Source organism: Cetorhinus maximus, chromosome 2 (genome assembly GCF_964194155.1).
Source record: "Cetorhinus maximus chromosome 2, sCetMax3.hap1.1, whole genome shotgun sequence".
Taxonomy (NCBI): Eukaryota; Metazoa; Chordata; class Chondrichthyes; order Lamniformes; family Cetorhinidae; genus Cetorhinus; species Cetorhinus maximus.
The window spans coordinates 165,100,465-165,172,553 of NC_135880.1; the positions used below are offsets into that span (position 1 = coordinate 165,100,465).

General features: G+C 45.5%; 1 protein-coding gene across 2 annotated transcripts; it reads right to left on the bottom strand.

Moving 5' to 3' along the window:
- Window positions 1–19,471: 19,471 nt before the first annotated feature.
- LOC144699522 (programmed cell death 1 ligand 1-like) lies at window positions 19,472–30,586 on the bottom strand. 2 transcript variants are annotated; one of them, XR_013580555.1, is made up of 7 exons: window positions 29,918–30,586; window positions 26,885–26,953; window positions 25,542–25,901; window positions 24,809–25,087; window positions 23,684–23,830; window positions 22,428–22,545; window positions 19,472–21,931 (listed from the first exon to the last, which is right to left on the bottom strand). XR_013580555.1 is itself a non-coding variant. In XM_078570582.1 (6 exons), the coding sequence occupies exons 2-6, from the start codon at window positions 26,937–26,939 to the stop codon at window positions 21,894–21,896; spliced, it is 879 nt and encodes a 292-aa protein (XP_078426708.1). In that variant the 5' UTR covers window positions 26,940–26,953; window positions 29,918–30,586; the 3' UTR covers window positions 19,472–21,893. The 2 variants fall into 2 exon arrangements, 1 of the variants encoding a protein (XP_078426708.1); XM_078570582.1 differs by lacking the exon at window positions 22,428–22,545.
- Window positions 30,587–72,089: the final 41,503 nt, after the last annotated feature.

Consider the following 72,089-nt stretch of genomic DNA (forward strand, 5'->3'; position numbering starts at 1 on the left):
TGAGGCAGCAGACAGCCAATCAACTGCACTGCCCCCTGAACCTCCCACTCCTCAGGAGAGTGAATCAATGGAGGAGGAAGCAGCAGAAAATCAGCAGGGGGAGTGGCAGCTGGTGAAGAGAGCCAAAAGGAAGAAGGGGCTAAGAAGGGACCAAGCCACTTCCCAGACAAGTGGCAAGAGGCGTCTCCCATCCGACACGGATGACAAGGGCAGCTGCTCTTCGGACGAAGAAGCGCAAGGGCGGCACCTACAGAAGAAGCGGCAAAGTTCTAGGGAGTTGGAGGACGAGACACCCGAGCTCCAGAACATTGGAGACAACGAGGAGAGCAGCACACCCCAACTTTGCCCACAACTTGAAGAGGCCAGCGCACCCCAGCCCCAGGAATCTGGGAGCAGTGAAGTGCTCAGCACACCCCACCTCCGGGAAGCCGGGAGCAGCAACGTCCCAGAGGGGGAGAAGATTGAAGAGACTTCCCCAACAGAGAACAATTCCTCCTGGCCCACAAGGAATTTTAAAAAGCCATTTATCTTCTTGAGCTAGCAGCTCCCACCTCCAGTTTACTGCCAGGTTTCCCGAACCTTGGGAAGTGCACACAGCAGTGAGTTTTATATCGGGCTCCGAATTGCAGTGGGGGCATTCTTTTCCTGCATCTCATGGGATGGGTTAATAATGAGGCCCAATGTCCTCTTTCTGATCCCTAGTTTCCTGATTCACAGGTGAATCTAATCAGAAAATCCTCTTAGAAATCCTTTAACTCACCCAGTGCTTTAGGGAGACCCAGTTGAGTTGGAGAGTTGTAGCATTGATGGGAAATCATCAGAATGGGAAACTGTACAAAAGCCCACGAGTTGTAACATTGATGGGAAATCATCAGAATGGGACAACATAATTACACTTGCGACATGGCCTAAGGGAAATGAATAAACAAAAGTACCATTAAATCATTTTGTATTTCCCCTTTCTCTGAAATCTTGCCAATGGAAAGAAGTGGAACAAGATAAAACTACATACTTATTGAGATGAAGCTCTGATAATTCATTTTACTTCCTGATTATTTGCTGCAATTGCACTAAAATCTGGGAATTGCCACTGTTGATTACATCGAGAGACCGAACAATGGATAGAAGATATCATTTAAAACAGGTTTAAATTATTTCAAAATTTAAAACAAACATCCAAGAGTTCATTATTAATTGGTATATATTCAATCACGGAAAACTTGTTGAGATTAAACCTTGGCAAGATTTTGCAAGAATAATCTTGGACCCCTCTCCCCTCCCATCTGCCACATGCCATCTGCTCCATGCACCTGCCTCTGACAAGTTATAGAATTATTTCTGCAACGTTCAAGAACGTAATGATAACTCAACCTCCTAGCAGTATTCCTAAACAGTTTCATTCACTAAGGAGACCGAGGAAGGTAGTGTAATTGATCTGAGGGGAGGCAGAGATAGGGGGCATGGTGATAGTGACATGAAGTGGAGTGGAGAGGAAAGCAAGGACTTCACTTGCCCACAAAGATACCCAGGTGCCATCAAAGTGCTCATCTCAGAGTCTGCTTACAATCATCAGACAAAAGAAATCTTCGCCCCATCAGAGTTAATATTTCGAGTCCAATATGACTTCTTCAGAAGAGTCACATTGGCCTAACGCTGTTTCTCTCACCACAGATGCTGCCAGGACTGCTGAGGCTTTCCCAACCTTTTCTATTTTTATTTCAGATTTCCAGCATCTGCAGTATTTAGCTTTTATCTTCGCTCCATCAGCCTGGGCTGGTTTTGAAATCAGGTTCTGGAGGTCAAAGGATGAAATTCAGTCCATTATATTATACACTCTCTGAAGTAACCTGAGTTTTATTTTTAAAAAGTAACATGCAGCTAAATATCATAACCTCTTGTTTACATAAGCCAGGAAGGTTTTGCCACGTATTCTGTACCTCTTCAGCTTTGCTAAGATGTCTCAATGTTAGAGTATGGGTGGAATCTTCCCAGATTTGCACTAAGTGCAGTAGTGGATGTGAAAAAAGATGTTTTACCTGCCAGGAGCAATGGCAGGTTTTCACGCAATATTGTCCCCTTCCTGGCGCGTCCCGCCTCATGAATAATGTATTCATGGGAAATACAGCTAATCGCTGGTGGGTGGGCTCGGATTTGTCCACTGCGCTGTGACCTCAGCGCTTCCTCGCTCTGGGCGCCATATTTAAAATGCACCAGCGCGCTGCCTACTTCATGCCTTCAGACTAGGACTGCTCCAGGAGACAGATGGTCCCGAAAGCAAAGAAGACAGCAGCCCCCAAATTTAGTGATGCCTCTCTGGCGTGCCTACTGCATACAGTGGAAGGTCGCTGCGATGTTCTCTACCCCTGCTCTGGCAGCATGAGGTCCAGCAGAGTCACCAATTTGGCCTGGGAGGCGGTGACAGCGGTGGTCAGCACCACCGGAGCACAGAGAAGTACAGCCGTCCAGTGCAGGAAGAAGATGAATGCTCTCATCTGTTCCACCAGGGGAAGTCAACCACCTCATCACACTCAACTCACACTCACAAACCTATCACACATCCACAGGGATCTCACTTCTCAAGGGACAACACCACTAACTCTCACACACACCCTCACATCTCCATCAGGCTCATACCCTCTGGAACTCGCATCCTCATTCTGTTCGCTCACCACACAAACATTCCAGGCAGTACCATGTGTCCTGCTCACACTCTCTCCATCTGTTTTCATGCAGGAGAAACTGGCTCACAACAGCAGGGAGAGGCCCCAGACCGGGGGTGGAGCAGCCCACATTAGACCCCTCACTCACTTTGAGGAACGAGCCATTACGCTGACTGGTGAGGACGTGGACCATGTCTGCAGTGATGGTGAGGTTCACGGCGAACACCCAAGTGAGGATCATGTACCCCATCATCCCGCTTTCAACACAACTGTGAGTGCTCTCTCCCCTGTTTTTGACTCTGCTGTCATGCATCAATTATCTCTACTTTGGTTCACAGAGAGCTCTGCCAAGCAACCAACACCCTCAGCCAGCCAGTCCCTCAGCTCCATTCAGGTCCTCACCTCCAGCCAAGAGGACATCTCTGCCAGTGAAGAGCTGGAAATGAGCAGCCTGGAAGACCCATCACAGCGCTTACCCACACCCTCTGCAGAAACACACACCTCTGTGGGACCCAGATCAAGAGCAGACTCGGGTTCACAATCTGGTGGTCACCGAACAGACACATGTCTGCAGCAGGAGGAGGCAAGTTCAGCTCAGCTCCCCGGCACTCAGAGGACTGCTCGGGAAGAGGCATCTGTGAGGTCCGAGTCAGATGACAAGCGTCTGGACTCGGCCTTCCAACTCACCCTGGAGAGTCAGCAGAAGGCGGATGACCTCACAGAGTGACACGCAAACTAGAGGAGTGTGTCTGCTTGCTCTCTGATGAAGTGGTGCCCATGTGTGTGCGTAAGGAGATCTCCATGGGAAGGATGGCGGACGCTGTGGAGACCCTGGTCCAGCAGAACGTGGAGATGCGCACAGACCTGCACTCCATTGTGGTAGCCATGGGTGAGTTACTGCATTGGCAACATGAGAGGGAAATGAGGTACCTCGATGTCCCTCCAGGTGCTCCTTCCCCTCAGGGAGTCAGGCTGGGGACCCCCTTGGGCACCCGAAGGGAGGAGCGGCAGCTGGACACCCCTGGGTCAGCCACTCAGGAATCTCCCTCCAAGTCCCCTTTGCCTGTGACCCCCTTCAATCTCATCTTCTATCACCACAGGAGGACAGCCAAAGCAAGCCGGGGCCCTCAAGGCCTTGGCTTTCCAGAGGATGCATGCCAAAGTCATCAGAGGCAACAGGGCCAGCTATTGGCAGGCTGTCTCCACCCTTTCTGCGGATGTCAGGGGAGCACGTAGAAGAAGTGGTAGGCCTAGAAAAATTAAGATGTTCTGATCATATGTGGTTGCACAGGTGAACACATTTTATAATCTGAAAATATATTCACTTTCACTGAATAATGTGTAATGTTGTCTTTCATCTTCATTGACAGGATTCCCACTGTATCCCCCACCACCAGCAGTTCAGCTGCATGCAACCAGATCATGAGTGATTCTGGAGGGAGAAGTGTGTGTGTGTGTGTGCGTGTGTGTGGCAGGGCCTTTCAAGCCTCATACAAGCATTCTCTCACACACAAGGAGCCTTCATCTCTCACGCTCATCTCACCATCCCGAACATTTTCAAAGCTGCCTGCTGGGGTCCATCTGAGCTGACCTGAATCTCCGCCCACCCACTGATCACACTCCCATGCAGCACCTGTGCCCACTCAACACGAGGCTCTTCTCACTTTCAATTTTGAAAATCATGGTCGTAGTGAAATTTCTCATCAGCTCCCCTGCCTTTACCCTCCCCCAGTCGCCCATATCCTTTCCCCCATCACTGTGGACCCTCCTGGCAGCACCTTCCATCTCCCCACTGTCACATACCTACACAACCCCTTGTCATTCCAGGATGATAGGAGGGGTCATCAACAGTGCTATCAAGTGGCACTTGCACTGCAATAACCTGCTCACTGATGCACAGTTTGGGTTCGGACAGGGCTACTCAGCTCCTGACCTCATTACAGCCTTGGTTCAAACATGGACATGGTAGTGTGGTTCTTTGGTAGTGTGGTTTCCTTTGAATCAGGGGTTCAATGTGTGTTCAAGTCTCAGGGTGGAATTGTCCTAGATTTGCACTAAGTGCGGTAGCGGGCAGGTAAAGCTGGCCACAATGGAAGCTTCTCATACCATATCGTCCCAAACCTGCAGTATTAATAGAGGAAGTACTGGAGAGACTAGCATCCTAAAAGTTGGATAAATCACCCGGGCTGGATAGATCATATCCGAGGCTGTTGAAGGAAGCCAAGCAGGAAATAAAGGATGCTCTGAGGATCATTATCCAATCCCCACTAGATAAAGGCGAAGTCCCAGAGGATTGGAGGTCTGCAAACGTTGTACCATTATTTAAAAAGGATGCGAGGGATAGGCCAGAAAATTATAGGTCGGTTAGTCTGACTTCGGTGGTGGGCAAATTATTGGAAACAATTCTGAGAGACAAGATAAACTGTCATTTAGAAAGGCACAGGTTGATCAGGGATAGTCAGCATGGTCTTGTTAGGGGAAGATCGTGTCTTACCAATTAATAGAATTTTTTGAGGAAGTAACAAGGAGGATTTATGAGGGTAGTGCAGTGGGTGCTGTCTACATGGATTTCAGTAGGCATTTGACAAGGTCCCACATGGCAGACTGATCAGGAACGGTCTCATGGGATACAGGGGAAGGTGGCAGGTTGGATCCAAAATTGGCTCAGTGACAGGAAACAAAGGGTAATGGTTGGTGGATGTTTTTGCTAATGGAAAACAGTTTCCAGTGGTGTTCCACAGGTTTCAGCATTGGGGCTGTTGTTGCCTGTTGTATATATTAATGATTTAGACTTAAATGTGAGAGACTTGATTGCAAATTTGCAGATGACCCAAAAATTAGCCATGTAGTTGATAGTGAAGAGGATAGCTGCCAAATCCAGAATTATATCAATGATTTGGTAGAGTGGGTGGAGAAGTGGCAAATGGAATTCAATCTGGAAAAGTGTGAGGTAATATATTTGTGGAGGGCAAACAAAGCAAAAGAATACTCAATAAACGGGAAGTTATTGGGAGGAGTTGAGGAAGTGTGAGACCTTGATGTGCATGAACACAGTTCCTTGAAAGTGGTAGGATAGGTGAATAAGGTGGTCAAGAAAGCATATGGAGTTTATTCCTTTATTGGGCGTGGCACTGAATAAAAAAGCAGGGATATAATGGTGGAACTATTTAAAGTGCTGGTTAGGCCACAGCTGGAATTTTGTGTGTACAGTTCTGGTCACCACATTACAAGAAGGATATAATTACTCTGGAGAGAGTGCAGGGGAGATTTACAAGAATATTGCCAGGGCTTGAAAATTGCAGGCATGAGGAGAGATTGGGTTGTTTTCCTTAGAACAGAGGAGGCTAAGGGGTGACCTAATTGAGGTGTACAAAATTATGAGGGGCCTAGATAGGATAGACAGGAAAGACTTGTTTCCCCTAGCTGAGGGATCAATTTCCAGGGGGTGATTTGTAGAAGGATGAGAGAGGACATGAGGAGAAACCTTTCCACCATCAGAGGGTGGTGGGTCTCTGGAATTCACTGCCTAAATTGGTAGTTGAGGCTGAAACGCTCAACTCATTTAAAAGGTACCTGGATCAGCACCTAAAGTGCTGTAACCCGCAAGGCTACGAACCAGACGCTGAAAATTGGGATTAAAATGAGCAGCTAGATTTTGTTCTCTTTCTGGCTGGCACAGACATGATGGGCTGAAAGGCCTCTTTCCGCACTGCAACTTTTCTATGGTTCTGTGGACAAAACAGCTGAACTCCAAAGATGAGGTGAGAGCGACTGTCCTTGACACCAAGGCCACATTTGACCAAGTGTGGCATCAAGGAGCCCTGGCAAAACTGGAGTCAATAGGAATCAGGGGGAAAACTCTCCACTGGTTAGAGTCATGCCTAGCTGAAAGGAAGATGGTTATGGTTGTCAGAGGTCAGTCATCTCATCTCCAGGACATCACTGCAGGAATTCCTCAGGATATTGTCCTAGGCCCAACCATTCAGCTGCTTCATCAATGGCCTTCCTTCCATCTTAATGTCAGAAATGGGGATGTTCGCTGATGATTGCACAATATTCAGCACCATTTGCAACCCCTCAGATACTGAAGCAGTCCATGTCCAAATGCAGCAAGACCTGGACAATATCCAGGCTTGGGCTGATAAGTGGCAAGAAACATTCACGCCACACAACTGCCAGGCAATGACCATCTCCAACAAGAGAGAATCTAACTATTGCCCCATGACATTCAATGGCATTACCATCACTGAATACCCCACCATCAACATCCTGGGGGTTACCATTGATCAGAAACTGAGCAGGACTAGCTATATAAATACTGTGGCTACAAGAGCAGGTCAGAGGTTAGGAATCATGCGGTCAGTTACTCACCTCCTGACCCCCTAATACCTGTCTATAATTTACAAGGTACAAGTCAGGAGTGTGATGGAATGCTCTCCCCTTGCTTGGATGAGTGCAGCTCCAACAACACTCAAGAAGCTTGACACCATCCAAGACAAAGCAGCCCACTTGATTGCCACCCCATCCACAAACATTCACTCCCTCAACCACCAACGCACAGTGACAGCAGTGTGTACCACCTATAAGATGGACTGCAGAAACTCACCAAGGCTCCTTAGACTCATAGAGTCATAGAGTTACACAGCACAGGAACAGGCCCTTTGACCCATCGTGGCTTTGCCGGCCAACAAGCACCTATCTACTCTAATCCTATTTCCATTACTTGGCGTGTAGCCCTGTATGCTATGGCATTTCAAATGCTCATCTAAATGCTCCATAAATGTTGTGAGGGTTCCTGCCTCTACCGCCCCCTCAGGCAGTGTGTTCCAGATTCCAACCACCCTCCGGATGAAATTTTTTTTTCCTCAAATCCTTGCTAAACCTCCTTCCCCTTACCTTAAATCTATGCCCCCTGGTTATTGACACCTCCACTAAGGGAAAAAGGTTCTTCCTATCTACCCTATCTATGCCCCTCATAATTTTGTATATCTCCATAAGGTCCCCCTGAGCCTTCTCTGCTCTAAAGAAAACAACCTTAGCCTATCCAGAACAAAAACAAAAATACCTGAAAAAACTCAGCAGGTCTGGCAGCATCTGTGGAGAGGAGCACAGTTAACGTTTCGAGTCCGCATGACTCTTCAACAGAACTAAGGAAAAATAGAAAAGGGGTGAAATATAAGCTGGTTTAAGGGGTTTGGGGTGGTGGTGGTGGTGGTGGGGTGGGGGGAGGGGGACAAGAAGAGCTGGATAGAGGGTCAGTGATAGGTGGAGATAACCAAAAGATGTCACAGACAAAAGGACAAAGAGGTGTTGAAGGTGGTGATATTATCTAAAGGAATGTGCTAACTAAGGGTAGAAAGCAGGACGAGCAAGGTACAGATAGCCCTAGTGGGGGTGGGGTGAAGGAATCGAAAAAGGCTTAAAGGTAGAGATAAAACAATGGATGGAAATACATTTAAAAATAATGGAAAAGGGTGGGAAAAGAAAAATCTATATAAATTATTGGAAAAAACAAAAAGGAGAGGCAAAATCGGAAAGTGGGTGGGGATGGAGGAGAGAGTTCATGATCTAAAATTGTTGAACTCAATATTCCTTTCCCACCATTGGATGTAGGGGTCGCCTGTTGGACTTCAAGGTTGAGGTGTGTTGTGGGTGGAGGAGTTGGGGGGGTGGGTGGTGCGGCAAAAGCTGCCCTGTGGTTGAAGGTAACACACAAGCACATTTGGGTTTGGGGCGTCAGTGGGCGAGGAAGCGGCCATGCATTAGGGACACCTTGCATAAAGTGACCATTCCTCTGCAGCTGAGACAGTTCAGGCGCAGCCACATTGATATGATTGGAGTCGGGCCTCTAGCTTCTTTGACCACTCAAGCAATGCAGAGACATCAAAATGCCACCAAGTGTTCTGCAGTTTTTAACCCCTCAGGCACATTGCAAAGGAATGAGCGTTCTAGTGGACTGCAGAACAGTTGGACAACTGGGCACGTTGTACAATCTCCTTGCTAAAGCTGGTCATGGAGCAGTCACTGGTGGAAGTGCTCACAGACCCTTGCAATGTCATCATCCCGGTTTGGGTCAGTCTCCCCCATGGTTCAAGCTAACAGTGCAGCCTTGCAGCGCGGGTTAGGAGAATGCTTGTGCCTGAACTGAGAGCACAGCATGCAGTCCAATGGATTGCAGCCCTCGAACTCCTTTTGGACGCCGTGGAGGCCCACTGTGATGCCCTCTACCCCCACTCTGGCCACAGGAGGGGCAGCAACATTAACACTCTGGCTTGGTAGGCGATGGCAGTGGTGATCAGTGCCAATGCTATACAGGAGAGGTTGACCACCCACTGCAGATAGAGGATGAATGATCTCATCTGTGCAGCCAGTGTATGGCAACCATCTCATCACTCTAAACTCACACACTCAAGCCCATCACACATTCACTGGCATCTCACTCACTGCCAGCTCAAGGGACATCTCTCATACATACCCTCACATATCCATCTGACCTCAACTCCTCTGGATACTGCCTCCTCAGTCCTCACCATCTTGAGGCCACTTGCATAGATCAACATGTGCCCCCACACACACCCCAGGATACCCCACTTCCCCAGTACAGTTCTCGTCCTGCAGCCTCTCCCCTTGCCTGAGGCCACTTCTCCCCTTCCCCAAGCAAGACCTAGCCCTGCAGCCATTGAAAAGCTTCCCACATATGGCTGATCTGGTGGGTAGAAGCCTACCCATGAGCTCCCCTAAAAGTGATGTGGTGCTGTCTGTGAAGCCTGGCGCTGATGACTGCGAGTGCTGACGGAAGCAAGGTAGGCAAACAAACCTTGAAGTCCTGAGCGAAGTGCAGCCTGCCAAGTGCACACTTTATATATGCTGTTGTGAAACACTTTGATGTGTTTTCCTGCTGATGTGGGTGGATGATCCAGCCCGGTAGCGGGGGGGAGGGGGGCGCGGATGAATCCGGCGGGCTGACCTTATAAAGATATGCAGATTTATTACAATGAAGTTCCCGATATCTGATGGCGGGAAATGCGACCCACCATCGACGGGCTGAGCGGAAGATCACAAACTGACTTCACGCAGTCATGAAATTGATGGTGCCATGCTGTCCGCTCGCGCCACTGAACATGCCTGATGCCAGCAGGCACAGAAAATCCCGGCCTTTAAAAGAATCTGATCCTTTGTCTGCCTTCAGCACCTGAGCCCTTCAGGAGCACAGCATCACTGGTCACAGATGCTGAAGAGATGGGAGCCAGCCCCACCTTAAAGGTGCTGAGAGCACACAGAGAGAATGACGGAACTCTGTGACACCTGACCATGACATACTGGCAGCAATGACAAGCACCGTCGAGGTGCAGGTACCAGTAATGTTTCCAGGGAGTGCGAGGCCAGACCATCAGTGTGGTCTGAAAGCTGCACAGAGCACAGGGAAGAGACCCTGGACTGAGACACCTGCCTTGTATCTTGTGCAGAAAGATTTCACATCTGAGTGACAGGAACACTGCTCATCAGAACAAGGAGCCACAGGCAGGAAGACATCCTTAGGAGTTTATTGACAATAGCGAACAGTATGTACAAGTGTCCAACACCTGTGGCCAGGCCATGCAACTGCAGGTCTTTGTTCGCCTGGCCCGGGAGGAATGCACAGAGGGGCGGTTTGATGTCACCTTTCAGGGAGCTGCCTACAGTGTCTTCTGGTTGGCGGACGGTGTGCGGTGCCATGCTTGCAAGGGGGTGGGGCACATCCGAAAGAACTGCCCCACCTCCAAGGCCGCCAATGTCATGCTGGCGGCCGCAGCTGGCACCGCTGCTCCTCCCCCTGCCACCCCCCCATCTTCCTCCCCGCAAGGGGAGGTGCCGCCAGCGGCCACTGCCATCTCGGCTGCCGGTGAGGCGGGGGGAGAGGCCCCGTGCCGTAAGAAGGCGCAACGGAAGACCCGCCATCCGGTGACAGCCCCATCAAACCCCCAAACTCCCCGAACTCCCCAAACGAACCCTGATCCCTAGACACCCAGGGACACTGGCTCGGGGAGAAAATCATCACCCGACCCCGGCTACGTGTCTGCGTGTGTTCCTGGGCCTGCATGTGCCTCAGCGCCATGTGCTGGGCCCGACGACGTTTATGCGCGGGCACCAGATCCGGCGGCGATGGGGAGCATGACCCCAAGCCGGTGGTCGTCCTGAAAAGGATAGACCAGCCAAAACCCCAGAGAGCAGACCGTCCGGGAGGGCTGGACGAGGCGGTGAGGGCCTCACAGATGGAGGTCTCCCCAGCCCCCAGCCTACCCCGGAAGAGACGCCACCCCTCGGAGGGGGAGGACCTCATGACTTGTGATATCAAGTGTGTCCCCTCCCCCAATGAAAAGTTGGTCTCCGCCCCGTAAGTCCTCACTCTTCCCTCTGGGGGGAGCCCAAATCGCCGACCCCTTACTGCAGTCCCCTGAGCAGGGCCCCCTGGGGGTCGGTGAGGGTATCGCCCTTGCAGTGGTGCCCCACCCCAACCCACCTTGTGCCCCCGAAGTGCCATCTGTCCCGCCAGGGGACTGCAGCAGTCCCTTCATGGCCCCGACTGTTGGGTCATCGGGCGGCAGCTCGAGAAAAGCCTCCCCCCTCCCTCCCAACTTTTAAACCCTCCGTCCTAGGTCCGGAACTTTTTCCAGACTCACTGGGTGATCCAGTGCCTGAGGGGGAGTGGGGACCTGAGCCACTGCCACCCTTTGGCCCACATTCCCAAGAGGAGGCCAGAGAGGACCCCTCTGCCCTTGATCCTGGGGGTGGGATCGAGGTGGAGGTGGAGCCAACCGCCAGCTCCAAACCAGCCACTGTTCTCAATACGGGGGAGGGGTTGGCAGCTGGAGGCAATGACCTGGAGGAGGATGGAGTTTCGGTGGTGAGCACTGGGGACGGCTTAGAGTCGTTATCGGGTGGGGTGGTGGATTCCCTGGTGCTCCCCACTGACTCTCCCCTCATCCCTTTACGGAAACCCTAGGATTTTTTAGCGAGTAATCGCGGTCTGCGAGACAGGGTCCAGTCGGCACTGGACCGGTGGCATTCGTTTCCTCTTGTGTTCTGGTCTATCTACAAGGCCCTCAAGGGCTGGGCTCCTGAAGGAGAGGAAGGATTAAAATAGTCCTCTCCTTCTTACACTAGGCATGGTGATGGTAGCATATACTTCTGACAAGTGGGACGTGGGCAATGCTCACGTTCGCGGCTTCTGTCAGGAGTACGCAAATGGGTCGACAAAGAGGTGGAAATCTAGGGTCGAGGAGTTGGAGAAGGAGGTGCTCGACCTGGAGGCACGTCTCCGACAGCCCGATGCGGACCCGGCCCTGCAGCTGGTGTACGAAGAGAAGAAGGGCGCGCTGCGGGATCTACAACTCGTCGGGTCCGGTGACGCTTACGTGAGGTCACAGACCCAGCTCCTCAAGGACCTGGACCGCGGCTCCCCCTTCTTCTACTCGCTGGAAAAAAGGCACGGGGTCCGTCAGCAGCTCCTTACACTGCTGGCCAATGACGGATCCCTTGTCTTGGATCCGGAAGGCATCAACGCCATTGCCAAAACCTTCTACACTGCCCTGTTCTCTCCGGATCTGTCCAGCGAGGATGTTTGCAGAGTTTTGGGGGAGGACCTGCCGCAGGTCAGCTCGGAGGGCGCTGGAAAGCTTGACTCCCCTATAAGTCTGGGGGAGCTGACCGGCGCACTCGACAGCCTCTCCAGGGGCAAGTCCTCGGAACTGGATGGGCTGACCGTGGAGTTCTTCAGGGCGTTCTGGGACATCCTGGGGAATGACTATGCGGGGGTCCTGGGGGAGAGTATCGCAACTGGGGAGATGCCCCTCTCCTGCTGCAGGGCTATGATTGCCCTGCTGCCTAAGAAGGGGGATCTCCACCACCTTAAAAACTGGTGCCTGGTCTCCCTCCTCAGCACTGATTACAAGATCTTTGCCAGGGCCATGCCTTCTCACCTTGGCACTGTGCTGGACCACATGATCCGCCCTGACCAGTCCTACACCGTCCCGGGCCGCACTATTTTTGAAAACATCCATCTGGTCCGGGACATCATCCACTTTTCCCGGAGGACTGGTCTGTCGCGCGCCTTCCTGTCTCTTGACCAATAGAAGGTGTTCGACGGGGTGGATCATGAATATTAATTTGGAACTCTGCGAGCATTGGGGTTCGGGATGCATTTCGTTGCCCAGACCTGACTCCTGTACGCTGCCGCAGAGTGTCTAATTAAGGTTAATAGGTCCCTGATGGCGCCCCTTTGCTTTGGGAGAGGGGTGCGTCAGGGCTGCCCCCTGTCTGGCCAATTGTATTCTATCTGCGTGGAGCCTTTCCTGCGCCTCTTGCGGAGGAGGTTGTCGGGATTGGTTCTGCGTGGTTCGGGCATCGGGGTGGTCCTCTCGGCTTACGCTGATGACGTGCTCCTCGTGTTCACTGACCCGGCTGACCTGCGGAGGATGCGCGAGTACCAGGAGGTCTACACTGCTGCGTCCTCTGTCAGGATCAACTGGGGTAAGTGTTCTGGACTCCTGGTCAGTCAATGGCAGATGGATCCCCTACCTGAGGAGCTCAGGCCTTTCACCTGGAGCAGGAACAGCCTCCTCTACCTGGGGGTCCACCTCTGCCCTGCTGAGGAATCCTGGCTGACGAACTGGCAGAAGCTGGAGGCCAAAGTTACCACTCGCCTGTGGCGCTGGACAGGACTGCTCCGAGTGCTGTCTTACCGGGGTTGAGTTCTGGTCATAAACCAGCTGATTGCCGCCATGTTGTGGTACCGGCTGGTCACTTTGACCCCTCCCCCGGACTTTGTCTCAAAAATCCAGAGAATGCTCGTCGACTTTTTCTGGGACAAAAGGCTGCACAGGGTCGCTGCTGAGGTTCTGAGTCTCCTGCTTAGGGAGGGTGGACAGGCGCTGGTGTGCCTACGCATCCAGGTGGTGACTTTCCAGCTTCAGGCCCTGCAGCGATACCTTTACGTTGAGCCTCCTCCGAGATGGTGTGCCCTGGTGACATATTTCCCCTGCCAGGTGCATGGCCTGAATTATGACATGCAGCTTCTGTTTATAAACCTGAGGGGCCTTCTTGGCTCCTTGCAGGCGTTGCCCGTCTTTTGCCAGGGCCGGATCAAAGACTGGAACATAGTCGCCTCGTGACGCAGCTCTCCCCCGTCAGGAGTAGCGGCTATCGTCAGAGAGCCACTGCTCAGGAATCCGCCCCTCCGCCCTTTTCAGTGACTGGTGGAGAGGAGGGCTGTGGCTGCCGGGGTGACCAGGATCGGGGATGTGCTGGGTGGTGGAGGAATGGGCTGGGTGCTACCACAGGAGTTGGCGAATCGTGTATTTGTGCATGTCCGGCTCATGGCCGCTGCCATTCAAGACCTCAGGACGATTGTGCTGGGCCCCGACGTCACACTGGGCCCCGAGGTGGCGCAGGTGCGCGGTGGTCTTCCGTCCAAGTGTACCCCTGTTCGGACAGAATTCCACATTGGCCCCAAGCCCCGAACACTCCCTCGGGAGCTGGTGCCGAGTTGCCTCGCGGAAATGCCCTCCGTGTCCTTTAGCAGGGGCTGCTGCTGCACACCCTTCACTTCTTCGCCCTCGCCCGGTGCCCGGACACGCCCTGGCTGCCTTGTTGCCATCCAGCGGCGGAGGTCCCCATTGGGGGGCCCTCTCCGGGGGTGTCCTCCCACTTTCCCTCGGGTACCTGCGGTGGAGGGTGTTGCACACAGCAGTCCCATATAATCGTAGGATGTGTCAGTTCATGGACTCTCAAGATCTTTTGCGGCCTTGTGGAGTCCGTGGACCATTTATATGTTAATTGTTGTGGGCTGCACCCCCTTTTTAGTTTCTTGAAAAATCTTTTATTGTTGCTTTGTTTGCACTTCAGCCCCATGCTCCTGAGCTACGGGCACCCGGTGCAGATCAGGGCTGGGAGGGAGGAGAACCTTCTCGTGAATCTGCTCCTGGGCCTGGCCAAGTCGGGCATTCACAGGTCCAGGCAGGGGGTGATCGAGGGGGTCATCCGACCAGACTGACTGCCCATTATCAGTGGCTACATTCGCAGCCGGGTGTCCCTGGAGAGGGAGCACGTGGTGTCTGCCGGCACCCTCGAGGCCTTCCATCCTCGGTAGGCACCACGGGGACTGGGGTGCTTTTTAAACCCTTTTGATCACATTTTGATTTAATGCTGGTAAGTTTTCTTTGAATTTTGTCTTTGTTTTTGCAGTTTCCCTGTAAGAGGCTGCTTTTACTTTATCCCTGGTTTTGTTAATTTAGTTTAATTGTTTGACTTCAAAAGAGTTACATCTTCATAACTTTCCTTACCCTGCCGCTATGTCTTGGTGCTCCCCCACCATCCACAGCAAAGGTGGAGGCAGCCTGCTCACTACTGTGAACTTGGCGGGTGTCCTCTGGAGGGCCGAGACTTGGAGGGCCCCGGCCTGCTTTCGGGGTCCTGCTGCGTGGCAGTGGCACCCTCCTCGGCCTGTGGAGCTGGAGCTGCTGAGGTGAAAGGAAGATAGGAATAGGATGGGCCAGTCACTCCGGAGTCCCCTGGGTGGATGTCCCTGGGGGGTACACCTAATGATGATTCTCTCTATGGGTGCCCAAGGGTCCTGGTTGACTCCTTGAGGAGAAGGGGTAGCTGGAGTGAGATCGAGCTGCCCAGCACCCCTCTTGCATACACACTGCTGGAGGCCAACTATGATATCAGCAATGGAGTTGAGCCCCCACAGCAGTACAAGAGTGACGTCCTGGACCAATGTCTCCATGGCGACCACCATCCTACCAGTGTTGACCTTGGTGCATTGCAATGCCGGCGCTATCACCTCAGCCTGAGGACAGATAGACTCCTCCATCGTGCCTTGCGATCTGAGGAGTGCAGCAGACATCCCTTCCTGATGTTCCCGAGCTTGCCTTTGCAACTCCAGCAACTGTGACATGACCGAGTCCAGAGGCTCATCATCTGACTCAGACTCAGCAAATTTCTGGCCTCCAGCAGTCCTCTGAGTGCCGGACACTTGGGAAGCCCCTGCTGCCGCCTGCTGTGTATCAGACAGTGCAATGTGCCCACCAGATTGGGACCCCGAGGCTACTCTAAAGCTAGGTCCCACTGAGGTGTGTGTCTCTGCACTGGTGGAGGGTGTGAGTGAGCGCTGTGACAGGACTTCAGGGAGGGTGCCTTCAGATTCCTCTTCAGAGGTTTCTTCGGGGCTTGATTGGAGGCCCTGGGTTGTGGACTCTGTCGGCTGTTTGGCAAATGTGCCTGTGGAACCAAGGAGTGATAATTAGTGCATGGCAGTGGCCTGTGAAACAGGACACATCACTCAGTGTGATTGTCTGATGCATGTTGCACTGATGGATCCTCACTTGGTAGAGCAACACCGACCTCACCGTCAGCACAGGACCCATCCAGATCCTTACCGGCCAGCTGGATGGCTGTGTTTTCAAAGTCTGCGAGGACCGTTAATTGGCCAGCCAGCATAAAATCGGGGTTGCAGGCCAATCGTGGTCTGTTTCCCGGCTGATCTCAGGCCCACCCAACGCGCCTGCCCACCGAGCTGAAAATTCAGGCCTTGGAGTAATGTAAACAGTTCTGGTCTCCATATTACAAAAAGGATATAGAGGCACTGGAGAAGGTGAAAAAATATTTACTAGGGTGAAACCAGAACTGAGAGGTTACATCTATCTTGAAGATTGAACAGGTTGGGGCACTTTTCTCTTGAAAAGAGAAGACCGAAGAATGACCTGATACAAGTCTTTGAGATTAAAAAAGAGCTTGATAGGATAAATGTAGAGAAGATGTTTTCACTTGTGGAGGAGACAAGAACTCCTCCTCCTTCAGGTACCATGTCCTAAGAGGGCATTGGCAACCATGGACTTCCATTGAATGGATCCATCACCCTGTTTGGCAAAGTGCTGCAGTGGTTTGCTATTGCTTTCTGCTGTATGACTACTCAGGAAACTCTTCCGCTCTTACCTCCTGTCATCAGGTGTATTGGAAGGATTTACAGGCTGATAATCAACCTGTTTGGTCACATTATGAACATACCCTCCGTGACCATCAAGTCCTGGAGCGAGACTTGAACCCAAAGCTTCTGGCTCAGAGTTAGGAACGCTACAACTGCACCACAAGACCTCAGACCAGACCTAGTGGCCATACATATAAAAGTTATTAATAAATCCAATAGAGAATTCAGTAAGAATTCATAAGAAATAGGAGCAGGAGTAGGCCATTTGCCTATCAAGCCTGCCCCGCCATTCAGTAAGATCATGGCTGATCTGCCTGGGCCTCAACTCTTTTATGCCAGCTTCTCATAGCCCTCAACTCCCCGATATTTCAAAAATCTATCTACCTCCTCGTTAAATACTTTCAGAATCTAGCCTCCACAACTCTCTTGGGTAGAGAATTCCAGACATTCATTACCCTCTGAGAAAAGAAATTCCTTTGCATCTCAGTTTTAAATGAATGTCCCCTTATTCTGTAACTATTTCCCCTAGTTCGAGATTCCCCCACTAATGGAAACATTTTCTAAACATCTACCCTGTCAAGCCCCCTCAGAATCTTGTATGTTTCAATAAGGTCACACCTCATTCTTCTAAACTCTAATGAATAAAGGCCTAACCTTTATTAAGTAGAAACTTCCTTGCCCAGAGAGTGGTTAGAATGTGGAACTCACTGTAATGAGGAGTAATTGAGGTGAGCTGGCACCTATTCTATGCTTACCCTGACCAAGCTGTGGTGCACTTGTGCCCAGAGTCACGATGCACCCTCCCTTTAAGATGTGCAGGCTAGCTTTAAGCAGTGCTACGAAGTAATGATATCGAACCCCTTCTGATATGTGCAGCTCTGAGGGGACTAAGACCTCACCCTGTAGATTTTTTATAGAAGATGTATAGATATCCTCATGACTATTTCTAAAACTTTAAAAACTGGTCAAAGACCTTTTAAAATGGCCGAATCTGTGTCTGTCTGTGGCCCTCGAACACAGGAGCTACCTGGCAATATCGAAGAAAGGTGCACCTCATTATCGCTGAAGAAACACTAATGACTGCCCCGTGGGCTGTACAGACCAAATTCAAAGAGAGCTATACAGAGGCCATCTGCATTTCATAACCCAGGCTGGCCAACCAGAGTCTACTCATCTGCTAGGACAAAGGACCCTTCAATCTTCCTTTCAATTTTTAATGGTTGAGTCATTTGACAACCTCGGGGACCCAGATAATTGATGCACACCCTTTGTCAAAGACACTGAAGAGGTGGGAGTCAGGTGACATGGGTCTCTAGTTTGTGGAATCAGTAATATTGCCTGGTGGAACTGCAAGGCCAGTCTGCTGTTTACCATCCTATGAACAGCCTCACAGAAAAGGGGCTTTGCCTATACTGAGCCGCTGGCCCCATCTACACTGCTTCAGCTGGAACTTCCGCACCCTTGCCTACAAGCCTGATTCATCCCTATGTGCCTATCTCATCGTGTGAAGTCAACACAGAAAAGAGAAATATCCAGCATCGATTTTCAACCCACTGACCTCCGTGAAGCAATACCTCATTGGACTGATTCTGGACACTGGACCTTTGTGAAACAATATTTCTTTTTCTCTGTGGTCTCTGACCTGTAAATCTTTCTTTTCTCTATCCCTCTTTTACTGTATGAATGCGAAGGAGACCAAGTTGCTACCCTCCTCCCGCAGTTTGAGTGTGTGCAAATAAACTAACCCTTTGAGTTCACCTTATGTCAAGTTTGCTGTGGGGTTATTAATAGAAAATTGGGTCACACCAAAACTGAGAGGTTGGGAAATACGCCCCTGCTTATAAAGGGGGAAGCAATCAAAAATACCTTTCAGTTTACGGACGGGTGGCGAGAGGAGAAATTAGTGTTGTTTAAATTAAAGCTCCTCCTGTTCATAACAGCAGCCAATGAACAGTGCAAGTGAGTGCTGATTGCATCCAGAAACCATTATAACAAGCATGCAGCATGAAGTTAGTTTATTATACGGTTGCTTGCTGGCGGGTTTGATGGTGGGGGAGGGAGGGCTTGTGAAATGTGGCACGTGCCCTGCCTGCTACCTATTCGCCCACCCCAACCCGTCTCCCATTTTACAGGGTGGGGGGCAGGGGGCGGTGGAAGCATCAGGCTCACCCTTGGGCCTATTGAGGCCCTAAGTGGCCATTAAGTGCCTCATCCCACTCTCGCTGCTATTTTACCCAGGGGGAAGGTATGCGCCGGGTGGGTGCCTGGAAGCATCCATTGGGTGAGCTGGTGTCAGGCGGGAGCCGGGGCAGGAGGGGGTGAAGAATCTCCTTTGTGGTCCCTTGTGCACATCAAAGGCACCCTTCACAAGGTCATATCCACCCTTAACCCTCACCCCAGTCTCTCAAACCCAGACCCCCACCCCCTCACCTGCTGATACTTAGACTTATCCAAGTCCAGCCTCCAGTAGCTCCTGTTCTTCAGGGGCTGCCAGTAGTAAGAGCAGTGGCCACTGCCTGAACCTGGTGCTGCTGGGACTACAGAGAGCTGCCAGCCAATCTGATTAGCCAGCAGCTGTTTAAGGTGGGACCTCCTCCCAGATGTGGGCAGAAGTCTTGACCTTAGCCAATTAATGCCCCATTGAGTGCTAAATGGTTGTGGGACAGCTGATATCGGTGGTGGGGGAGGTGTTGGGCGTGGGGGATGCCTTCCTCATCAACTATTCAGGCCCTGACACCTGGACAATCCTGCTCCATGCTTTTTGGAGGTAGAGTTAGCTCCAATATAGCCGTAAGGGTGTTTATAACACCCTTCAAAATCAGCACTGACATGCAATCTGGTTCATTTTTAGATTTATTATAAAAGCACACTGAAAAGAAATGTAGTTTTCCAAACACAATCTTTATGATTTTTTTCTTAAAATAATATTACATAATCATTACAAAAATAGAATCAGAGGTATATAAATACAATCTATATTAACCAAACAAAATTTACATTGATAAACATTCACAGTTGCTGATAAAGTTAAATTTAGCTTATTAATAGGATCTGCCATTCAGGCAAGTTAACTTAAAATAACTAAGCAGAAAACTCAAACCAAACTTTGCATTGTTTCACTGTAAACAATTAATAAATCACACAAAAACACTGGAAGAAAGTTTTATCCATCTCCCACCAGTAAGCAGAGACAATGAAAAAAGCACTCTTAGCTCATCTTGGATATGACACCAATTACTAGACTTGTTAAAGTCAAAAAGAAATGTGCCTACACATAACAATAGACCAGAAATTTCCCCCTGTTGGGGGGGTTGTGCTGGGGCAGGCGGGAGCGAGCGCGAACTCGGTCGGCGCCCCCGATTGGGTGTGCGCCGCCATTTTACATGGGTGGGTCAATGAAGGCCCACCCATCATGATGCACGCAAAAGAGCGCAGGGATTTCCCTGAGGTGCCTCAGGGAGATCTGTTTCAGTCTTAAACTTTAAAATTAAGGATTTTTAAACATGCCCCCTCATGTGATAGTGTCACATGAGCTGGGACATGTTAATGAAATTTTGGAAAAAATGTTACTGATTTTTTAAACACTTCATGAAATCTCATCCTGTCTGTGGATGAGGTTCCATGAAATATGCGAAGGCCGCCTGGGCTCTTTGCCTGCCCGCCAACCTTAAGGTTGGACAAGCAGCTGATTTAAATGCTTTAATTACTTTTTAATAGGCCTTAATAGGCCTTTGACAGTTTGGCGGGCGCAACTGAAAATCTAAGTGACGTGTGGTGATGTTGGGATGCCTGCCCGATGTCACCGTGCGTCATTTTACGCCTTGGTGAGCAGGCCACGCCCCTTCGCTCGCCGACAGGAAAATGCTTCCTGTATATTTGTTTACTTGGCTCTAAATGTCTTTTATTTACAATTCTAAACAATGTCTATTGAGATATTTTAGTGCATGAAACTAGGCCATATTCTTTTGCTACTCTTTCTAAACATAGCGCTCCACTCTGCCTCTGCCAGAACTGCCAGATTTTGGCTCACAGTACTGAAGATGTCATTGTTGATGGCTCAAACAGTGATCTCATAGCAGAAGTATTCTCTTTTTTAAACCTTTGCTATGTGTCTTCTTCTGAAGCCTCTCCCCTAATTGAGTGGGTGGTTCTGAACAATCTTCAAGCTTAGGAGTTGAGCAATGTAGATATTTTTGATATTTGCTGAAAGGGGTGGAGACAAATCTCCAAAATTGCTGCACCCATGGATTTCACTGTGGCACTGATTGAGAACTGAGTGCTGGAGGTCTCAAAAGTCTCATGGCTGGGAATGGTCACATAAAACCTTGCAAGGAAGAAAAAGAGTAACAAAAATGTAGAGGTAGATACAAGAAGCACATTCAAATCTAAACTCCAGCTTTGGAGACTTAGAAGATGGAGTGCTAAATGCTAAAATTCAGAACAAGATTTCTTCTGCTTCACTTCTTCTCCCTAACGTGTTAAACAATGTGATTTTAAAAAATTCTCAGCACTGACTAACGCACCAGTTTAAAATGCCTGTATTACTGTGATATGGCAGACATACTCCTTTGATTCTGAACTGGATCACAATTATAAAATAAATCCACATGCTGCAACTGTGGCTTCAAACAATACTTGGTAAGAAATTCCCCTTCCCCAAAACCCTTTGAACTTTCCCAGCTGACTAGTTTCAGTAATCTTTGGCTGTTTATATCCCTGACAGGGATTTGTTTCCCCCTTCAGTAAAAGGGTTTTATGTCCAGAATGCCAAGCTGAATTTAAGAATGTTGCAGAAGTTTTCCTTTGTCATCCACTGCCAGGCAAAGCTGTGGTTCCTCAGTAACAAAAAGCAGTCCAGACGTGAAACTTTGGCACTTGACAGATGCGTGAAGCTGCTGGAATTACTCCAAGCAAGCATAATATTGAGTATCTGGATCCAGTCCTAGAGGTTAAGTTATAGATTTCAGTGAATTGCATAACCAATTCTGTCACCATATCACCGGACTCAAAAAACAAAGAGCATTTTCACACATTTGTGGCTGAAGTCTGACCAGGACAATGTGCTTGGCGAACAGGATGCTGGATAATTAAGTGGCTGTTGGCTCATCTTGAAAGCCACGTTCACCCTACATCAACAAACCGACGAGACTTTGTGTGGCCTTGGACAGTCAGCTCATCTCGTAGAAGTGTACACAATTCTTAGGTTCCAAAGCAAACCACAGGATTTAGGATTGAAAGCATTCTTTCCAATTTCGACAGTGAAGGCTTCATATTAGCAAGCTGGTTTCCGAGATCTTTTTCTTGCCTAATTACAAGGAGAAAACATGCAAATGTTGAGTACAGTTATTTAACTCACATTTGCCTGTCATACAATCTGCATATCAGTCAGGCAAGGGCAATACATAAACTAATGGAAGATTTTACATCAATATGTTAAAATGATACTGTAGTCTGTTCCTCACTTACATATCCTGGGGATTCTAAATAACCAAGATATTATTTAAGCTATCTCAGCTTATTCCTTCAGTGGCTCACCTTATCTCTTGTATTATGTTATAGGACATTTCTAGCCCTTCTTTGATCAATGTTTAAGAAGGTTGCAGTCCTTTATTATGTTAGAAATGTAACTGCAACATCAGGAATGATAACGCAATTAGTTCAGTGCACTTGCAAATCCCTCAGTGCTCTACTACCAATAAAGCTATCTTTGGTGCCAATTGAGAGATGGGAAAGCCATTTGACTGTGATTTTTCTACCTGGTAGAAAACTCAACCCTCAGAGTAGAATAATAGCCCACCTACCTTTGGCTTCAACAAGCTGCCATTCTAAAACTTTTCTGCCTATTTTAGTCCCACATTTTGAATGTTTAAGGGGGTTCACATTCCGTCTCTGCAGGTGCAATCATGGGATCCATGACAACTACAAAGGCAGAAACAACACAACGCTATTTGTAAAGCCATGATGTGGACCTCATTCACATGGAGGGACTGATTGGCGGGGGTGGGGGAGTAAAATCCAATTTTCGCGAAGGGGAAAAATGGGTGTTTACTGATTGGCCGCCTGCTATAGACTGCCCAATGTTCCTTTCTATTGACAACTCAATGACGTATGTATATGGTCCAGCTGAGCTGCTACCACCCCTTTTGCATCTCCAATGAATTTCGAATTTTACTACCACAGTGCCTGAACCACAGAAACTAACTAACTAACAAAAGGTTGAGGAAAGTTCTTCCTCACTCCCCTCCTTATGCTGATTCCTGGCAGAGCTTGATGTCACTGGCGCCATCAGCCTTCCGATAGCCATTTCTCATGCTAGAGTGCAGGAAGAATTTCAACTGGCCACTTAACTGAGCAGGGCATTGCAGAAAAGCATAATAATGTCCTTGCCCTATATTCCCACAAGTGTACTTTCCTGATGAGGCTCACTGGAAAGCAATCAAGAGCAGGAATCCTGCCTGGTTTCCCCACCTTGCCCCTAACACCGTGATCAAAAAGGTACTGAGGCTAATGAAAATAACCCTAGCTCTGCCTTGGCTGAGATCAGCCAAGCCAGTGCAGAGCAATAATCAGGAGTCTGGGTTCTTTATTTAGGACACGCACTTTCCTGATACAAAAATGGGACAGGAACATTTTTTCTTACTGGAATGGTGTTTTTCATTCAGCTGCCTGAAAATTAATTTCACAGGTTTGCTGATTTTACATTTTTTTTTTACAACTTTAAGTTTCTCACAAAGGGATTTGCTTGCCAAAGGGGTTTGGGGAAAATGTCATTGAGCAGCAACAAATGAGATTTTACATTTGTATTTTTGACCTTTTCTTCCCATGCTTGTTTTCACTATTAGATTGACGGACGAAGGGAAAACCCGGACACAAACGTTTAAATGAAGAAAAGTTCAACTGACACAAATGATTAAGTAAAAAACGACACTATTAGTACATAGATAAAACTTCAAAAATACGGATAGGGCATGTTTAATGGTTTATAATTCTTAAATCCATGACTATTAAAATTGCATGTTATAACGCGACAGATCCACCAAGTAGAGTAATGATTTACCTTGCTGATTCTGCTTTGATTTTAGTATGAACGACACGATCATAATGACTCCAAGTAGGATTGTCACAGGGACAGCGATTGCCACAATGAGGTAACCCCTCTTTGTTGAAAGCAACACATCAATTTTTTCATCTGTCTCTTCCATTTCTAAAGGTTAAGCAGTGGTAATTAAAATGTGTACGCATCAGGCTAGTTTACAAGCCAACATTATAAATACATTACAATAGAAATCAATAGTTGTAGTGAGTAGAAACAAGCAGACACACACGCACATAACTAAAGTTGTGTACTTGTGTCCTACCTATATTTTAGGAAATTTTATTTGGTCATACTCTTGAAGTGGCTTGGGGCATTTTACTACATTAAAAGGTGCTATATAAATGCAAGTTATTGTTGTTTTAAAAATATCTACTTAAAGTAGTGTGACTAGTGTTTATGTGATTGTTTCTTTCAGTTATTGGTTCATTCTCAGCATCTACATGAAACTGCTTTTCTGACATGCCTACAGAGATCAGAAACTCACGAGCTGAGGGATTATAGCTTCAAATCAGCATTCTGCTCTCATGTGGCAAACTGCATAGCGTACCACTGAGCTGTGCTGATATGGGGTTGCCAACATCCTTATGACAATGTTAACACCAGGACTATTTCTAGCATGTTAACTTTTTCTCCATTATTGATGTAAGCCTTAGTATAGAAGGCAAGAGGCAAATATTCATTTGACCACCCAGCAAAGGCTGCAGTGCTGGAGTCAACACAGGTCAATTAACTTATAGCCAAACCACTGCGTTGGAGATTTTCAAAATGGCATTTAGTTTCTTCTAACAAGAGGTGACACAAGGCTCACATGATGTAATGGGAAGAAATAAGCTATCCTCCAATCAGATTTAATTTGCATTTGCTTTTTACTGTTCTTACACATTGTTTTACTGTACCAACCGTATTACTTTACATGCTTGCATTTATAAGTCTACTGTGCAAAGAAAAAATACTAAGAAAACTCTTTTGATCAAAGTGTGGTTGTACATTGCATTGAAATGTCTATCACAACAGCTAGTCAGCTTTACAAATTCCTTAAATACTGCTGAAATGCCATTGAACAAACAAGGAACAAAAGTGACCTACCTTTACTTTGTAAAATAGCTGAAGTATTCATGTTAAGTTCCTTATTCCAGAATATACACAAATAAGCATCATTGTTCTCTGCTTTTATTCTAAGTACACTTCGGATGTTGTACAATCCATCAGTTCCAGTGAAGTGGGTGGTATTTGCTGTTTCGTTGATGTCAGATCCATTTGCATAATACCAGACGACCTCAGCTAAAGGGTACCCTGCAGACTGACAAACAAATTCTGTCTCTTTCCTTTCCTTTGTTTTGATGGTCTCTATGTCTTTGTAAGAAGCTGTAAAACAGAAAGTCATAGATTGTGATTTAACCTGTTGTGTTTCTAAGCCCGCTGAAGTCCTGCAGTCACTGTTTATCTTTTGCAGCAAGATTTAACTGTGTAGCATCCAAGGCATTTCTATTTAAACCAGTGCAGGACTTTCTTCTCTATCTCTATTTTCTTACTTTCCCACATTAAGCTTTCACCTTTTATCTACTAACCCTCCCTGAGAGGTCAGATTGGAAACCTATTCCCGAACTTCCACTTTACAGCTGAATGCTAGGTCACAAATATTGCCCAAAATGGTGGATGTTCATCCTGTCCTTTGTGAAAGCCTTTGCCTCTGTTCTGTTTCATTGTGCAGGAGTTTACAGATGCAACATCACACCTTGGTACACTCTGAGAACAATTTAAATCTAATTTGAACTAATCCATCAGCTGTTGGCCAAGGAAGGAGGAAAAAGTTGCTCACCTGTGACTTCCAGTGCAGTCTCTTTATAATCCACTCCATTGAGATCAATAACACAGCGGTAGGTCCCGGCATCAGAAACTCTGACTTGGCTGATTTCCAGCACTGCACGACCACTGCGGAGTTCATCTAGCAACATGAACGCTCGTTCGCTGTATTCCTGAGGCAGCTCCTGAAGAGCTGGTTCCCCATTGGACAGTTTATAGACTAATTCAGAATTTCCATTGCTCAGCAAGTGATGCCAGTACACCTTTATCTGGTTTGTATTGAAGTTGGATTCAACTGGAAATCTACATTCCATAGTAATGTTATTCCCATAGGATGCACTGTAGGACGATCTGGGAGCCGTGACCATAAAAATAGCTGGAATGACAGAACGTGGTGTTACTTAATGGTTTTAGACATAGACATCTAGATGGTGAACTTCTGTGGTGGTTCTCCTGACTGCTGCCATAACATCAGCAAACCCTGAAAAATACCATTAATACTGTATACACAGTTTTCATAAGGTTTCCATGGTGGGCGATCAGGAGAAAACCCGTGGAAATTCACCCCATTAATCTAAGTTAATCTAAGCTAACGACTCACATTTGACCTGGAGAATGGGGGCTGAAATTTTAGTGCCCAAGGTGTGAAAACAGAAGCCAGGAATCTAGATTAAATTACACATGGTATCAGTGAGCAATTAGGATCATCTAGAATAGAACAAGTTTCTCCCTGGCCTGAGAGCTCCTTTAGGAAATATAATCTGTGCCTTCCAACTCCAATGTGATAATTAAGCATGGAGGAGGAGTCACAAGCAAACACACATGACATTTTCACGTTTGTTATCAGCTTTTCCTCAGCGTAGGCAGTTGAGTGTCAGTAGCCTCTGTGGCTGTGGGTTGGCATGAGGAAATTACTGTTCTACTCTCACCTGATCTACGCATATGCCCTTCCAGCAAGGTTTGCTAGATGGTCATTAGTGGCTGGAGCACCCTCCAACTTGCTCTTCACCAACCCAGGAATGCTGAATTCAATTGTGTACCCATACATTATCTGAAAATCAGCTAATTCTGCACTCATTGCAGATCAAACCCAGATCCTTTTAGTCTGTTTGACTCAGAAGTCACAGAACTACATCCTCTCAGGGCTGTGACATCTGGACTTTGTTGGCTCGGAGGCCTATGAAAGGATTAATGACAATTGGTTGAAAAGTTTGAAACAGTTATCTACTGGTGGTTCAGCACAGGGCACATTAGCAAGTTCTAATGGTTCATTAATGGCTCCAACATGCATTTGTGTTTTACACTGATTTATTGCTGAAATAGTAAAGTTCTTATTTAGCTCAGTGTTTGGCATCATACCTGTCACCATGGGTAGTTGAGCTCCCAGTAGAAGCACTAACGATATAATCTTCATCTTTCTAAAGTTATCTGAAACATAAACATGTATTTTTAAATTAAATTATATTTCATAGATGAGTGGTTAGCTTTTTGATATGATTGGTTACTGAATAAGCATTAAGCTCTTTTAAGCCCTCCCTGCATTCTTAATTGGTTGGCTGATACTATGGCTATTAATATCAACAAGTAGACACTTTACTCATGATTGCAACAGGAAAGATTGTGCTCTGGAATGGGAAAGTTTGAGTTCATAAGAACACTCAAATATCACTCTGTGCTTTAATCACCTCCCCTTCTCCTGACTGTGTACAGTACCATGTGTTCAGGAACCACTCTATTTACCTGTCATGGGCCTACATCTGTTTTATCAAACTGATTTGATATCTAAAGTTCAACTCAGACCATATTAACTGAAGTTATACATTATCATGAAAACAAACAGAACTACAGCAACTCCTTCAAAACAAGCTACATAAATGGCACATTCTTGAGTATGAATCTAACATTATAATCCACATCATTCAATCATGGCTGTATAGAATTAAATATAACAGACAATCAAAACTAATGATAATTAAATTACATCATACACAGGCTCTATCTGGAGCTTCAGAAGCACCATTGATGTGGGCACCAAATACAGATGTTCTCCACAAGAAAAGAGGCAAAGTTAAGGACCAAAGCCCCACAAATGGCAATAACCCATCCCATAGGTTTAAAGCTCCACTTAGGTAGGAATACTGATACTCCTCCAGCCCAGCCAAGCTAAGAGCGAGGTGAAGAGAGTGGGGGTGGCGGTGAGGGCGGTCACAGAACTGTGAGAGAAGCATGGGTGTGGGCCACAAAGTTTTGAGTGTGAGGGGGAGAAGGGCAGAGTTGTGAGTGCAAGGACAGGAAGCACATGAGCCAACATGGTGCCCCACAGAGGTTTGAAATTTATCAAAAATCACTCAACCCTGTGTTAGAAATACAACTGTAAAAATGTAACTTCAATTTCAAAGTACAGAAAGACAGTAAAACAGTCAATACAGTTATTACTACTAATTTAATATCTTTTAATGAACCAAAACATATACTCACATATTGAAGAGACTAAATTAGTAATTTAATACAACAGGAGCATTTAATCTCAGATCTAAACATCCTAGTGAATTATATCATTTGATGGTACTTGTCAGCAAATTAGAGAACGTTCACTTCCTTCATCACCAATGCACAGTAGCAACATGTGTACCATCTACAAGAAGCACTGCAGGAATTCACCAAGGCTCCTTAGACAGCACCTTCCAAACCCACGACCACTACCATCTGGAAGGACAAGGGCAGCATTTAGATGGGAACACTGCCACTTGGAAGTTCCCCTCCAAGTCACTCACCATCCTGACTTGGAAATATATTGCCATTCCTTCACTGTCACTGGGTAACAATCCTGGAACTCCCTTCCTAACTGTACTGTGGGTGTACCTACACCACATGGACTGGAGCAGTTCAAAAAGGCAGCTCACCACCACCTTCTCAAAGGCAACTAGGGATGGGCAATAAATTCTGGCCCAGCCAGCGAAGCCCACATCGCGTGAATGAATGAAAAAAAATGTGGATTAAGATACATGTTAAATGACAGGACCTGGGCATTTAACTGTACCTACAGTACTATATGTATTCTCAACTATTGCCTTATGATATGTGGCATCTAACCTTGCTCTGGACTATAACTATTTAATTTCTACAAAAACAGTACTTTTAGCCAACATATAAATTCTGGTGTGACTTGCGGCATTCGCATGTTCAAATTGTTAGGAATGCATTCCAGTGCAGTGTTACTGAAACATAGGGTAACTTATGCAACCCAAGGCATACACTCTCAGATTTCCCTCAGGGAGTCTGCTACATATGTTCAAAGGGAAAGAACTATAAATAAGCTACAGTACAGTAAATATTTAAGTAACCAGTGTTAAACACAGATTTTAAAAGGTGGTGGAAAAGGCTGGGGAGATTCTATTTAAACACTCTACAAACACAGACGTGTGCCTCAGATTCATTCAGCCTTATCATTCTGGTCTGTGAAAAGACTGCTCAAATGTAGAACTGGTCTGAGAGTTTACAGAACGGTATCTAATCAGGTTTAGATGTCATTGATGAGAAAAGTCAAGCTCCAGACATTTAGACATCTAAACTGCAAGAATTAAATTCTTCTCTACTCTGATATCCATTATTTGACATTTAGAATTTCAGTTTTATATTGAAGGTAAAGGTTTGTGTTAAAAAATGTTACTTTTCGCCACAACCTTGATAGATAATGACATGTAAACCAATGGATTAACTAATGGGACATGACTCTAGGTTTAATCAAAAAATTTCATTACTATAAGCAGAAAAGGCAAACTTCCTTTAAATGAAATACCAACTATGGTCAATAATCCTGTTTAAGGTTTATCAAAACTAATGCATGTTTCTAAGCAAGTAGGAATACTATCAGTCACAGGAATCAGTCAGACACATCCAATAAGAAAGCTAACAAATTAGGAAGACTGAAGTCAATATGCATGTCCCTAACTACCAACCATGTAAGGATGCACAGAACTGTGCAATTAGGTATTATCAAGAAAGTTTAGAAAATGTGCTAATTTGGAGAGCCAGGTGAAGACGTTGTAACAAAGGTGTATGCAGAAAACTGTCAGCAAGAATGCGAATGGGGAGCACAGATTTTCAGCCACCCGTCCTCATAATGTAACAATGCACAGACTCGACAACATCAACGCTTGTACACGTCCTGTTTAAAAACTGTACAGGCAGTCTAAATGTTAATTTCAGTAACATCATAAAGCTAGAATTATGTTCCTGTCATTAACCACTTCAGACGAATTCCATTCCCCTGCTTGCTCCCTTTAATGTGTTCCCAACTAATTTTGACTTGAAAATGAACAGCACAAAACAAAAACACGCCAAAGTCAACATCCAGGACATGCGGGTTAGCAGTAAACTGCCATGTCTTACCTGAATCTCCGCTTTGTTTGCCAGCCAGTGAGCTGTTCTATCAGTAAATGTACAATAATATACGGAGGCTACACTCTCTATATAGTGTTGACATAGAAATCCCCCCGTGTGTCATCGTTTCGAATCGCTACACTTCCGTTCACATGCCGCTGGTGTTTTTTTTTTCATTCCAGTAACTATTCTCACAGAAGCCCCGACTCCAGGAGCCAGAGTGGGAAAATCATCCCTCCCCTCCGGCTCCCGCCTTGGCGATGAAACAACAGATTAATGTCGAGCGCTCCTGTCTTTATCTAATACATTGCTGGCTGCCGGTCCCTCAAGACCCAAATCCGAGAATAACACGAAATATGATTTCATCCTTAAGGGGTTTAAAGGGTCTTTTCGAGCGGCAAAGCTTCGCTTTCCTTATGATGTAAAGCCTTGTCTGGAAGTCGTCGATTTCTCGGCAATGAAGGCGGGGGCGGGACGGGGGCGGTCGCCGATTCCCAAATTGTCGCTTCGAGTATGAATGTCCGATCAATCAGTCTCCCGTTTCGGCAGGTTCACCGCCGAGGATTTCATTAATAATACATCTTCTGGCCGCTGTGTGACCGACATGAGAATGAGCAAGTCAGAGGGAAGCTCTCCAGTCACTGGCCACCCTCACGAACAGGGTGAAGGCTGCACTTAACTGTTTGATCACCCACCAATGCCTGACTTCCTGATCACGTACAGCTTTCAAAAGGGAATGTTAAAACTTTACGGTCCACCCCACCCCACCCCCACGCCTGGAGTACTATGTCCCAGTCATGGTCATCCAGCTCAGGGGAGGCATGAAAAGCACCGAGTTGGCTCAGGGAGCAGCCCCCCAAATCGATCCCTGCCGCGATAACAATAACCTGCATTTATCTAGCGCCTTTTACATAAATAAAACACCCCAAGGCTTCACAGAAGTGTTATAGAGCAAAGTTCAACACCAAACCCCGTAAGGCGATTTTAGAAAAAAAAGTAGCCAAAATTTTGATCAAAAGAGGTCAGTTTTAAGGGGCACCTTAAAGTAAGGAACGAGAGGTAGGGAGGCCGAGAGGTTTAGGGAGGGAATTCCAGAGCTCAGGGCCAAGGCTAAAGGCATGACAAATAACGATTGGGCAGTCATATTTTATGAATAAAGTATATTTTTCCAAAAGAAAACGATTGAGCTGCTCAAGAGGACAGGATTAAAGGAGTGTAGATACCTTGCAGAATTGTGGGCCTGGAGGAGATTACAGAAATAGGGAGGTGCAAGCTCATGGAGGGATTGGAAAACAAGGATGAGAATTATAAACTCCTTTCAGGTGAAACAGTGCTTCGCTTGCATCTCCTTCAACTTGGTCTACTGTATTTGCTCCTCCCAATGTAGTCTCCTCTACACTGGGGAGACTAAATGCAGACTGGGTGGCCACTTTGTGGAACACCTTCACTCAGTCTGCATGCATGACCCAGACCTTCCAGTCCTGCCATGTCAACACACCACCCTGCTCTCATGCCCACATGTCCATCCTTGGCCTGCTGCAATGTTCCAGTGAAGCCCAACGCAAACCGGAGGAACAGTGCCTCATCTTCTGATTAAGCACTTTACAGCCTTCCGGACTTAACATTGAGTTCAACAACTTCAGACCATGAAATCTGTCCTCCATCTTAACCCCTTTTTTAAATCCAATTTTATTTATTCATTTATTTTATTTATTGTTTAAATTTTATTTTATTCTTTTATTTGTTCATTTTTTTTACCCTTTTTCCCCAACCACCCACCCCCCACCGCCAAACAGGGCCATCTGTCACTTGTTTCTAAGTTGTGCTTTCTCAAGTGCTGACCCTTGTTCTGCTATTAACACCTTCTGCTATTTTACCTTTATGCCACTCTCAGCATCTTCTTTACTCTTTACTGCTACTATTCACACTCCTTCTGTCTTGTGTCCATGACATCTTTGTCAATCTCTCTTTAGCTGTCACCTATCCTTGACCTTCTATCTCGTTCCCCCTGCTCCACCCCTTCTTAAACATATAAGTATAAAATCTATCATATTTCTACTTCTCTTTAGCTTTGAAGAAGGGCCATACAGACTTGAAACGTTGACTCTGATTACCTCTCCACAGATGCTGCCAGACCCGCAGAGTTTTTCCAGCATTTTCTGTTTTTATTTCAGATTTCCAGCATCCACAGTATTTTGCTTTTATATTATATGAGAATGGGCTATCTTAGTGATGTCATAGATAAGTGGTAGGCAGCTCACCTTGGGTCAAATATGACATTAAGTTTCTGAACAGGCTGGTTCAATGTCAGACAGTGGGATGGAGTTGGTGGCTAGGGAATGGAATTTGTGGCGGGGTCCAAAGACAATGGCTTCAGTATTCCCAATATATAAATGGCATAAAATGACGCTCGGTGGTGTCAGGTGGGCATCCCGACGTCACCGCGCGTCATTTAGATTTTTGGTTCGGCGGGCATGCAGCCAAGTCAGCAGTGCAGAAAAGGGGCTCTTCTGGCTGAATACCTGGCCCATCTACACTGTTTCTACTAGACCTTTTCTACCATCACCTACAAGACTGATTCATCTCTGCGTGCCTATCTCATCATGGAAGCCAACTCTACAGGAAAAGTGAATTATCCAGCAGCAGTTCAGCCTGCTGACCTCTGTGAAGGAGTTTACCATTGGACTTTGATTCTGGACTCTGCACTCATGTGAAACAATAATTCTTTTCTCTGAGATCATTTTTCTCTGTAAATCTTTCTTTCCCTATCCCTGTTTTACTGTGTAAGTGCACAGGGGCTACGTAGCAACCCCCCTACCGTGTTTTGTGTGCGCGCAAATAAACTAACCCTTTGAGTTCCTCCTATCTTGAGTTTGCTGTGGGGTTATTAATGGAAAATTGGATCACATCAAAACTTAGGGGCTAGGAAAAATGCCACCACTTATAAAAGGGGAAACAAATTAAAACACTTTTCCATTTACGGACGGGTGGTGAGAGGAGAAATCAGGGCTGTTTAAATTAACCCCTGCTCCTGTCCGTAACACTAATTATGCCCATTGTTACTCTGGGATAGCAATGCCTCTGTAGCAGGCAATTGGCATAAACAGATCAAGATGCAAATAATCTCTTATGGCATCCCTGTGACATTAGGTGAGAAAGCCTCTTTACCAGCTTAGATTTTAAACTGGATATTCTCAGTTTAAATTGGGTTGGATCTATTAAAATAATTTATTTGCATAAGCCTTCCTTTCTGGTGTTTTGCTGGCTTATAGCAGACATTTTGAGTTATCATCCAAGTTGTTGTGCCACACTCTTGCTGCCAAATTATTGCATTGGGAGGCTTATCTTAGCCTTATCAGTTTATGCTTCCCAGATGTTTCTGATTTATATGGGAATTTCCTGTGAGTTGCTCCTGCCTCATCACTGTAATTTCATCACAAGTGTAATGGAAACCCCATTACAACAGTGGAGCAAGAGGGGACCGAGGAAATCCCGACTATGTGCCTATTCCACGGCTTTTCCTGTCTGTCCTGAGCATTCTAACCCCTTACATTCCCACCAACAGGATCAACTATGTTTCTGACATCTGATCACCTCCTAGTTCCCAATTCTGCCACAACAGTTTATGGTATTCAGATATTCATCTGTTCCTCTTGGAATAACAGTCACATCTGGTCTCTGTTCCACAGAAACAGGTATATCATGGAAGCAAAAAGTTTTTATTTTATTTCTTCTTAGGATTGAGCTATGCTGTCAAGGTTACATTTATTCCCCATCGCTAGTTTCCTTGACAATTGGATGGCTTACTAGGCCACCTCAGAGGTTATTTAAGCATCAACCATGGATTTTTTGATTGGAATCATGTTTAAGGCTGCTTTGGCCGGGCTGAACTTTAATTGAATTGAATTTTATAATTCCACATGGTTAAATTCAAACTCGGCCACTGTGTCTCTAGTCCAGGGTACTAATTTATTGTACCCTAAGACAATTCCATCATACCTAATGAAAGACATCTATTGAAGCAACATTCCCTGTGGTTTTGGAATATAAATACTCCCAAAAACATACACATTGTGGTAGGCATTGGGAACAGTAATCTCACATGTAGTAATCCTGCTGAATACAAGAAATTTGGTAGAACTTACAGTGCTATTTTCTACTGTTTTATGTTACTTAATAGGAAATACCACAAGTTTTTTCCCTATGCGCCGTTACAGTAACTCAATGTCTGCTTGCAATTGAATACAGTACAAACACTTCCAGTTGATATCGGCTGCATTGTTTGAGGCCACACGTGTGAGAAAAAGGGAAAAACCAGCTGGATTAGCTATTTTTTTTTAAAGTAAAGCAAATCTCAACTGGGGTAGATTATTGCTGTCTTCACCATTTGGGTGGTAATCTAGTAGTGAATCACCTGACCTTCATAGAATCTGCATTAGTTTTATTTCTGTTAGTTTACCACCAGGCAGTGAAGACAAAAGCCCTCCACAATGGCTCGGTTGGGGTACAGGCCTGAAGGCTTCCTGTTCATCCTGTGTTGAATTAGCTGATTTCACCCAGGGCAGTGGAGCCCCAGCTAACAGACCATAGCTGAGGAAGGAAAGAGATTAGCCAGACTGCCTCCTGCACATGACTATCCAGTGAACACTGCTGATGTCAGATAAGGACAGATTTCTTTCTATAGTATACACTGAATAACTTAACAACAATAATCATGGAGGCTCAGAAACAAAACATTGCCACTTAGAATGGGGCACTGGCGTACAGCCTGATTCTGTGGGAATATAGTGAAATAGTTGTTGGGTAGTACAGAACTTGAGCATTGCTGAAAAAAGAGACATGTCGAAGCTTTTCATCTCGCGCTCACTGGGACACTTTGCAAGAACACCAACATAAGAGGAAAACAACAATTTATACTGTATGTGAAAAGAGTGCTGATTGGTTGGCAAGTGGACTCTGATTAGTAGAGACATTGCCATGTAGAATGCACCAACGATGGTGACGGACAGTATCAATATTCTTGTGAAACGTCCTGATGAGCACAAGACGAAGAGCTTCAATATGTCTCTTTTTTCAACAACACTCAAATATAGTGAACTTGAGCCACAGTTATTAGGATAGGAAGGAAGGGAAAGAAAAAGTTAAAATGCACCAGCCATCAAGTTCATCGTTTATTAAATTAGATTTCAGTGATTTAAATGAAAAGGAGCCATTGCTATGTGGTGGCACATCTGTAACTTAGTAATGCATGCTGGTGCTACCTTCAGGTATCAGATTGATCATCTGACTCCCTAGCACACTCACACCATGGTTTACACTTGTTGCTATGTAGTTGAGTGCAAAAGCAGAGAAAAGTCCTGCAGACTTCTTAGTCAGAATATCTGATGTTAGGAGAGAATTATGTTCCCACTAGCTGACTCCAAACACAGGCTGGAAGCAATGAAGCCAGTAGTGTGAATCTGCTCTATTGCAATTACTTGAAATTTAAAGGTACTACTTTGAGAGTGTATCATTGCTGCTGCCCCATCATCATGACCGAGCCTCCTCTCCCTTATCCGCTAGGACCAGATCCTGAACCCTACTAGATCCACAACCTGATCTACCTGCATTAAGTAAAACTCCATCCCTGGTTGTTATCAGGATTTCATAAAGCCATTTTAAGATCCAATTTTTAATTTTAAAATCATGTAAAGAACCTTAATCCAGTACCTGACAAGAATGGAGATAGACCGTGTTCAGAGAACTATAAAACTATAGCTATAGAACTATAGCTTAATGTTAGTGGTAGGAAAACAAATAGAATCCCTATAAAAGAGAAAATAGAAAAAACATCGAGAAACTAAAAATATCAACATGAATAGCCAATATGGATTTCAAAAGGCAAAGTCTTACTTGACCAACTTCACTGAATTATTTGAAAAGGTAACAGAGAGAGGAACAAGCATAGTGCAGTCAATGTAATTTATCTAGCTTTTCAAAAGGTTTTTGATAAGATAGCAGATAACAGACAAATAAATAAATCAGACCATGTAGAGTCAGAGGGAAGAAAGCAGAAAGGATAGCTAGTTGGCTGTATGACAGGAAGGCAGGAAGCAGTGACTAAAGGATGGTTATATTGAGTTACAAAAGGTAGCTATAAAGAATGGCAGAAAGTTGAAAGCGGTGTCCCACAAGGATCAGTGCTGGGACCACTGTTGCTTCGTTTGTTGGAGTGCGATCGTCAATACTAAGGAGGGCTGCAGCAAATTACAATAAGACAAATTTGCATAATTAATTGGGAAATGAATCTCAATAGAGGTAAATGGTATTTCACTTTGGGAAGAAAAGCAAGGAGGTTGCATATTACACGGAAAATAAGAGTCTAAATGGGATAGAGGAGCAAAAGAATCTGGGAATATAAATAGACAATTCACTAAAAGTAATGGCACAGGTTAATAAGGCCATCAAAAAAACAAACCAAGCACTAGAGTTTATTTCTAGAGGGATGGAATTGAAAATAGAGGGATTATATTGACTTCCGGGTTTGATCACAGTTGGAATACTGTGCCCAATTTTGGCTACTATAATGTATATTTGGTATAGATGCACTGGAAGATTTACAAGGGCAATATCAGAAAAGTAAGGTTGTACCTAACAGGCTGGGCCTTTTGCCTCTTGAAAATAAAAAAGCTGAAAGGTGATCTAATAGAGATCTTTAAGATCCTGACAGGTTTTTGAAAAGAGTGGATAAAAGAACTAATTGCCATAAATATGAGGTAGCGAGAAATTAAGTAGGGAATTCAGAGGAAACTTCTTTATTCAGAGAGTGTTGAGAACGTGGAACTTGCTACCACAGGGAGTGTTTGAAGCAAATAGTACAGATGATTTTAAAGGGAGGCTAGATAATCATATGTGGGAGAAGGGAATAGAGGATTATGCTGGTAGAGTTAGTTGAAGAAGAATGTGAGATAGTTCGAGTGGGCATTTATCTGACATTGACTGGTTGGCCTCAGTGGCCTTTCTTTCTGTCAACTATCTGATATAATCATAAGTAATTTTTTTCTCTAGTATGCAAGGAGGGAGATCCCCATGGGTGTGGGGTTGTCAAAAAAGTTTTGCCAATAGTGATTTATGGAAACCTGTGTTACTTAATAATGCTGGGATAAAATGTAATAATACAGGTTTCTGTGGGTTGCTGGTGGTGAACACCAGTTGTTTTTAAGGAGTGCGAATGGAATTAATTATTCTTCAACCTTTGCTGTCTACAGCCACCCTCACTCACTCCTGAATGTCTGTAAATTTACCTCCTACAACCATTTCCCACCCTGTAAGTGCCTTGCCCCCACACTCTGCTGTTACTCTGTCCTCGAGGACCCTCCCCATGACCATTCTTGTATCAGCAGAGTCTTCTTCCCTTACTGTCATAGCCACAGTCCCGCTCCCCAGTGTTACCGCACTTGATCCCGGTAATGCACACTAATCCACCCTCCCATCGCTGACAGATTAGTGCTCCATTCTCAGTGCTCTCAGATAAAAAGGTTTCTTTCACACTCCAGATTCCCCACACCATGAGCTCCTCCCCTTCTCTTGTACCCTTTTCCCAGTGCTACCAAGCACCATGTCCGCTTGTTCTAGTATTCAGGATTACGAGCCCATGTGTCACCCTGGTACCTCCCACCCAAAGTTTCCGAACATTGGGTCCACTAGCTTCATTGTCGAGGAATCCCTATTCCCCTACCCCACCTTGTTCTCATGCTCCACCCTAGTATCTCCCCACAGTGCTCCCAAACACTCCCAATGCCCATTCCAGTGCTCACAAATATGCAGTTCATTCCCAGATCTCGCAAGCTCTTGCACCTCACTAGTGTTCCAGACCCACAAAATCACCCGCCCCAAGGCAACCAACCCACAAGCCTCTTCCCCAACCCCAGCACAGTAATGTTATGTCCAGTTTATCTATCTCTTACATATCTGCAACTTGGAACATCTTCCTTGCCATTTTCCACTAAATCCTTGGCTTTAAAAAAGTATGAGACAAAATTAACTCTCTGGTTACATGAGCATTTGATCATTGTACTTTACAGTTTCCATGTAACACCGTGGAATATCTCTAGGCACATATCATTAGTAACTAAAAACAAAAAGCTAAAAGCTACTGCGGATGCTGGAAATCCAAAACAAAATAAAAACAGAATTACCTGGAAAAACTCAGCAAGTCTGGCAGCATCGGCGGAGAAGAAATCAGTCAACGTTTCGAGCCCTCATGGCCCTTCAGCAGAACTGAAGCATAGTTTCAACAAGGGAGAAATATAAATTTATATTTCTCCCTTGTTGAAACTATGCTTCAGTTCTGCTGAAGGGCCATGAGGGCTCGAAACGTTGACTGATTTCTTCTCCGCCGATGCTGCCAGACTTGCTGAGTTTTTCCAGGTAATTCTGTTTTTATTTCATTAGTAACTACTTTGGTCAAGTAGCAAACAGGAATTTCAACCCTAATTATTTATAATCACTTTGGGTAAAAATATTAGAAAAGTTTTATGTTCTTTCAGTTACAGTTTTGGCCCACTCAAAACCGATCTCAACGTGACAGAAGTGTAATGGAAGGAATGTCCCATTTTTTGGAGAAACCAAATTACATTTAAGGAAATTGCGTCATCTGAAATTTAACTTAAAATATGTTTGTTTCTTTTTTTTTAAGGTGATTTGGATTTGGGACGAGGGAGGCTGGTGTGTGGAATGAAATATTTTCTCACTTTTCATAACTATTTTCGATGTCAAACCAGATTATATCCCAGATTGCATATACCAAGGTTGTCATTAATTGTTCCGGCAGTACGTGCCTTAACCTCTATCTCAGAAGAGCGCTTCTATTATATCAGTGGAGGTAAAATAAAAAGTTCAATCATTGTAGCTTTCTTCCAGTGGGGTCTTTCCCCTCTTCCTCGTTCTTGTAGCCAAACCCATTATTTTGGAGGGTAACCATTTAGAGTTTACCTCAGTTGTGTCAGTTGGGTTTGCTGAGTGCGCTAGATTCCTAAAATGCTTGGAGGAACACAGCACAAGCACAGGAATGTTTGTGCTATGTCAATGTATATGTTGTTATCATCCACATATATGCGAGCATTTTCCATGTCAACATGAGACTCAAACCCATATCTAAGCATAAATAGTGACATTTAAGTGCATTGACTCACTGGTATTGTCATCTCCTTGTGCTACATGAGCAAACAATGAAAATACACTGTAACACTGCGAATGTTGGTTTCCATGGAAGCGACAGTCATAATGGTTTGGATTGGAGTGATGTACACTCATATTTTTGCACAGCATGTAACATTGTAGCTGTGTGAAAATACAAATGCAATAAGCTAATGAATAAGATTGACTACTTAGGTGCAATTAAAGGCATTTCATGATTAATTTTGTCCTTTAGACTTGCACCTAGTAGGAATTGGATCAAGAATGCCCAGGTTGTTTCTATTTAGGATTTTTACAGGGTTCTATTTGACCTTGAGCTGACATTTTGACTCCATACCCTCTCCAATACAAAGCTACCTGCTTTAGTTTCACCACTGAAATATTGCCCATCCCTGCCCCAGTGTCAGCCCATCTACTACTGGAACCTTTACCCATGCTATTGTTTCCTCCGATGTTCCCCTGGCTGGTCTCCCATTTTCCACCCTTCATAGATTTGAGTTCCAACAAACCTCTGCTGTCCATATCCTAACACCCGCCATGTTCTGCTCACCCATCACCCTGCTTAATCTATTCCCAGTCAATCAATGCCTCAAATTTAATATTTGTGTTGAAATCTCTCCTTCAGCCCATAAACATTTAAAAACATTGCAATCCCCTAACTTTGGCCTATTACACGTCCCCATCACCCTACCTCCCACCATTGGCAGCCATGCCTTCAGTCGTCTATGCCCTAAACTCTGGCTTTCCCTCCATAAACCTTTCCTTTTCTCCATTTGCATTTCCCTTTACCTCTTTGACCAAGTTGCTAGTCATCCCTCCTAATTTCTCCTTGTTTTGCTCTGTGTCAATTTTTGTCTCATTAGGCTCCTGTGAAGTGTCCAGAGTCCCATGTGGCTTCCACTGAGACTCAACAGTCAACTATGACACCTATTCCTTCCAGATGGATTTTAGAAGCATTGCACATAGTACATTTGAACCATGATGAGCACTGAAAGGAGAAAAGAAAGTCGCCAAAGTCACTGGCACAACAGATAATACATTCATTGTCTTGAATTTGGACCTTATGTTACAAAATTATCCAACCTGCAACAATATCTTACAAGTCCTAGAGACCTATTTTGAAAGGCACCCCTGATACATCCAAGCACCTGAAACACTGTCAAAATGTTCTTTGTATGCTCTGTAATGAGCCTTTTTCTGCATGGGCCTCTTTATACTCTGCTTCTCTCCATGGCTAGTGCAATGGTGACATTAGTCAATGCTGAAGAAAATGGCTTTGCTTTCTAAGAATATACCTTTAATATACTTTTACTTTCAAGTGTGCCTGCTATAGAAGGATGGTCTTAAATTGAAAGTATCGTGACTTCTGGTTAGGAAGTAGCCACTGACCTGAATGACACAATGAGCTAGTCAATGTTCAGCCGCATTCTGCTGGAGGGGAACCTTTTTCTGATCACGTGGGCCATGGCATTAAGCAGATGGCATTAATAGCAGCCTGCAGTCTGGGTGAAATTGGGCAGCCTTCTCACACAGCTGTGGCTGCTCAAAGGGAAAGGAGATGCAAGTGTTTGCATGGCTGATCGATAAATTTGTTACCTGTTTGGTAGATCTGTCAACAGTAATTTGACTCATGTTGCAAATGCTCCTGTTGTAGATTGCAAAAAGATGGAGGCATATAAACTCTGGATGGCAATGTCCTTGACTATCCCTGGCGGTATTGTCTCCATTATGGAGTCTGGAGGCTGTAGCCGCCTCCCTTTTGAGTCGAACCTTACAATCCTCCACCGTTGCCAGGTAGCCTAGTTAATAGATATAGTTGGATGTATAATGTTGGATGCAGGTAGACTGATCTACTTGATTTGGCTTCTTTATTCTTGAGTATTGCTGAAAAAGGAGACATGCTGTTGAAACTTTTTACCTTATACTCATCAGGACAGAATCGCAAGAATACCAAAATTGTTGTTGCCTTTGAGATTTGGTATTTGGCATGCGCGCGAGAGAATGCTTCAATCTCCCTGAGGCATGGAGCTGCCTCAGGGAGATTGTAGCGCTTTTGAAATAAATAAATAAATGGATCGAAAATTTAATTAAACATGTCCCTTCATCTGACTGGGTCATATGAGATGGGACATGTTTTTATACTTATGAAAATTAAAAAATTTATATAATAAAAGCTTTAGGAAATCTCATCCCGCTCAAGGATGAGGTTTCCTAAAAAACGTGAAGGCTGCTTGCCCTTTTCGCCTGCCCGCCAACCTTATGGTTGGACGGGCAGTGTAAACAATGACCTTAATTACTTCCTTAATAGTCAGTTTAAATATCGCCAGGCGTGCAGCCGACTCCAGCGTGCACCCGCCGAACGAAACATCGCGAGATAGCGCCATGATGTCGGGATGCGCGCGTCATTTTACACGCTGGTGTGTCGGGCCCACCCCCGCACGCCGACTGAAAAATTCACGCCAACGAGCTTGAATAATGGGTGAGGTTTGGTTAAAATTGCCCCCACCGGTCTGTGTAATGAAGCGAGAGGGACAGCCAAGTTCGCATTTATGCGGCAAGAGCTTCAAACCAAAAAAAAACTCACATAGCTTTAAATTGTTTGTTTAGTGATAAAGTTAATGGCCTTGAAATGACAATATTCTTATCCTGGACCTTTTATGAAGACCTATTATATCACTTAGGCAACATTTATATGTTGTCCTGGAGTACAGTTTCTGATGAGCCATTGCACTTTGTACACACCAGCAATTTTCCTACAGCTGCAAATTTAATGGTGCAGGAGACTGCATGACTGCCACAAGATAGAAATATTGGGCAGAATTTAATCCTCGGCTTGGTGGGGACAGTCGGGAAGCCGACTGCCGCCTATAATTGGGGCCAGACCGCGATTTTGCGCTGGTGGGCCAGTTAAGGCCTGCCCAGCATGAAAGGCGAGTGGCAGCGCTCAATGCTGCCTGGGTGGGCGGGGGAGGAATGCGAGTGCAAACTTCGTGCATGCGCATGAGTGCGCGCTTGCAAATCTCCCTGAGGCACAGAGCCGCCTCAGGGAGATGAAGAGCTTTCAGAAAAATAAATAAAGGCACTTAAAATGTTATAAAAGATGTTCCCTCATGTACTTTGTATTAAATTAAATACATTTTAAAATTTTTATTTTATTTTCCTTTGCTTTTGGAAACCTCATCCCGGCTGTGGATGAGGTTTCCTAAAAAGTACAAAGGCCGCTTGGCCTTTTCGCCTGCCCGCCAACCGTAAAGTTGGATGGGCAGCAAAAGATGCAAGTTAATAATGGCTTTAATGGCCTTGACAGGCCCTTTAATTGTCGGTGGGCACACTGCCGATTCTGCGCCTGCTGACCGAAATAGCACGCGACTGTGCTTTGGCGCCGGGACGCTCGCCCGACGTCAACACGCATCATTTCACGCCTGAGCGGGTCAGGCATGTGCCTGCCTGCCAAGGTGAAAATTCTGCCCATTCTCCTCGCTGAAATTGAAGTATACCGGGACGTACAGATTTAATGGGGCTGATATCCAACAGGACTCATGGAATACCTTTTTTCTGGGCCTAAACATCAGAAAGTATAGAAAAACAGTGCAGCAATACTCAGACAAAAGGCAAAGAAGAGACAATTTAGAGAGAACAACTGCATAATTACAGCGTGAAAGTTGACATAGTCAGTTACTATGATTAATGCAGAGATAGGCATTTATAATGAAAATATAAAAAAAAATGGTATGATTTTAAAAAGTGAATTGTATTAGATGTTTAAAATATTTTATTTCTTTTTTAGAATTTTTTTTCTACTTCAACTTCTTTCGCTTTTCCAGTATTTTCCCCTAAAATCTACAATTCCCATTTGATGTCTCAGGTTTGTTTTTGTTCCTGGAAATCTGTCATGCGTGCTGATAAATTACATAAACCCTTCCACTAGGGGAAACCTCAAAAAATGTGACATTGGGCAATGCAAAATCTTGAGATTCCCAGCGCACTCGCCTTTTAGCTGAGGACCACCCTTATTACTTAGTTCACTAAATTGCGAGGACAGGTTTCATAAACTGGGCTTGTGTTCCCTAGAGTACAGGAGATGAAGGAGTGGGGGGTGGTCTAACTGAGGTGTTTAAGATGATAATATGATTTAATGGGACGGACAAAGGGAAACCACTTCCTCTGGTGGAAGAGTCCACATCGTTAACATTGAAATTAGAACTAAGCCATTTAGGATGCAGCTCTTCACACAGAAGGTGGGGGGAAATCTGGAATTCTCCCAGAAAAAAAAGCTATGGAAGTTTGAAAATATCAAAACTGAGATGGATAGATTTTTGTTAGGTAAGTATATTAAGGGATAGTAAATATGATTAAGATACTGACTTGCCATGATCCAATTGAACAGCTCGAGCGACTGAATGGCCTGCTTATGTCCCTACATTCTCACATATATAAAAATGTATACCGACACAAATAGTAAACTTTTTAGAAGCATACCACCACTTTCCATCATTTGAAATGCATCATCGAGAGCAAGCAGGTAAAAACTGTTACCTCAAGGATGAAGCTCTTAGGGTGGGTAGGGGGGTGTGTAGGGGTGGTGAGGATGAGAATGGGAAATCCAGAAGTGCTGCTTGTAAGTTATAAGTCGGTCCCGTGATGACATCAGCTGCTACAACTACTTCAGTTTCAACAGTGCAGAAATAGACCACTTCCCTCATGTGGAATCCCAGAGTGCAGAAACTGTTAGGTAACTGTTGCCTCACTGAATACAACAACTGTACATTCACAGGTAATTTCTCAGGATCTCATGTCCTCTAGAGGAGTTTCCATTGTTGTTACTTGAAATTTAAGGAATTCTGAAGACAACATGGGACTAGCCCAATGTTGCAGTACAGTGGAGTGTACAATGCACATTGTCAGGTGGATATATTGCAACTTGCCTCAGGGTAAATTATGACGATCCTGCTCATGACATTGTGAGGAGGCGTTGAGGCGACGCCTTGCTGCCCATAGGGAGGATGCACAAAGACAGCTGCATGCCGCACGTTACTCTTTTATCTTCAAATGGTCTGCAGGCAGGAAGTGAAGCGGGAGAAAGCAATATCTTTTATTGCCAAATAATTCCAAGGAAAGAGAACAGGGATTTTGAGAAGCAAAGAGAAGCTTAAACAAATAACTAAGGTATTTGCATCTGTAGCAAATAAATTTCTTAAGGAAATACTGCAAATCCATCATGGGTGCTGAAGCAAAAAAAACATTGCCGTTTTATAATAAAAATAATAAGGAAGAGGTTTTGGTGAAAGAGGACTAAAAGAGTTCCTTGTGCCTATATGCAGGTATTACAAATTGGCAGGAAAATAATATTACAAATGCAGCCGAGAAATTACAGTAGGGAATATAAATTGCATTTGTGTTGAGGGTATTAATTGGGGACACACTTGTTCTCAAAGAGATTGGTGCAAATTGAAAGTTTGCTGTTGTTCTTGGTCTTGGAGGTGCATGTTATGTAATATGTATCTGCAAATAAAAACTAATAAGCGAATAAAGACTTCTGTGTTCTATCCTTCACCACCTGTCTATCCAAGTTTAACCTTTTTTTATTGATTAATGGGATGTGAGCATCGCTGGCAAGGTTAGCATTTATTGCCTATCCCTATTGCCCTTGAGAAGATGATGAACCACTATCCACAGGTACATTCACAGTGTTTTTAGAGAGGGAGTCCCAGGATTATGACCCAGCGACAGTGGTGATATATTTCCAAGTCAGGATGGTGTGTGACTTGGAGGGGAACTTGCAGGTGGTAGTGTTCTCATCCACCTTCTGCCCTTATTCTTCGGAGTGATAGAGTTCGCAATTTTGGAAGATGGTGTTGAAAGAGCCTTGGTGAGTTGCTGCAGTGCATCTTGGAGATGGTACACGTTGGTGCCATGGTGTGCCTGGGGTGGAAGAAGTGACTGTTTTAGGTGGTGGATGGGATGCCAAGCAGGCGGGCTGCTTTGTCCTGGATGCTGTCAAGATTCTTGAGTGTTCTTACAGTTTCATTCATCTAGGCACTAGGGGAGCTTTCAGTCACGTTTCTGACTTGTGCCTTGTAGATGGTTGGCAGGCTTTGAGGAGACAGGAGATACAACGTTCCTGCAGAATTCCCAACCTCTGATCTGATCTTGTAGCCCAGTATTTATATGGCGATTTAGTTCATTTTCTGGTCAATGGTGACACCCAGAATGTTGATAGTAGGGCTGTCACCAATGGTAATTCCATGGAATGTCAAGAGGAAATGGTTAGGTTCTCTTTTGTTGGAGATGGTCAATGCCTGGGACTTTTGTGGTGCGCATGTTACTTGCCGCTTATCAGCCCAAGTCTGAATGTTGTTCAGGTCTTGTTGCATACAGACATGGACTACCATGGTATCTGAGGAGTTGCAGATGGAACCTAACAATGTGGAATCATCAGTGAACATCCCCACTTCTGTCCTTAAGATAGAAGGAAGGACATTGATGAAGCAGCTACAGATGGTGGGGCCTAGGACACTACCCTGAGGCACTCCTGCAGTGATGTCCTAGGGCTGAGCTGATTGACCTCCAACAACCATAACCATCTTCCTTTCTGCAAGGTACGACTCTAGCCACAGGAAAGTTTTCCCCTTTATTCCCATTGTGTTCAATTTTACTTGGGCTCCATGATACTACACCTCCATCAAATGTTGCCTTGATGTCAAGGGCCGTTGATCTCACCTCACTGGTAGCAAAGAATGGGAGCTTAAATGTGAAAATTGGGAACATTGACTTGTTCCCTTCCTTTCTGGTGTAAAACTTGAAATCATTGTGGCCGTGATGGAAAATGGCAGACAGAGAGTTGGTATGATTATTCTGTGATATTCTTGGAATCTGATCCGTATGACTACTGGAAAAATGAAATTAATTTGTAGACATGGGTACATGCTCTACCAAAGAATATTGATGTTGTCACTTCTTTCACAAAGTAGTCAGAAGTAAGGTATATTTTGAGATGGATGTCAGTCAGGTGGATTGTGATGAAGGTTTGGACTTTCTAATCGATTTCCAGGATGAAATCTACAAGGAAGGTGATCTGAATACTAATGGGGCCTGGTCAGAATTTGATAGAGTTTAGAAAACCGAAGATCATTCCATGGAAAAATATATCATGGGCTGTTTAAAAAAAAAGTACTAAATGTTGACAAAATTCAATTTGGACATCCCTGGATCAGTACTAGCGTTTAAGTTACTAGATTATGCTAAATTGTCTCATTTGGACAGGCAACTGGTTCTAACTGGTGTCCAGTTCTCGCAGAAGGAAGCTCTGTCGGATCAGGTGTCTGCTGCCTTAAAAAATTCCCAGGGAAACAGTCACTCCCTTCAACCTTAATGCAAAAAAAAAGTCATTTCATTGTGACAAGGCTCAATGGTTAGCAGGTTTTGAAATAGTCCACATGCTGGATGTATGTGTTATGCAATTGAAAGGTTAAATGCATGCAGAGTGGTGATGAAAACATGTGTCATAAATCAGGTTGTTCAGCAAAAGACAAAATTGGAACAGCAATAATAGATGAATGAGTCCAAGGAATGTCCAAAAAAAAAGGTTAATAGATGCTTTAGATATGACTTTAAGTATCATTTTATGGTGAGTTGCACAGAGAAAAGAGGCAGAGTCTTTGAAGTAACACATGAAGAAGATAGTGCTATGGAAGAGGATGGAGATAATGATGAATCTGAAAGATTATACTGGCCAGAATAAATCTAATCTTGTGATGAATATATTTGTAATGGAATCCTTTAATCATGTGGTTTTTGATAGTGCATCTTCCGCGGCTACGTTCGCGGCCGGGTGTCCCTGGAAAGGGAGCACGCGGTGTCTGCCGGCACCATCGAGGCCTTCCGTGCCCGGTGGGCACCGCGGGGACTGGGGTGTTTTGTTGACCCCTTTAATCACATCTTGGTTTGATGTTTGCAAGGTTCCTTTAAAGTTTTTCCTTGATTTTACAGCTGACCTGACTTAGGGGCTGTGCTTGATTTCTCCCCTGTTATTGTTAATTTAGTTAATTGTTTTAACTCTACAAGAGATACCTCAACTGTGTTGGGGGTAGACTGGTTAAAATGTTATAGTGATTCACCAAGTAGTGAGGATCAATGCAAGGTTAAGGAATATAAAAGTACTTTTGCTTTAAATTTGGTAAAGACAACATCATAAGGTCACTTGAGAGTAGGAATTCCATGTAAAATAACTGAAAACGTCATTTTGTAAGTATTAAGATAGTTTCTAGTGAAATACCAATGATGTTGAGTACACCTTCCATGAAAAAAAAAACACAAAAAAAACTTGACATGGAGCATGATAAGGCAATTATTTTTTGGAAAACTAGATGACCTATGGTTAACCCAGTCAGGATATTATTGTATCCCGTTAACAAAACTTGATGTTTCTCATCAGAATGCCAGACAGTTCATTAATGGCATCAGGTGGTAAGGATAAGAGAGAGAAAAAACAAATTGTCTTAAAGTTAAACATAGACAATTTGCCCACCCTGATGCTCATTGTTTAAAAATTCTGCGAAAAGATGAAGGTGTAATCGATGAATATACAAGGCTAATAGAAGAGATTAGCAAGAAGTCTGAAATCTGTAAGAAGTCTCATTTTTATTCTTTCAAGGGATGTGGATGTTGTTGGCATGGCCAGCATTTGCTGCTGATCCATAAATGCCCCTGAGATGGTGTTCAGCGTTGTCTTCATGAACAGCTTGCAATCCATTTGTTGCAGATACTCCTACAGTGCTATTTGGGAATTACAGGATTTTGATCCAGTGACAGTGAAGGAATAGAGACATCGTTCTAAGTCAGGATGGTGTGTGGCTTGGAGTGGAACATGCAGGTGATGGTGTTCCCATAAGTCTGCTGTCTTTGTCTTTCTAGGTAGAAGAGGTCAAGGGTACTCTTGAGGAGCTTTGGTGATTGCATCTAGTATATGGCACATGCCACTGCCACTGCGCATTGATAGTGAAGGGATTGAATGTTTAAGGTGGTGGATGGGATGCTGATCAAGAAGGCTGCTTTGTCCTGGGTGATGTCGAGCTTCTTAAGCGTTGTTGGAGCTGCACTCATCCAGGCAAGTGGAGAGTATTCCATCACTCTTCTGACTTATGCCTTGTGGATGGTGGACAGGTTTTGGGGAGTCAGGAGATGCGTTACTAGCTGTAGAATTCCTATTGTAAGCATTCAGTTTGCTCATGACTTTATCAATATAGGTGCCAGGGATCTAAAGGCATGATTCAAGAAGAGAAATTATTTCATCTTATATTTTATTGACCTAACTACAGAATTTAGTATTTCTACACTAACATTTAGTAAGAAAAAGACTTGGGACATCCACAAAGATCTTAACTGATAACTGATCTTAACTGAGGTAAATTTACCAATGAGGAGTTTAGAGGCATGTCTGAGAATTTGAATATTATCGTCATGAATACAGCAACTGAGAGCTCTTCTAGTGATAGTTTTGCGAAAGGAATCATGTTGTGATTCATGACATAGTGCTTAAAACTTTAGCTGATTTATAGAATGTGAATTGTTACCTGCCCTATATGCTCATATGAAGAATTCTCTTCAGAAAGTTAGAGCATATAGCCCTTACCAACTAGTCTATGGGTGAAATCCCAAATTATCTTCAATGCTTTGGGCTGGATTTTATGGGGCACCATGGTCTCTGCATGCAACCCTTTTGGCTGCCCGCTGCAGCAATTTAATACTGGGAACAGCACTAATTGCTTTCAGGCAAAGTTTCCACCCTATCTCAGGAGTAGGTTCTGTCTTAGAGAGCCACCAGCCAATCGATGACTAAGGTTTGGGTGAAGGGTTTGGGGGGGATATGTGTGCCCCCAATGGGCCCAGGTGCCTGCAAAAGAGGACCCCTCTCACCCGACACCAGCCCATACAGCTAAAGCCGCCCCACCAACATTGGCAGAGGCAGCATGAGGCCCTTAAGGGGCCATTAATTGGTGATGTAAGGGCCTCAATATCAAGTCTGTCACCTCCCCCTCACCCTAAGATTTCAGGCGGGTCAGGGGTAGGCAGGTAGGCAGCGGGAAGGCCACCTGCTAGATTTTACATACCCCACCGCCTTCAAATCCGCCAGCAGTGGAGTGTAAAATCCAACCTCTTGTGATAACGCTTCAGATCTAGATTAATGCCAACAATTAATGATTCTTTATCTGAGCATTTTTTGCATGCAGAGAGATAGGCTTTAATTCAGGCTGAGGTATCAGAAAAAACATTGATAGAGCACTATGTCATCATATTAGACCAACTCAGGCAAAACTCAAATCACAATAATGGGTCTACTCTATGTCATAGGGAATGGAAGGGCCTTGGTAATGAATTGTGATGGCAAGATGGTATTTGTCAAAAGTAGCAATCAAATTATTCAGGTTCATTCCTCACAACTAATTGGAATTAATTATAAAACCTTGGGCTCTGAGCAGCTGATCGAAGGAAACAAGATGCCTATGGCTGGACTTTCCCATTGGAGGTGGGAATTGGGAGGTGGAACCGATCCCGCATCGTGTTCCCACCTCCGTCTCCAGCCTGCCACAAAGCACAATTTTCCCACAGTCTGGTTCTTAGTGGCGCTTACGTTGGTTGCCGCCCAAATTAATTGCCAGACTGGGTGGGGGTAGGGGAAAAGAGGCAGTACATCAGGGAAGTAGACCACATCCTGGCAAGACTCTGCAGTCAGTGCTATGTGTAGAATTTAAAATTGTGAGTCAAGCCTGCGTGACTCTTGTTGGTATGGATATTAAGTGAAGTGCGGCTGGTAAAGCTTTAAATCAATGGTGCTCTTAAGAAATAAAAACAGAAGATGCTGGAAAAACTCAGCAGATCTGACAGCATCTGTGGAGAGAGAAACAAAGAGTTAATGTTTCGAGTCCGTATGACCCTTCTTCAGAGCTCTCTATCTGGCCTCTGTTCTGGTGTGTGGCTTAGAGAGTTCACCCAGTCAGCAGCTGAGCCCAGTGATAATCCTCAGGCTGCAGTCCCCCCACAGGAGAACTCTTCTTTTCCTCTATCTGTTCTTTGCCATGACCCATATGCAAATCAGTTCACACAGAGTTAGTTCATTTTCCTTCCATGTTTATTCCTAAATGTTAAACTTCTCATATTTAAATCGTCGCAACAAAGCGTGAGAACATATGAAAAATAACTGACATGGAAAGATGCTCTTGCCCCAAATAACGGTGGGACAAATAAAAAGGCTTCATCATCTCAGCTGAGAATGTCCTATCTCCTGAGACAGTTGGTAAACCAGGTTAAAAAACAAGATTAATTTCAGAGAAAATGGTTCTGGAAAATTCCTCCCCAACCTCCATTGGTGGTTGAAAACTAGTCCAGGAGATCACTCCGGTCCTAATAAGGCCTTACATAATGTGGCAATTGCTCTTCTACTCCGACTTTGCAGACACTATCTCCAGTCCCCAGCTCTGTAAAAGCAGCCTCTTCCCATGCATTCTTCGATGATTTGAAAGCTTTTGATGGGTTGTCCAGAGTTCTCCCTTCTGTGGGCGGAATAGTCCATGCCCGCTGGCGCGTTGGGTGACGTGGACAATATGGCAAGAAGGACAAAAGTCGTGAAGCCAGTTTGTGATCTTCGGCTCTGCCTGCCGATGGTGAGCTGTGTTTTCCGCCATCAGGCATGGAGAACCTTATTATAATACATCTGCATTATAAGCCCAACCCGCCAGAATCGTTCCACCCCCTCCCAACCTTGCTGGATCATCCGCCTAGTATTTCACAACAGCATATGAAAGGCGTGCACTTGGGGGCTGCACTTTGAGGGGTACTCGCAGATGAGTGCACATTAACATTGCGAATGCTCGCTCGGGTCACCTGTTGGACTTCAAGGTTGAGATGCATTGTGGCTGGCAAGGGCTGCCCTGCGGTTGGAGATAGTGCACAAGCACGTATGGGGTGGAGGGATGATGGTGGGTGAGGCAAGCAGCCACGCATTAGGGAAACCTTGTATAAAGTGACCATTCCTCTGCAGCTGATACAGTTCAGGTGCAGCCACATTGATATGATTGGAGTCGGGCCTCTAGCTTATCTGCCCACTCAAGCAACACAGAGGCACCAAAGTGCCACCAAGTGCTCCAGAGCTTTTCACCCCTCGAGCACAGATTGCAAATTAATGAGCATTTTAGTGGACTGCAGAACAGTTGGACGACTGGGCAAGTTGTACAATCTCCTTGCTAAAGCTGCCCATGGAGCAGTCACTGCTGGAGGTGCTCACAGCTCCTTGCAAAGTCATCATCCCAGTTTGGACCAGTCTCCCCCATGGTTCAAGCTAACAGTGCAGCCTTGCAGCGCAGGTTAGGAGAATGCCTGTGCCTGAGCTGGAGCACAGCATGCAGTCCATTGGGCAAAGCTGCTGCCAATCGGTTGGGTGGAGTGGGGCGGAGGTAGGTGGGGTTTCGGGCTGTCATGCAGCTCACTAATCTCTGGCCAACCAAGTGGTGGCCTGCACTCTCCGGGATGCGTTAATGGGCCTTCACCCTTAACCAAGACTGGTCGGTAGTGCACTCGTGCTAACCCATGCGTCTCTCTCATTTTGCACAAGTACGACGTCAGGATCATGGAGCCTGGTGATCGAGCTGTATGCCTCGTGGCTTACAGAGGGCAAAGATGACAGAGAAGAAAGCCACCAAGGTGCCTGGGTATACAGAGGGAGGAGTAGCACCCTCTGGAAGAAGGGGCGGCTGGGGGTCCCGCACATGCCACCGAAGAGTGACACCGAGCTGTGGCTGGTCAGTGCCTAGCAAGACCCAGGGTCTATAGATGCCGCCTTCCATTCCTGCAGATGACTGAGAACCAGTGTCGTCGAAGACTGCGCATGCCTAGGGAACTGGTTGGTCACATCTGCCAGCTACTGCAGGATTTGTTACCATGGGAACATGGAGGGCATCCACTTCCAGTGGCTGTGAAAGTGATTGTGGTGCTCAATGTTTATACCATTTCATGGTCTCCTTTCATGGCTCCACAGGTGACCTCTGTGAGATATCACAAGCCTCCACCCACAAATACATCCATGAGGTCACAGATGTCACCTTCACGAGGGCCACACAACTTTGTGCATTTCGCTCAGGACCAAGACAGCCAGGATGCAAGAGCGATTGGATTTGCCCAAATCTCGGGTTTTCCACAGGCGCCGGGTGTCATCGACTGTACTCTCGTGGCGTTTAGGTCTCCATCACAACACATGGTCAACTATATCAACCACAAGGGATTCCATTCAGTGAGTGTGCAGCTGGTGTGCGACCACCACAAATGCATCCTGGAGGTCTGCGCACGGTTTCCAGGGAGTGTGCACAACTCTTACATCCTCAGTTGGTCACAGATCCCTGACATTTTCCAGGGCCCACAGAATCTGCAGGGCTGGCTCCTCTGGGACAAGGGCTACCCGCAGAGGGCGTGGCTGATGACACCCGTGCGGCGGCCTCCGAGTGCGAAAGTATCATGGGGCTCATGCTGTAACTCGCACCTTGGTGGAGCAGACAATCAGGATACTGAAAATAAGGTTCATGTGCTTGGATCAGTCTGACGGAGCCCTGTAATATAGTCCACAGAGGCTGTCATGTATCATCGTCGTCTGCTACGCTCTTTACAACCTTGCGCTGGAACGAGGAGATGAGTTGGCTGAGGAGGAGATGGAGGAGCTGGAGGTCTCCTCTGATGAGGAGGTCCTCAAAGGCGACATTGATGGGGATGAGGCCCTTGCAATGGCCAGGCGAGGCAGGTGGGCTAGGGAGGCCCGCATAGCTGCTAGATCTGTGGAGTATGATGACGACATGCATTGAGGACACTCCATAGATCTTCACACAGCCTCTGAGAGTGTTTGACTCCTGTCTGGCCGAGGGCAGCTCGCTTGTGCTTTGTAGTCAGGGTCGTATCATAGAGACGTAGCCATGAAACTTTAAAAGCGTCTGATCCTTTATCAACTTTCAGCACCTGAGCCCTTCAGGAGCACAGTATCACTGGTCACAGATGCTGAAGAGATGGAGGCCAGCCCCACCTTAAAGGTGCTGAGAGCACACAGAGAGAATGAGAGAACTCTGTGACTCCTGCCCACTACATTCTGGCAGCAATGACAAGCACTGTCACGGTGCAGGCGTCAGCAATGTGTCCAGGTAGTGCAAGGCCTGACAATCACTTTGGCCTGAAGGCTGCACAAAGCACAGGGAAGAGAACCTGGACTGAGACACATGTCTTTATCTTGTGCAGAAAGGTTTCACATCTGAGTGACACGAGCACTGCTCATCAGAACAAGGAGCCACAGGCAGGGAGACATTCTTGGGAATTTATTGACAATAGTGAACAGTATGTACAAGTGATTAACACCCGTACCCAGGCTGCGCAACTACATTTTCTTAATTTCTCTAACCCTGCCACTACGTCTTGGTGCTTCCTGGTCATCCACAGCGGAGGTGGAGGCAGCCTGCTGACTACTATGCCCTGTCTGTGGTGACCTTGGCAGGCGTCCTCAGGAGGGCCAGGACTTGGTGGGCCCCGGCCTGCTGTCGGGGAACTGCTGTGTGGCAGTGGCACCCTTCTCGGCCTGTGGAGCTGAAGCTGCTGAGGTCACAGGATTTGGATGGGCCGGACACTCCTGGAGTCACCTGGATGGATGGGCCATGAGCGTGCAACTGCTGATCCCTCTCCTTATGGGTGCCTATGGGCCCAGGCTGACTCCTTGAGGAGAAGGGGTAGCTGGAGTGAGATCGAGCTGCCCTGCACCCCTCTTGTGTACACACTGTTAGAGGCCAACTATGGTGTCACTGATGGAATTGAGCCCATGCAGCAGTGCAGGAGCAACGTCCTGGACCAAGGCCTCCATCCTACCAGCATTGACCTCAGTGCCTTGGCATGCTGGCGCTATCACCTTAAGCTGAAGGCAGACGGACTCCTGCATTGTGCTTTGCAATCTGAGGAGTGCAGCGGGCATCCCTTCCTGTTGTTCCCAAGCTTGACTTTTCAGCTCCAGCAACTATGACATGACCGAGTTCAGAGGCTTGTCATCTGACTCGGACTCAGCAAAATTTCTGGCTTCCAGCAGTCCTCCGAGTGCTGGACACCTGGAAAGTCACTGCTACCACCTGCTGTGGATCAGACAGTGCAATGTGCTCACTGGTATGTGACCCCGAGGCCTTGTAAAACTAGGACCCACCGAGGTGTGTGTCTGCGCTGGTGGAGGATGTGGGTGAGCGCTGTGATGGGACTTCAGGGAGGGTGCTTCCAGATTCCTCATTGGGGCTTGATTGGAGGCCCTGGGTCGTGGACTTCATTGGCTGTTTCCCAGATTTTTTTAAATTTGTTCATGGGATGCGGATGTCACTGGCTAGGCCAGCATTTATTGCCTATCCCTAATTGCCCTTTAAGGGTCAACCACATTGCTGGTGTGTTTGGTGTCACGTGTAGGCCAGACCAGATAAGGACGGCAGATTTCCCTAAAGGACATTAGTGAACCAGATGGGTTTTTACAACAATCGGCAATGGCTTTGTGGTTATCATCAGACTTTTAGTTCCAGATTTTTATTGAATTCAAATTTCACCATCTGCCATGGTGTGATTTGAACCTGAGTCTCCAGAACATTACCCTGGGTCTCTGCAACACTAGTCTAGTGACAATACCACCTTCCCGTGTGCCTGTGAAAGCAAGGGGAGATAATTAGTGCATGGTGGTGGCCTGTGAAACAGGACACATCACTCACGGCATGGTTGTCCGATGGAAGTTGCACTGCTGGATCCTCACTTGGTAGACCACCGCCGACCTCACCGTCAGCACAGGACCAGTCCAGATCGTCGCCGGCCAGCTGGATGGTTCTGTTTTCAAAACCTGTGAGGACCTTGATTTCAGGCATTCCTCCACCAGTCTGCAACCTCTCCCTCTTCTTGTGTGCCAGCTTGTCCTGCAGAGATGGGCAGAGTGTAAGCAGGATGCCTGTCAGGCCAGATGATAAGTATGCCTGGCCTGTGTGGGTGGTGAGTGGTCCTATGGATGGGATGAGGACAATGAAGGTGTGTGTGAGAAAGTAAATCGTGATGTCCCTTGAATCAGCAGTGAGTGAGGGCCCTGTGGATGTGTGATAGGTTTGTGAGTGTGTGAGTTGAGAGTGATGAGAAGTGATTTACCCTGGCGGAACAGAAGGAGATTATTTATCCTCTTGTGGAACTTGTTGGCTGTCCTCTTTTGAAGGGCGTTGGGGCCAACCACTGCTGCCACCGTCTCCCAAGCCGGATTACTGAGGTTGCTGCCCATCCTGCAACCAGAGCGGGGGTAGAGGACATCGCGTGAGCCTCCACTGTGTCCAAAAGGCGCTCGAGGAATGCTTCATTGAACCTGGGGGGGCTGCAGTCTTTTTGCCTTTCAGGGCCATGTGTTCTTTGCAGCAGTCGTGAGCCGGAAGCTCTGAGAGGTGTGCGCGCGGCTGGACTTTAAGTATGGCGCCTGGCGTGATGAAGCGGTGAGGTGATGGCGTGGTGGGCGAATGAGAGCCCACCTGCCATGGAAACGGCAAGATGCACTGCAGCATTGAAAGGCTTCTTTGACAGTACCTTCCAAAGCTGCAACCTCTGCCACCTATAGGACAAGGGCAGCAGGTGCAGGAACACCAGCATCTTTTGGTTCCCCCTCAAGGCACACGTCATTCTCACCTGGAACAAATCACCGTGCTTTCATGTCACTGGTCCAAAAACCCGGAACTCCCTTTCTGTTTCCCAGGAATGCATAATTAATGCAGTGGGCTTGGGATGATACGGTGTGAAAAAGTCGTTTTACCCACCTGCAATCGGACTCAGTGCAAATCTGGGATGATTCTGACCTGCGTCTTTATGCTTTGAATGAAAACTTCCAATTTTTTTATATGCGCCAGCTGTAACATCCTTTAATTCACTGGGATCTGATCCCATTCCTTTAATCTTGGGGATGGTAACACAGTGGTTATGTTAGTGGATTTAATTTATAATCCAAAGGCCCTGGACTAATAATCTGGTGATTTGAGTTCAAGTTCCACCATGCCATTTTCTAGCTTTGAATTCAATTAATTAAATAAGCTCTGGAGAAAAAGCCTGGTATCAGGAATGGTGATCATGGAGCTAACGGATTGTTATGCAAACCCTGCTGGTTCTCTAGTGTCCCTGAGGGAAAGGAACCTGCCATCCTTACCCAATCCGGACTTTGTGTGACTCCAGATCCACTCGGAGTAGCCTAGAAATCCACACGGTTCAAAATCAAGATCAAAATCCCTTCAAAAATGCATGAGGAATAATATTGACTGGACCTGATGACCTTCACCTAGGTATCGCATTTGGACCTGACAAAAGCATACTCAGCCCAGTTGACCCTGAAATGTCCTCCTCACAAACATCTGACAATTGGCATTTGACAGTATTACCTGAGTTCGCTGAATTCCCCATCACCAACATCTTGAGGCTCTTTCGACCAAAAACTGAACTGGACAAGGCACAAAAATACACTGGCTACAATAGCAAGTCCGAGGTTGAGTGTTCTGCAATGAGTGAATCACTTCCTGTCTCCCCATAGCCCGTCCGTCACCTTCAAGGCACAAGTCAGGAGTGTGAGGGAATATATGCTCCATTTTCCTGGATGAGTGGAGTTCCCACAACACTCAAGAAGCTCAACACCATTCAGTACAAATCAGTCCGTCGCCACCTTGATCACCACCTTAAACATTCCCACCATTCATCACTGGTGCAACATGGCTGCAGTGTGTGCACTGCAGCATTGAAAGGCTTCTTTGACTGTACCTTCCAAAGCTGCAACCTCTGCCACCTATAGGACAAGGGCAGCAGGTGCAGGAACACCAGCATCTCCTGGTTCCCCCTCAAGCTGCATGTCATTCTGACCTGGAACAAATCACTGTGCTTTCACGTCACTGGTCCAAAAACCCGGAACTCCCTTTCTGACACCACCTTTTAAAGGACAATGGACAATATGTGCTGACCTTGCCAGTAACATGCATGTTCTATGCATGAATAACTAAGTCAAAAAATTATTGGGAGCTAATCCCATTCGTTTAATTAACTGGGATCTGATCATCATCTGTTCATTCAGTGGGTTATGATCCCATTCCTTTAACTCACTGGGATCAGATCCCATTCCTTTAATTCACTGGGATATGACCCCACCCCTTTCACTCACTGGGATCTGATCTTGTTCTACTCGGCTGTCCTGGTCTCAGTGGTTTGGAATCCAGTTACTGAGCCAGTTGTCATTGGATAAAACATCAGCTCCAACACACTGGCTGTCTGAAAGGAGCAGAATGTGGGCCTGATCATCAAGGTGCAGGGACATCGTCTGTCACAGGAAAATCTCATGAGGCATGATCACACTTTCAAAGGTATTTCTCTTTTAAATGTCCTAACTCTGGAGAGCAAACCCATGTTTTCCCCAAACTGCGCAGCTCCTGTTCATTGTTAACATTTAACACACCCTAGAACTCAGATTGTTGACACCTAAATACAACCCAGAATGAGGAAAAATAAACCAAATAACCCCACAAGGACCAGGTGACAAACAGGCAATTAGAAAGTGCTGTGTTATTTGTGGAATGAATAGGAATTTACAATGGATCAGTTTACAGGGGAGCTGCCCTTCACTCAGACTAGTCAGTACAGATTATAGGGAACTAAACAAGAAACATGAAGGACAAGAATGATGGAAGCACTTGTATGGGAATGATGACTTAACTGACCAGAACAAACATGGTAAAACGAGCATTCTCCATGAATGCCAGTCTGCATAGTGGGAAGTGTTGGCGATATGAGGGTGACTCAGTGTTGTAGGTATTTCGGGGCTACATGTAGAGTACCTGTTATCACATGGCAGGAATGCTAAAATCTGATAGGCGTTCCACTGAAACAGACTACTGGGAGGTTCCAGACCCAAGTAACCCAGCTCCAATTTTGGATCTAGTGCCTGTGAATAACAATCTATTGATCTAAAATAAAAACAGAAAATTCTGGAAAGACTCAGCAGGTCTAGCAGCATCTGTGGAGAGAGAAACAGGGTTAACTTCTTTCTTAACCTATTGATCTATTTGGCCCAACAGCACCCCTGTCACCCTGAGTAACAGTTGGGCAGTGTTTGGAAAGATAGCGATTCTCTAAATTAAATGAGGATTATCTTTACTCTTCAAATGTCTTGTCATTCTCCAGTGTGCCCCTGAGTTCAGATTGGCAGCATTCAGTACCAGTGGTATCTGAAAAGCACGGCGTGTGAATCCAGTAAATGATTAACTAGAGCATTGTCTGCAGCAATAGACTGCAGCATCTAGACTACCTCAGGGTGGATCATCCCCTGGTCAGGGTGGGTTACAGAGCAGCTGATTATCCTGACTGCTGTGTTTCCACCCTGACCCAATGTGGCACCAGGAATCTCTCTCCATGATTCAAGCACCAATGGGAACAATGGGTGGAATCTTATCCTAAAGGAGTTGCACACAGTAGGGAGGTCAGTAGTGGGTTGGGAACCTGTTTGACTCAGTAGTGGATTTTGCTGTGGCTCTAACTCAGCCACAGCATTAACATCTGGCTTCCGCCTGACTGTTCAGCGATAGTGGCTGGGGTGACATGTTGATTTTGTTAATGGAAGGATTTCCCGTGAGTCTCAGGCTTTCATGGCAGGTCCAGAAGCACCTTCTGCAGCAATATAATGTAGCGTCTGGACTACCTCATTGTGAATCATCCACTGGTCAGGGTGGGTTACAGAGCAGCTGATCCTCCTGACTGTTGTGTTCCCACCCTGACCCAATGTGGCACCAGGAATCTCTCTCCATGATTCAGGCACCAATGAGAAGCAATGGATGGAATCTTATCCTAAACATCCCTTCTCGCAGTGAGGGAGGTTGTTAGTGGTTTGGGAACCTGTTTGATTGAATAGTGGATTTTGCTGTGGCTCTTTAACTCAGCCATGGCATTAGTAACCGGCTTCTGCATTTCATGACCACTCAGCGATAGTGGCCTGCATGATGTGTTGATTTTGTCAATGGAAGGAGTTCTCGTGAGGCTCAGGCTTTCATGGCAGGTCCCTGCTGACATCTGCAGCATCTGGACAGCAATTGAATGTGTTAGAATGGCTGAACTGGACATTGATTCCTGCAGCTTTTTCCCAGGGTGGAAGAGTCAATTACTAGGGGATATAGATTTAAGGTGAGGGGAAAAAACTATAAAGGTGATGCGTGGGGCAAGTTTTTTACGCAGAGGGTAGTAAGTGGCTGGAATTTGCTGCCAGAGGAGGTGGTGGAAGCAGGTACGATAGTGGTGTTTAAGACGCAGCTTGACAAATACATGAATAGGATGGGAATAGAGGGATACGGACCCCGGAAGTGCAAAATGTTTTAGTTGACGTGCAATATGATCGGCGCAGGCTTGGAGGGCCAAAGGGCCTGTTCCTGTGCTGTACTTTTCTTTGTTCTTTGTTCTTTGTTCAATGCTGCTCCCCCACCCCGGGTCTTGGACATTTAGCTGGTTCCTGCTGCAGGTTCTGAGGGACTGAAATGAGATGCTATTTGCCAAGGACGAGAGGAAGAGGCCAGACTATCAAACCAAGCAGTTGTGGATGGAAGTGTCTAAGGAAGTGAGCAGCAGGAGTGTCCTTCCAGAAGAGACCATAAAACTGCGGGGACAGGCAGAGAGCTGGGGGATAGCCCTCCAGTGACAGACACATTGACCACTGGCAACGTGTGTCCAGCTGGTCCACTGGGAAGGAGGTCTTGTTCCAGGAGGCTGCAGATGTCAGCATCGACCTGCCATGAAAGTCTGAGCCTCCTGACATCGTGGTAATCACACAGGTCGAGAGAGCTGACCCTCTGCATGTAGACCCTGTTTTAGGGGTCTCACCTCCTCCCAGCTGGATCTCAGTGTCCATCAGCCCTGCCCTGTGGAGTGGTATGTGGCTGAGGAGAAGGGAGCTGGTGCTGCTGCTGGTTTTGCTCTTGCTGCTGCTGGTGCTGTTGGTGTTGTTGCTGTTCCTCTTGTTCCTCAGCAGAGGTTCAAAGTGGAGCTGCAGAAGCTGCTCCCAAGCTGTGGTGAAGGCTGACAGCAGAGAAGGGCAGATCAGGGGGAGTGAAGTGCAGGACAGGTGAACTGACTTCCAAGAAGTTGGAAATCAACTGTCAAGCCCTCCCCGCTGTTCTGTCTCTTTCTGACCTTGGTGAGTTTTACACAGCTCAGGAAAGAGTTAAATCCAGTGCGTCGGATTAAAGCTGTAATTATTTTGCGATCAGAATATCTCAAACCTGACAGCTCCAGAGAGGTTTCCCACTCACTCTCAAACCCACACGGAGTAAAACTGGAAATGGGCAGGATCCTGTATTTTCCCTGATCTGATGCTACTTTTTGGGGCTTTAAGCCCCAGCAAGCACCTGTATCCAATTGCCCTCCTCAGATAAAACCCTGCCCAATGCGTCATCTTGACAGAGGGACCCAGGAATGCGAAACATCTTGTTTTTTTATTCTTTCATGGGATGTGACGTCGCTAGCAAGGCCAGCATTTGTTGTTCATCCCTAATTGCCTTTGGGAAGGTAGCAGTCAGCCACTTTCTTGAACCATTTTGTCCAAGTGGTGTAGGTACTCCCACCATGCAGTTAGGAAGGGAGTTCCAGGTTTTTGACCCAGTGACAGTGAATTATTTTAATAATATTACTGCTAATATTGTCTGTCTGCAGACACAATCACTTTCCTTGCACTGAGTCTGAGCATTGATAATGTCCTCCTGTACAGTTCACAGTTCAAAACTGTTGAAATTTCAAGTAAACTCAACCAAGTCAACTGACCTCGAAACACATTCATCCTGACTGAAGCCCTCCAGCCATATATCGAAGCATCAGTTTTCATAGTTCAATGACAGTAGCACCAACCCCTGGAAAACACTGTGCTCCCAGGATCACCAACGCTAATTCAGATGCTGTGACAAACGTGAGCTTTGCAAACTTTACTGACAGGGTAAGACCCAAGTGGTGAAATCTCCTGAACAGTTGATTTTGGGATGATCAAGCTGACTGTGACCATCACTCACTCGCTGGATGAGGTCACCTGCCATAATGCCCTCTAGTTCATGGTTCCACTGATGGGCAAATCAACAACATGGAAACCCAAGCTACAAGTGCTGATGATACTCACACCAGCCCTGGTCCCCTAATCCTGAAACAGTATAGCCATGGCCATTCCTGCTCCTACATCCAACTTAGCATTTACTGCATTGGAAAGCATCACAATTCACATCTGCAAAACTTCTTCCTTTGCTGGAATCCTCTTAAATAATATGTATTTTCTACATGGAATTACTGGAAGTGGCCCACCCTTCCAAATCTGCAATGGGCTAACAAGACAGATTCACTGCTTCAGGTGAACAAGGTCTTGAAGATTATGATTTATGCCAACGTCTCAACTAATGCTGTGTACTGGGATGGCAGGAATTGGTTAAAGAGGGATATTAACCAACCCATCTCACTTGACAAAAATGAGGCAACAACCAGAGCATCTCCTTCCTTCAGATTCTCCTGTTCAGTCCCAAGATGAGTGTCGAGTTGACATCAGTCAGTGATGGCTGTATAGATGGGGTCCTAAATAGTACCATTATAGTTGGTATACCATTATAACACCAAGCAGTGCCAAACTGAGACTGGAGTGAGAGCAGGGTTGGTTCTCAATGCCAATGGGCTGGATGTGAAATACCCAGCCTGGAATGGCTGGGGGATGTTTACAATTAACAATAGAAATTGATATCAGAATAAAGCATTGCAAAATGATAAGGATGAATATCTCAGTGACTTTAGTGTCCAGACACAACCCAACTATAGGCAGCTTCTGCAGTCTGACTAACAAATTCCACTACTTCAATATTTATCCAACTTTCCATGAAAAGATGCCTCAACTACTCCCTGTAACAAAATATTTAGAAAGTTTGTGGGGAGCGTAGTTTTTGACCATCAATTAAAAATTAAATTAAAGGATTTGGAACTGGCACTGAGAAATGGATGGGACACAGAGGGATTGGGTAAGATTCTCAGTTGCACTGCTCATTCCTTTGCGGTATCTCTACTGGCATCGATTGATTTTAGTCAGGATTTTCTGTTTCTTGCATTAGATTCATTTGCTTTTGCTGTTTTGTTTCTCATGATGAGCCTGTTGGTTGTTTGATTAAAAACTCCACTTCCTCTCGCTCATCTTGACACTATCTGTATACCTGTGGCAAGAGAAGAAATTAGACACAGAAAATATAGGATTGCAACAAAAACAATTAGATATTTTATAGCTCCCTTCATATAGTAAAACCATTTAACCCATAAATACTGAATTCAGATTCTGCGTACAAAACAATTGGCTTGTTTCATTTCTTGTAATGTTACTGGTGCCAGCTTAGATTTCAGTTCTTCTGGAGTTGGACAACTGACAACTCCTTTGAATCATTTTACAGCTTCTGTCTCAATAACACTAGTTCTAACCATTTATGGGAAGAATTTCTTCAACTCCCCACTCCTCATTCTTCAAGGTTTCACCCTGAACTCTCAGTGTTGGGGGGTAATTTGAGAAGCTGATTGTTCGCTTGTTTACTCATTCCCTCTCTCAGCCCTGTCCTTACTTAGTCCATCATTCTATCCCAAAGCTGCACTCATCAACCATTAGTGCTCTCAATTGGAAGGCTCTCAACTACATATATAAACAAACCTTTTACAGCAGCAACCTCCTGAGTGTCAGCTGGCTAGCGATATATCCATTGTTCAAGCTCCCTTCATAAAGCAAAGCTGTTCAGACCTTCTGCAAGTCCACATTCATTTCTAAAGTGATCATCTGGAGACTAAGAGTCAGGTCAGCTTGATTTCCATCACTCAAACAGGTTGTGCATCCTCCCATCTCAAATTTATCCAGTTTACAAATTACAATACAAGGTAACCATGTTGAGACAAACCATTCCATGTCCGCAGCCTTCTGTCCAATCTACAGGTTGTTGATGTTGTCATTGGTCACATTCCCCTCACATAGTAAACCTGTGTAGTTTTTCCAGACGACCACTTTCACTCCTAGGTAGATCAGCTTGTTAGTAATAGTTGGTGAAGTTTCAATTCTTTCACTGAAACTGGTTGGACAGCCTCCTGATTCAAATTTACCCAGTTTACAAACCTATTGTGATGTCTGTCCTCACTGTGATGCACAGTGTGAGGATGAGACTCACCCTGTGATTTGATACAGGGTTTGATCCCTTAGTTAAAGGGACCATACCTTGATTAAATCGATTAGAACCCCCTTGGATTTCATTTCGGTCACAATGACAGAATGAGCTAGAATGTGAAAATCGCCTGGTTATAATCCAGTGAACATGGGGGTGGGCGAAGGTGATGGAATTGTTTGTCCTTTGAGACAGTGAATTGTATTCCTTGGGTTAGGAGCAGTGTAGAGCTGGATACTCCAGATCATCGACGGCGGTGGGTACCATTGATCAGGGTCCACTGATGCTGGCTTGGAGTCAGAGCCAGGGAGCCAATCAATGCTTTTGGGGGCCTTAGATGGAGCTGAATCAAATTTTTGCTGGGCTCTATGTGTTGTTGGTGTCTAGGCTTCTCAACAAGTCCTTATCAAAAGAAAGGCTCTGCATAGGAAATGAACCAGTTCTATTTAGCTCTATTCTGTTGGTAGCTGGAGGTAAAAGTCTACCTAGAAAACATTGACATTTTTTGCTCAACCTCTAGAATATCCAAAACAATACCATGAGAGATCTACCAATGATGTTACGTTGCTGAATATAGTTACAGAACAGGGCGTGAGCACCAAACTTAGACTGGCAGTATGACTGTCAGTTATGGATTCTGAGGAGGGACCGGAGAGTGGGGCTGATTAACCATCAGAAATCAGGCTAAAGAGACCAACTACCTATCAACAATGACATGGAAGATTTACTTGTGACAGCAAATATAACTATTCCATACTACTCTGTAGCAGTATAGCTGAGTCTATTGTGTGTTCAATAAATTACAGCACAAGATAGCCATGTTGAGACAAACATTTCACTGTCTGCAACCTTCCATTGAATCTATTGGTTGATGACACTACCATTATTCATACTCCCTTGACAAAGCAAACTTGTGCAAACCTTGACATTCACTCCTGCATAGACCTTCAAGAAAGTAATGGTCAGGGCAGCTGCATATCCTTCACTGAAACTGTTGTACAGCCTCCTGCCTCAAATTTACCCAGTTTACAAACCTATTGTGATGTCTGATCTCACTGTGATATGCATTGTGAGAGTGAGACTTGCCCTGTGATGTCATGGTTTGACCCCTCGGTTAAAGGGACGACACATTGATTAAATGTTTGGACTTGGGCTTCATTTTGGGTACAATGACTTACCGTGCTCGAATGCAATTATAGATTTCCATGTGATCATTTCCCAGAGAGCAGGGACTGCGAGTAATGAGCAGCAATGAGATTCTTTGTTTCCTACCAATGTTGTTCAGTAGTTGTATACATTTACAGAACAGGGAATGAGCAAAAAAGTCAAGGCAGCAGCCTGTCGGTGTAGGACTACAGGGAAGTACCTGAGACTGGGGTTGAGTAACCATCAGTAACCAGGTTACAGGACTCAGACTACCTATGACCAACAATATTAAAGAATTACTCGCAACAGCAACTTCAACTAATCCACCCTACTGTGCAACAATATTACTTGGGCTGTTAGACTGATCATATCGCTCATTATGATGTTCATAAATTACAATACAAGGTAACCATGCAGAGACAAACTATTCCATGTCCGCAGTCATCTGCCTAATCTCCTGGTCGATGCTGTTGCCATTGGTCACACACCTTCACAAAGTAAATCTGTTCAGTTCCTCTGGCCAACCACCTTCACTCCTAGACAGATCGGCCTGTTAGATAAAATTTCTGCAGCTCCATTTCTTTCCTGAAAGACCATAAGACCATAAGACATAGGAGCAGAAATTAGACCATTCAGCCCATCAAGCCTGCTCCGCCATTCATTCATGGCTGACAAGTTTCTCAACCCCATTCTCCCGCCTTCTCCCCGTAACCTTTGATCCCCTTACCAATCAAGAACCTATCTATCTCGGTCTTAAATACACTCAATGACCTGGCCTCCACAGCCTTCTGTGGCAATGAATTCCATAGATTCACCACTCTCTGGCTAAAGAAGTTTCTCCTCATCTCTGTTCTAAAAGGTCTTCCCTTTACTCTGAGGCTGTGCCCTTGGGTCCTAGTCTCTCCTACTAATGGAAACATCTTCCCCACGTCCACTCTATCCAGGCCTTTCAGTATTCTGTAAGTTTCAATCAGATCCCCCCATATCTAAATGTGGTCTGACCAGAGCCTTATAAAGCCTCAGCAGCACGTCCCTGCTTTTATATTTTAGTCCTCTTGAAATAAATGCCAACATTGCATTTGCCTTCCTAACTATCAATTCAACCTGCAAGTTAACCTTAAGAGAATTCTGGACTAGGACTCCCAAGTCCCTTTGCACTCCAGATTTCTGAATTCTCTCCCCATTTAGAAAATAGTCTATGCTTCTATTCTTCCTACCAAAGTGCATGACCTCACACTTCCCCACGTTATATTCCATCTGCCACCTCTTTGCCCATTCTCCTAACCTGTCCAAATCCTTCTGCAGCCTCCCCGCCTCCTCAATACTACCTGTCCCTCCACCTATCTTTGTATCATCTGCAAACTTAGCCCGAATGCCCTCAGTTCCTTCATCTAGATCATTAATGTATAAAGTGAAAAGTTGTGGTCCCAACACTGACCCTTGCGGAACTCCACTAGTCACCAGCCGCCATCCTGAGAAGGACTCCCTTATCCCGACCCTCTGCCTCCTGCCAGACAGCCAATCTTCTTTCCATGCTAGTACCTTGCCTCTAACAACATGGGCTCTTATCTTACTGAGCAGCCTCCTGTGCGGCACCTTGTCAAAGGCCTTCTGGAAGTCCAAGTAGATAACATCCATTGGCTCTCCTTTGTCTAACCTACTCGTTACCTCCTCAAAGAATACTAACAGATTTTTCAGGCATGACCTCCCTTTGATGAAACCATGCTGACTTTGCGCTATTTTACCATGCACTTCCAAGTATTCTGAAATCTCATCCTTAATAATGGACTCTAAAATCTTACCAACGACTGAGGTCAGGCTAATCGGCCTGTAATTTCCCGTCTTTTGCCCCACTCCCTTCTTAAACAGGGGGGTTACATTAGCGATTTTCCAGTCCTCTGGGACCCTCCCTGACTCCAGTGATTCCTGAAAGATCACCACTAACGCCTCCACTCTCTCTTCAGCTATCTCCTTCAGAACTGTGGGGTGTAATCCATCTGGTCATCCATTTATCCACCTTCAGACCTTTCAGTTTTCTTAGCACCTTTTCCTTGGTAATGGCCACCATTCTCACCTCTGCCCCCCGACTCTCTTGAATTTTGGGGATATTACTCGTGTCTTCCTCCGTGAAGACTGATGCAAAGTACCTATTCAGTTCCTCCGCCATTTCTTTGTTCTCCATTATTACTTCTCCAGCTTCATTTTCCAGCGGATCAATGTCCACTTTTGCCTATCTCTTACCCTTTATATATCTAAAAAAACTCTTGCAATCTTCTTTTATATTACTGGCTAGTTTATCCTCATATTTAATCTTCTCCCTCCTTATTTCTTTTTTAGTTGTCCTCTGTTGGTCTTTGTAGGCTTCCCAATCCCCTGGCTCCCCACTGCTCTTCATCGCATTGTATGCTTTCTCTTTAGCTTTTATGCTGTCCCTGACTTCCCTTGTCAGCCATGGTTGCCTCGTCCTCCCTTTAGTATGCTTCTTCTTCCTAGGGATGAATTTTTGCTGTGTCTCCCAAATTACTCCCAGAAACTCCTGTCATTGCTGTTCCACTGTCGTTCCTGCTAAGCTCATCTCCCAGTCAATTCTGGCCAGCTCCTCCCTCATGCCTCTGTAGTTACCTTTATTCAACTGTAATACTGAAACTGATTGTGCAGCCTCATGTGTGAAATTTAACAGCCTATGAACCTGTTGGGGTGCCCCATCTCACTGTGATGTTCAGTGTGAGAATGAAGCTTGCTTTGTGAAGTCACGGTTTGACTCAACCAGCTAAAGGCCTCAACTTGATGGGACTGTTGGGCAAGTGTTCAGCAGCCGTGCTACAATTGTACAGGGTTTTGATGAGACCACATCTAGAATACTGCGTGCAGTTTTGGTCTATATTTAAGGAAGGATATACTTGCATTGGAGGTGGTACAGCCAAGATTCACTCGATTGGTCTCTAGGATGAAGCAGTTGTCCTGTGATGAGAGGTTGAGTAAATTGGGCCTATATTCTCTGGAGTTTAGAAGATGAGAGACAATCCCATTGAAATGTATAATAAGGGATTTAATGGGGTAAATGCTGAGAAATTGTTTCCACTGGTCAGGGAATTTTAAATACACGGGCACAGTCTCAGGATAAGGGGCCAACCAGTTAGGACTGAGATGAAGAGAAATTACTTCACTCAAAGGGTTGTGAATCTTTGGAATTCTCTACCACAGAGGGTTATGGATGCTCCATCTTTGAATATGTTTAAGGCCGGGATAGACAGATTTTTGGTCTCTCAGAGAATCAAGGGATATGGGAAATGAACGGGAAAGGGGAGACGAGGCCTGAGATCAGCCACAGTCGTATTGAATGGTGGAGTAGGCTCGACGGGCTGTATGGCCTACTTCTGTTCCTAGTCCTTGAGCAATCATCCCTCAGTTTGATATCAGTCACAATGACAGAATGAGCTAGAATATTAAAAACCATGTGGTTACAACCCATTGAACGTGGTGGGCAAAATTTTACGTTCTGCGGGCGGGTGTGTGCCCGACCCGAACGGGCATAACCTCAGGTGAAATGACGTCAGGCGAGTGTCCTGACGTCATCGCGCACTTGCACAGTGTTTCGCTCAGCAGGCGCGCGTGGCAGTCGGAAGCGCGCCTGCCGGCAATTAAGCCAACGGCGCGATTGAATGTGGCTTTTTGTGGCCCATCCAATCTTACGGTTGGCGGACGGGCCAATCGGCCAAGCGGGCTTTACATTTTTTGATGAAACCTCATCCAAGGGCGGGATGAAATCTCCGTTAGGAAACAAAAATAAATATCTGGGGACAGCATTTTTATGAGGTATGTTCTCAGGTGCTTGATTGTGCTGCGTGGACATTTTTTGCTGCTTCTTTGTGCTTTATTTTATTACTTGCAGGTCTGCAGCTCCCTGAGGCCTTCAGAGAGTTCAGTGGAAGTGCTCACCTGTGCCTGCGGTGATGTTGGCGCCTGCCCTCTTCCTGCCTCCGCCCCGGCAGCGATGAGCTTTTCAGGATGCGTTTCACATTGGCTGACCATTAATTCACAGAAACTGATTGTGCACCGCCTGTATTAGTGCCATCAGTACACTTGAATACACAGCTCTCTCATCCTGCTTCAAATTTAGTCAGATGTTGGATCTCACTGTGATACACATTGTGAGGGGGAGACTTGTGCTGTGATATCACAGTTTGACTCCTCAGTTATAGTGGCCACACCTTGATTAAATTGTGTTCAGCAAACCCTTGGGTTTCATTTAGGGTACAATGGCTTCCTGCACGAAAATGGAAGAATGGGTTTCCACGTGATCAAGTCCTAAAAAACAGGGATCATGGGTGATGGGCATTAATGAGATTTGTTGCCTCCTGCCATTGAGGTTAGGTAGCAACAGGAATCAGCCATTCAGCTCCTCAAGTGTATTTCACCATTCAATTAGATTATTGCTGATTTGCACCTCAAATACATTATCCTGCCTTTGATCCATATTTTAATAAACCTAGGAAGATAGGAACAGCAGTATATTCAGCTCCGTCAGCCTGCCCTGTTGTTCAATTGGATCAAGGTTGATCTGTATCTTAACTCCAGTGACCCAACTTGCTTCCATATCCCACAATAAACTACTTATCTCAAGTCCATCACTCTAATTTTTAAAGTATTTTAGACCCAGGCTCAGCAGCTTTTTGGGAGAGAGAGTGTTCCTGATTCCCAATACTCTTTGTGTGATGAAGTGCTTTCTGACATCATCCCTGACCAGTCTAGCTCTAATTTTAAGATTATATCCATTGTTCTGGAGTCCCTCAACAGAGGAAATAATTTCTCCCTATGTAATCTACCATATCATATTATAATTGAATCTTGAACATATCAACTGGATCAACCCTTAAGCTTTGATACTGGAGGGAATACAAGCTTAGCCTACACAACATGTCCTCATAATTTAACCCTCTAATTGCCAGTATTATTCTGGTGAATCTATGGTGCCACCCCTGTAGGACCAATATAACCCTCCTGAGATGCAATGCTCCCGATCAGTTTAAACAGAGCATGTACAGCTGTAGCATAGCTTCTAACCATTTGGGTTCCAGTTCCTTTAAAAAGAAAACCAACAATTCATTTTGAAATGATTTTCTGGTCCATCAGTTCCTAGTTTCTCACCATTTAGAAAGTACTCAGATCTGACCTTCTTCTATAAAGTGAAAATGATTTTACACTTCCCCACAATGAGCTCCGTCTGCTGCAGTTTTGCCCACTCAGTCTCTCAATAGTCCTTTGCAACTTTCTGCTCCTACCTACACAACTTTCTACGCTACCTGAATAGTGCCATCAGTAAACTTGGATAGACAGCTCTCTCATCTCAGTCATTACGAAATATAGTGAAAAGCTGAGGTCCCAGGACAGGTGCTAGGAACACCACTTGTCACATCCTGCTATTACGACTGGTCCCTGGATGAGGTGCCCAATTTATTAAGTTCCCGGTCGAGATCCCAATTTGTTACGACTGGGATGGGACCACAATTTTGTTATGATCCCGGGCGAGGAGGAATGAGCTGGCTCCTCTTCTTTATTCAAACCCCTTAGTTGTTCACAACAAGGTTAATTTAAAAATCCTTTCCCTGGGGATACCTTTTCCCAGTCCAAATGTATTTCCTTTTATTAAGGAGCCAATTTAACCAGGTTTTCTTGAGTCAAAGGAAGAGTAAGTTTATTGGTTACTAAAACCCGAGAAAAATAATAAAAATACAACACACGTACAGAGAGATCAGAAACGAGATCAAAAGAAATAAAAATTAAAGATAATATAAAAAATCAGTCCTTTGCTTGTCCATGAGGCTTAGATAGTGGTACATTGCAGCCCTTAAGTTGGGTGATTCCAGTAGGCTGACCTTGGCAGATTCGCAGTTAGTTGTAGACACTTAGTTCTGCAGGGTAGCTGAAAAAGTTGTCTTATTTCTTTTTTGCCTCCAGCACCAGTGAGAGAGTCTTCGCTTGCAAACTGCAGGGGTGGCTGTTTTTACTTCTCGCTGACACACTCACACAGCACACCAGATCACTGGTCTGCAGCTAGCTTTTTAACCAGTTTTTTCCTGTGTATTCCAGGAGAGGAAATAGTCATGTCTTGCATCCGCCTCAGAAATATTTACACATTCTGAGATATAAATCAAAAGGAGATGGATTTTTGGGTGACTGCCGAGACATGCAAATCAATCTTTTGTCTCTGCAACCACAGGAAATTAAAGTTCAGTCTTTTGCATCATTCCTATCTCCCTTTCAAGCGTCTCTGCTTGAAGAAGGCCAAGACACCTTTTCAGGTTCCATGTTCTCTCAGGACCAGTCGGTCAACTATAGTCCACAGAGGAATTTTCCAGAAAGTGGTCACTTTACATTATCAACCATCTTTTGCTCAGTGTCTTTGTTTGTAATTCTTTAAAAAAAAGCACATAGGCCTTCCTTAAAAAGTTCAATATGCTCGTAAGTAAGTCGTGGCTATAATCGGCTTTTCATGATACTCCCCCCGCACCACGAATGGAATGAGATTCATTTTCATTTCATTACAAAAGTGAAAAAAACCACACACACTTTCATTCATTCTCTTAGCTTTGGTCAATACTCAGGTGACCCTAAACCGTTTTCGGCCCTGGATAACCTACTCGCATTGGTTCTTTTTATCCTTTCAGATAGTTGGTTACATCCATTTATAGATTAGCTTGGCACCATAGTTTCAAAGTTGCTTTATCTTATAGTCATATCTGATCGGTAATCCTGTGTCAGTCCCTTGCTGTACCGCTGAATTAATTACCATCAATGGGGTTAGGGTGTATTACCTGACCATTATCTCTCAAATTGCTGATAAAGGCCAAGATTTTCATGCTGTGCTTTTTCTCTCTCATTCACAGAGAGCTTTGGCTGCTGTGCCTGTTGGCTTTTCAGCTAGGTGGGGCATCACCCTCACACTTCCTTGGCCTATTTGGGAATTTCCCTGTTCCCTATTTAAGTTTGTCACAAATCTAACAATCAAACAGAACGGAGGGTGTCTTGGAATTTGGGAGTTCCCCATACCCGTTCCAGTCTCCTGGAAATTACCGCCTCCAAGTGGACGTTCAGCTCCTGCCTCACTCCCTTGTGGCACTTCAACCGGGTGAGGCATCTCTCTCACTGTCTGCCTTTCTGTTTGAGACCTCCTCTCGCCCCCATCTAAATCTGCCATGAAGCTGTCTGCCAAATACATCATTGGCCTATTTCTTCCCTCCTTTCTAACCTTTACCGGTCCCTCATTACTGCTGGCCTAGTTTTGACTTCTTAACTTGCTATATTTTGCCTTGTCTCTTTGTACATCTGCTGGCCTGTCTTTAGCCCTTTTAACTTCCAGTGGCTCTGTTGTGGCACCTCTCTCACTGTCTTCCTTGTCTTGGAACTCCCCTGGTCCCTCTTTAATTCTGCAAATGGTGCACCTACTAACTTAGTTTCCAGGCCATCCTCCCTGCCTGTTATAAATTCCACCAATCTCTTCTGGACAATCGTTAACTCTACAGACCTAACCTTGGCCTTTTTAAATTCAAGAAGCTGTTTCTTAACTGCCCCAACCCTCACTGGTTCTCTCGCCTCCTCTTGGGCCCCTGGACATTCTCCAGTTC

Coding starts and splice junctions, on each gene's coding strand:
- LOC144699522 (XM_078570582.1), bottom strand. CDS start 26,939: ATGAAGATTATATCGTTAGTGCTTCTACTGGGAGCTCAACTACCCATG. Junction 25,088..25,541: donor GACTGCACTGGAAGTCACAG/GTGAGCAACTTT, acceptor TCTGTTTTACAG/CTTCTTACAAAGACATAGAG. Junction 23,831..24,808: donor AGCTATTTTACAAAGTAAAG/GTAGGTCACTTT, acceptor CTTAACCTTTAG/AAATGGAAGAGACAGATGAA.